At 39.3% G+C, this 68,168-nt stretch overlaps 2 protein-coding genes across 2 annotated transcripts; both read left to right on the plus strand.

The window, feature by feature from the left end:
• The first annotated feature begins 19,219 nt into the window (after positions 1 to 19,219).
• On the plus strand, positions 19,220 to 23,640 carry FABP7 (fatty acid binding protein 7). Its single transcript, XM_006089225.3, has 4 exons — positions 19,220 to 19,382; positions 19,807 to 19,979; positions 20,620 to 20,721; positions 23,280 to 23,640. Exons 1-4 carry the CDS (start codon positions 19,310 to 19,312, stop codon positions 23,328 to 23,330), a joined length of 399 nt encoding a protein of 132 aa, XP_006089287.1. The 5' UTR covers positions 19,220 to 19,309; the 3' UTR covers positions 23,331 to 23,640.
• A 9,195-nt stretch (positions 23,641 to 32,835) lies between these two features.
• On the plus strand, positions 32,836 to 48,600 carry SMPDL3A (sphingomyelin phosphodiesterase acid like 3A). Its single transcript, XM_006089227.3, has 8 exons — positions 32,836 to 33,020; positions 35,566 to 35,779; positions 36,841 to 36,985; positions 41,614 to 41,710; positions 42,855 to 43,024; positions 44,278 to 44,458; positions 46,198 to 46,322; positions 48,115 to 48,600. Exons 1-8 carry the CDS (start codon positions 32,909 to 32,911, stop codon positions 48,430 to 48,432), a joined length of 1,362 nt encoding a protein of 453 aa, XP_006089289.1. The 5' UTR covers positions 32,836 to 32,908; the 3' UTR covers positions 48,433 to 48,600.
• The last annotated feature ends 19,568 nt before the right edge of the window (positions 48,601 to 68,168 follow it).

A 68,168-nucleotide genomic window follows, 5' to 3' on the forward strand; every position in this document is an offset into this window, starting at 1 on the left:
CGTCTACCACATGCCTAGCAACATGCCAGGGGAAGAAAGGTCAGGGGAGGGTCTGAACTGCATGGCCAGCAATGTGAAAGGTCTGGGGGTCTAAACCATATGAGTAACGATATGCTAGGGGAGGAAAGGTCACCCTGGGGTGAGGTCCCACCTTATAATATTTGCTTTCCCAGTTTTGCTCATTGCTAGGCACCCAAAACTTTCCACTCTGGTGACCTTCTGTACTTGGCTTATCATTTCTACTCTGCTTATGTCTGTCTAACTGCCTACACCCGTGGTCGGCAAACTTGCGGCTTGGCAAACCACCGCTCGCGAGCCACATGCGGCTCTTTGGCCCTTTGAGTGTGGCGATATTTTGTGGAAGACCCACACTTAAGGGAGCAAAGAGCCCCATGTGGCTCACAAGCCGCGGTTTGCCGACCACGGGCCTACAACCAAGTATATCAAACTTGAGGCCCGCGGGCCACATGCGGCCCACAACGAATATTTTTGCAGCCCAGCCAATATAACGGTATGTAAGAAATGTTTTTTTTTAATTTTTGTAACTTACTTTTTTACAATATCCTTTATACATAGTTATTAATAACGAACTACAACGTTCGCTAATGACCGATTACTATAATCGTGTCGCAGGCGCACCATTTTTCTCCACTAATACCAGCAGTGAATATTCTAGCAGCCGATGGCCACGTCATTAGTCTTGGACTGACTCGTGGTGTGTGCAACAGGAAATATTTCACTTTCAGAGAACAAGAAAAATAGGTTTATTTGCATTATGCTTATTAATTTGTGCAGTTATTCAGTGTCTGGTAAGTTAATGTTCAAGAAAAATATTAATTTTTATTAAAATGTTATATTATTTTGTGTTAACAATTACTCATTTATTTCAGCCCTTTGTATTCAGCATGTCTCTATCGAAATAAACCTACATTTCTATGAAAATTGAAGCTTTTGTTTTTTTGCGGTCCACATACACTTAAACCTTGTTTATTTGGCCCATGTTAGCCTTTGAGTTTGATGTGCTTGGCCTACACTAACAAAGAGACTAAGAGAGAAATGCAAAAGTAGAAGAAATACTAAAGATAATGTATAGAGAGAAATGTGAGGAGGAATGGGTATTAGAAGATAAGGGGAACATATTAGCCAGTCTAGAAAAACAGAAAGTGAGAGAAAAAATATAACTACAGACTTTTCACCAAATGGTTGCCTAATAAACTTGGCCAGGAGTGGTTCTCTCTCTCTACTGATTCGTTGTTGAAGAACACTGTATTTAGAGTCTGTTGGTTCTGCCATTATCAACTGGAAAACAAACACATTTCAGACATATTGGTTGTGAGCACCATATTTTCCACATCATGCTTTTTCCCTAACAGTAGAAGTGTTTGATTTTACCACTTTTGGAGGGTAAGAGGAGAGGATCAGTAAGATTGAAACAGGCATGCTGAAATTTTTGAAAAGTCAGATTAGTCTAGGATGGCACATTAGTATGTGTAACATTGAGTAACACACCGTGGAAAAAGTAAATTAGGAAGCAGCTCAAAGTCCATTTGGCAATCTGAGACCATCTTTACAGTGTGACAATATGCCGTTGAAAACCATTTTTCCATGTAAAGAGCTTGGTACACTTGGGGTCATGTAGTGTAGAGGCAAAAGAAATTTTACATTACAAAGCAATTTTTTTTATCTTCCATTTTCATGCAGTTCCTATGCATTCTATTATCACTGTTTTCCCTTTAATCAAAGGATTTTAAAGAACAAAGAACATTAAAAAATGCTTGACTGCTCCCATTTGACTTTGTCTTTCTTATAGTTTACTGATTTTCTAGAAAATTGCAATATTACATTTTTATAAATAAACCTATTCTATTGCATATCTTTGGCAAAATTCTTGGTCTGTGAGAGAGAGAGTGTGTGTGTGTGTGTGTGTGTGTGTGTGTTTAAAGTGGTGTGGGAGGGGGAGGGAAGAGGGGCAACAGGATTTAGATTATTATTCAGAATGAGTAGTAAAGCAATGAGATGAAAGCTATCAAACTCCATTATTTTTCTCACACCATCTCTTTTTCCTTAAAAAAAAAAAAAGGAGTTAAGCATGTGAGAATTTGTGCCATTGTTTGGAAACATACTTTGGTTATAGCACTCTATTTTCCTTTCACATTAACACAGGTTTTCTATAAGGGAAAACCATATGCTAATCTGTGGGATAAAATGAATCATAAATCATAAATATTTATGCTTATAGACAACAAATTAGAAAGACATAGCATAAAACGACAACAAAATCTTTACCCTTTGACAACTGTTTGGATTTCCTCTTTTGAATTCATTTTGTCAATCATTTACTACTCCTTACTTTCATCTAGCGTAGGAAAAAATAAAATCTAAGAAGTTCACAGCAAGACTAGTAGCAAAGCAAATATAATACTCAACCTTTGGCCACCTATCTGGACTAAGGCCAAGATTTTTTCCAAAATAGGAATAGGGGAGAGAAAGCCAAGAAAAGTATGATGGATTTTTGTTCTGGTTATATTTATTTATTTTACTGGATCTAGGTAACACTGAAAAAAAAAGTCAGGTATACATATTATAGGTCATATATTTTAAACCACTTAGGCATAGTTTATGTATGTATGTATATATTTTATAGGTCTTTATGTTTTAGTTGAGCAAGACAGCCACACATTTTAATTCTAATAATTCTTACAAAAGAGCAAAAAATAATCTAGTTCAAGAATAAAGATTATAATAAAACAAATAATTTTAAAAATTCCAATCAAATTTTTATTATAATGTTAATATAGTATATTTCTTAGCTACTGCCTTTCAACTTATATCTGGGAATTAGCAATTAGCTGAGTTTATGACCTTGATTCTCCTCAAATATTACATGAGGAAATGGACCAAAATGCTCTTCTAATTGTTTTATTCCAAAATAATTCTGTAGGTGCTGCTATGCAAAAAAGAATTTCTTATATAAAAACAAAGGAAAGATAAAATTGAGAGAAATATTGACATTTGCTTAGACAAATAAAACAATAAGAATACATTAGTATTTAGATTAAAAAGTAAATATGGGACAACTCCAGACAATAGTTCACAAAGGAGGAAAAAAAATGTTTGAAAAAATAAGAGAATGTGAATAAAATACAAATTTAATGTTTGACTGTTGAATTAGCCAAGATAAAGCAATATGCATGTTGGTTAAGACCCTTTGGGGGTTGAACGACCCTTTCACAAGGGTCGCCTCAGACCATCGGAAAACACATATATAATTACATATTGTTTTTGTGATTAATCACTATGCTTTGTTTATGTTCAATTTGTAACAATGAAATTGGGGGTCACCACAACATGAGGAATGGTATTAAAGGGTCGCGGCATTAGGAAGGTTGAGAACCACTGGTTAAGAGCATGAGCTCTGTGGCAGACGAGGCTGATGGGAGTTGCTGTATCTCTTACCTACCGCAAGCCTTGAGCAAGCCTCCATGTTCCCAGTGTAGACTGGGGATAACCATAGCCTTTAGCCATAGGGTGATTAATGATGGTTTAAACAGGATTACTTTAATGTGCTTAGCACAATGCCTAGCACAGATTAAGAATTTAATCATAATAAATTATTGTTGCTCCCATGCTGGTGAAAATGTACAGTGACACACATTTTAATAAGCAATTTGGCTAATGGATTGATGAAATATTAAGTAGTCCTTAACATGCTTTCAATCGTTTTTAATAACACTGGAAAATGGATCTAGCAGTCCCAGTTTGGGAACCACAATGAATTCAGTGTTCCTAGATTGTCCCTTTAGCAAAAGCTGTTAATATCAATGTTTGTTAAAGGATATGTTTTCTATCACCATTGCATAATAAATTCTGCATGTTATTTTGATAATTTGAACATGAGATTCTTTTCATGGAAATAAAGAAATGTATTTCAGGTGCATTTTTCAGAGGTATAACAATTTTTTAAAAATTATCTCTAAAATTCCTAGCTATACAGTTTTAAAAGCACAACTACTTACAAATTAATGCTTAAATTCAATAAACTTTTTTATTTGCAAAAATATTGATATTTTCATAGTCAAATAACTATTACTTAACCACATTGCTTTTTAAATATGGAATTCTTATAAAATCTTCTAGTTTATTTAATATGTTTACAATAAGCCTATAGCTACTTATATAGTACCTAATCTCCAAGAAATATAGAGATATTAGCCATAAAACATTTTTAATCAATCAAGAAAATACTTTTATACTTGTAAGCTTTTTAAATATTTGATAAGAATGACAGCATACTTATAAAAAGCTGGCTATCATAATGCCCTCATATGTAAAACCCTTCCTATGGTAATTTTTAATTCCTTTCAAAAAGTTAAAAGACTTAATCTTGATTTCCAATATAATGTCACAAAACACTTTAATCAAATTAGTGTTTTCCTCTGGCTTTTTGATAATGAACTCATTCAATTTTGTTTTTGGAATTACATGGTCTTTTAGGCAACTGATGGTCAGGTTTTAAAATTTTTATGACATTATTCTAAACTTGCTGCTTGTGTTCTGAAGAGGAAAACTGACTTCTCATTTAGGTGTGTTTGCCCGTCTGTAATCAAAGGGTGAGGACCAGTTTCCTATACAGAATTTCTTTCACAAGAGGAGTAACTTTCTCGTTACGTAATCAATAAAACCCGTGGTTCTCTGGCTGACATTTTCTAGTCCTCTCCAGGGTTAAGCCTTAACAGTAGGTTCCATATGCAACTTCCTTGACTAGAATTGCCTTTAACTGCCGGCCTAGGCCTCTCCCCTCCTTCCTTACCCTCCTCTGGACACAGTGGCCACAATGCAGGCTAAAGCTGTCCATGAATAATCCCCGATGAAACCTCTTGCACAAGTGGTGAGGAGTTGGCTTTGCTTATAGATAGGGTGCTTTGTACCCTTTGTCTTAATTTCTGACACTTCTGAGAGTGAAAGGAGACACTGTTGATTATTATGCCAGAACAACAAGTGTGATTTGGGATATTCTCTCTCCCACCAACCAACCAAGTTTTATAGCATTCAGAATTTACAGTCTATCTGGTTTCACAACCCAAGGTTCTAACCATATCTACTTTGTCTTTCCTTTCCTCCTTTGCTGTTAAATAATACCCAGGTTATTACAACGGCATCAGTTTGACGAGGAACCAATATCGTATTTTGTTCTCTTCTTGGAGTTTTCCTTTGTAAAGTTATAAAGCAGGGCCACTAGTGTCACATACTCAGAATTACTCCCACACCCTCTCATTCATTAATTTATGCAAACATACTTATTAAGCACATCCTATGTGTAGAGCGTGACAAGACAGAGCCTGTAGGTTCCTCCTGAGTTTCTAAATCAAGTAACAAGAATTCTTGGCAACAATTTTAAGTTGTATTGGGTTGCCATCTTTCCTCATAGGGTGTGTGCCAATTATGCAAATCAAAATTACAAGAAGAGGTCTGTCATTGCCCAAGCTAAAAAATCTGGGCATGCAAATTAATTCTAGTTATTCCTAGTTTAAAAACTGATTTCCAATAAAGAGGTACTTTTCTTACTCCTCCTATTTTCCTCCTTTCTTTGCATTAAAACAATATTACAGATTGTCAGAAGCCTCCACTGTCAATCAGGATTAAGCAGAGGATACAGAATAGGATAATAGTTAACATCTATTGAGTACTTGCTGTGACACTTTATATCAACTTGTATAATCATTCTACTGACGAATTAATTATGACAATGCTCATTTTAAAGAGAAACTGAGGCACAAATATTTTTTTAGCTATGCCACTTCATTTTTTGACTACAAAAATATGACTGTTGACTAATTTACACTAATTATTAAATTGGTCAATGGAATAATTAATGTTTTATAAGTGGCCCTTTTTTAGTAATAATGAATGGCTTAATTTATTATAATATTACATGGGAGTAACTTTATCTAAATTAAATAACATTGTTATGTTATGGTTAACATAATGGATATAATAAAAGCAACAAAATACAAGAATTGAAAAGATGGATTTTTTTTGAAAGATGACTCTGTAAGTGTGGCTCCTTAATGTACTATTCTTTTAAAAATTGATGTGAACAGTAAAATTAGTCTTTGATGAGCATTTTCTTGATGTTGACTAAGGCCACTTTGTTAATCATAATACTTAAAAGAAAAGAGTGGATTGAGCAGATATCACTATAACAACTAAAAATGAATGTTTTTGTAGTTTTGCAAATGATTAGTATACAATTCCTTATTAACTAGATAATCAGATTTTTAATAAAACTCACATTGAAGCAAAATTTATGATATTTCCAGGTTAAATCTAGCTTGATTTACCCAAGAAAATCAAACATAGCTATTTAGTTTCTTTTCCCTTTCCCAATTCCATCCTCAGATAAACATTTAAAGTGTTTTCTCTCTCAAAGTATTACTTCAAATGTGTCCTCGAGGACACATTTGTAATTCCTTAACTAATAAAGAATTTAAAGATAAAAAAAAGTATTACTTCAGTAGAATTGTTTTTTTTGTCCTGAATTAGAATTGGATTACTTCATGAGGTCTGAGGTATGAGACCTCTTCAAGGTGACTGGGTGACTGTTAACATCTGAAAACAGACCAACATAATGTAGAAATACCAAAATGTCCTAGGATATTACAGAAGAAGGAACATAAGTGATGATCCAGAGTAGCAACCATCATTTCCAGACTATGATTCAAATGCTAAAGTGATGAGATAATTTAATGATAAATATATAGTTGGTGGAATAAATCCTATGTTTTGAACCTAACTAGCAATCTTTCAAAGTTAAAACAAAAAAAAATCTTCTCATAATAGTATTATAATATAGGGCAGTCAAAGATTACCATATTAATTTATTTAAGTATTGGATTTGAACAGATTTAAGATTAAGAATGCTAATCCCTTTGTTTTTGTTTTAATTTTTTTTGAAACCGAAGGCTATGTTGAAGAAAGTATAAGGATTAAGAACACAGAATTATATATAGAAAATAAACACATTACTGAAAGAAGTGTCACACTTTTGAATAATTGGAGCTAAAACCTTATGGTCTCTAAATTGAAAGACTACATGTAATAATGAGTCAGTCCTCTCTGAAAATAGTCATAAATTTTAATTCAATTCTGATCTGATAAAGTTTAGAAAGGAAGATGTTCAAAGAAACAGGATAATCCTCTCTCGAAGGATTCCCAAGAAATGCTGAATTGAGGCATTACTTCAAACTTTACAACCTATTCTCTTTGTGATAAAAACTGCATGCTTTTGCCAGCTGGCATGGCTCAGTGGTTGAGTGTTGACCTTTGAACCAGGAGGTCACGTTTCGATTCTGGTCAGGACACATGCCCTGGTTGTGGGCTAGATCCCTAGTGTGGGGCGTGCAGGAGGCAGCCGATCAATGACTCTGCCATCATTGATCTTTCTATCTCTTTTTCCCTCTCCATTCCTCTCTGAAATCAATAAAATATATATATATATATTTTAAAAACCTACATGTTTTCCCTTGACATTGTAAGCCAAAACAATAGCAATTTGACCTTGGTTTCTTAAACTGAACACATCCACCCATCCTGCACCCAAGATCTCCCCTCAGGGAAGGGATGTGCATGTGTATCTTTCCTATAAGTTGAAAATCAGTAGCTTAAAGTGCGTGTTCTTGTTCATAATCTGTACTTGATCCTGAGGATTTTGAAACATGATTTGACTGCAAAGTTTAATCTCGTCTCAGCGGCAGACACAAAGCTGTTAAGACTGAATATGCAATCAGAGTTTACTAATTTGCAGGAGAAATATCATTGTAGACTCAATTTGGTTCTCAGGTCCATTGCTGAATGTATTCTCTTTCTGCAGACAAGCATATATAAATCATGAGAATGCTGGTTCATTTTCAAAGAGCACATCTCTTCTACATTTACAATAACAAAAAAAATTGAGCCACAGTTTGTGTGTGTGTGTGTGTGTGTGTTTCCCCCCAAAAAACTCTGTAACATTGCTCTATATTTAGTTGGTATCTAAATGCTACAATGGAAAAGACTATGGTCAGCCATACTTCTTACAATATTTTATGCATCTTTTTCTGAATGAATGCTTATTTGATTATTCCTTATTTTTAGATTTATTTTTTTGAATTGCATTTGACTCAAAACTATCACTAGAATTAGAGTTTGGTTCTCTTTTCATTCATTATATTAAATGGTGTGGCCTTTTGGTCCCTGTATGAACACCTATTTTCAGCTGCAGAGCTTTCCTCAATTATAGTTTTGTTTATTACATATCTTATTTCAATTGTTTCAATATCTTTCTTCGTAATAGCTGTATTTATCAGGCAGTATTTCCAGGCTCTTCATTGTCTAACATTTTTACTTTCACTATTCATAATGTCTCTGCATTCTGAAAATTCTCTTCAAACAATATCATGCTACTTACTACTGTCTCCTTGGTTGATCTAATTCCTTCTATTTAGTTATTTCCTTGAGTCTGTTGATCACATCCAGTTTATTTTTGAATCTCAGCCTTTTTAAAAATTTTCATCTGGATCATCTTTTTATTTCAATCTATTTTATTCTTACAGCTTTTTGCACCTATTGATATGCCAAATAGATATTTTTCAGGTTTTTTTTCTTCTGTCTGCTTTGATAAGTCATTTTTTAAGGATATTCTTTATTTTCAGATAATGGTTCTCTACTTTTTTAATAGATATGCCCACCGATTTCATGCTGCATGTGGTTATTATTTTCTGCCTCTCCTCTTTAAATGAAGAGAAATATTTATACAGACCTGGGATTTGTTACAAACAATGGTAGTATTTTTAATTTTTATTTTTTTGCGAAACTTCTTGCCTAGATGGTAACTGGTAGAACTCTCCTCTCAGGAGCATAGCTTGGCTTAGCTATAGGGTGCTAGGATCAGCTACCAGTTGTGAAACAACTGTGAAGTGAGTTGGAATACATATTCTTCTCTGCCCTACTGCCTAACTCTCTGATGCTTTTGACATATGCTAGTAAGTAGGAAGAACTACCATATTCATCATTCACTGCTTTAACTGGTTTTTAAGTATATGTTCAAGATGATAGCACCTTGTATATAGAAACCACACTTATCAGGGTGCAATATGCTACTTCGGATCCTTCTGTAATTTCAAGGGGTTGGGGGAGGGGGGCGGGGAGGAGGCAGAAAGTACAGGAAAGAGGGAACAGAACTATAATAGTCCAGATAGTTAAAAACTCAATGTTAAAACCGTAAATCTCCTGGTAGAAAATATAGATGATTATCTTTGGGCCTTAGGTAGGCTGTTTCACTAAACAAGACATGAAACATATTGACCATAAAAATGAAGCATTAATAAATTTGGCAATATTAAAAGGAAGAAGTTTTGGCCATCAGAAGCTACATTAGAGAAAGTCACACACTGGCAGAAGATATTCATGACGCCCACACTCCAAAATGATTAGGATCAATAATGCACAAGAAGAAAAACACCACCTACGTGAAAGTGAGAAGATAAACAGACATCTCACAGAGAAAGAAACCACAGGCCAATCAACACACGAAGAGATGTTTACCTCATTATTGGTTAGGAAAGTACAAATCAAAACAAAATTAATGATCAATTTATATGCTTCTGATTGGTCAACATTAAAAAGCCTGTCGATACTGTGTTGGGGAAGATGTGAATCCAGTGGTAAAGGCCTAAGTGGGTGAATCCAGTTCAGAAAACAATTTGGCATTATCGTTTAAGACTGAAGGTTAACCTATGACCCAGCAATCCCAATTCAAGCTATATACCAACTCCCCGCCCCCCACAAAACAACAACAACAAAAAAGCAATAAAAACAAAACGAACACACAAAAAACTATTGCAGATGTAAAAGTTAATACCCAGGATATTATATAATCGTGTAAAAATTTTTATAAATATAAGAAAACTACACTAATATATGTTTTAGAAAAACATATAGATACACTAAAACTAAATAAAGCAAGGATAAGGTAAACATGACATTCAGGAAGATGGGTATTTTGGTGGAAAGAAGCAGGGAAATGGATGCAGAAAAACCACGTGGTTGTGTCAAAGTCCTAGGCTTTGTTTTGGATGAAGGATCCACTTGTGTTTGTTTATTATATTAATGAAAATAATTAGTTATAAAGTAACATAAAGTAAATAGAAATTGGCCCTGTATAGACAAATGATAAGATTATGACATTAACCAAGGAGTATAATTAAACAAACTTAGTGTTCCAGATAATAACCATATTGCATCAGAATTTTCTCTCAAGGAAGGACCTATCTTTTGTTGGGAAATACTTTAGTAATTAACACTGTAGTCATGGGCTGACAGGTGTCAAGGGAATAAAAGAGGTGGCTAATGTCAACCTAATAAGTTGCATTAAAAATGAACATGAAAAAAAGAGAGAAATGAATAGAAATTTGGTTGTAGGGGGGAAATAGGGAAAGGAGTAGGGATGTTATACATGTAAATACAGGTTTTTGCAATGTAAACTTTGTCTTCTCAAAACTTTAGGAAGATGTGCCAATTTTGCAAATTTCCTCTTTCAGTTGGTTTCTCTATGGAAATGACGGACAGTTCCCACACCCATGTGACAAGATACAAAACACGTTGAGTACATGAGGATTGCAAGGCCATACCCTGAAATTTCCCATTGCTGACAGCGACAGGAATCTGGAAGTGACCCTGAAAACTCATCTCAGGCCATTTGAAGACATGATGATGTGGATTTCCACAGGACATGGAAGGGCTGTCCAGATAGTGTTATCTAGCCTCCTTCAATTTTGTTTTAAATATTACAGATTAGGGATATGAGCAGCATATACTCCCCATGCATGATTCAATAGTCTTTCAAAATTGCTGCTTTTTATAATTAAAAAAAATTACATTTATAAGAAAAATTATAATAATTTAATGTATAATTATATTCTTTTGTAAGCCCTATTTGTAAAAACACATCAATACACAAAATGCATTATTATATATGTTTTACATAGACATCTCAGTTTCTTCAGTAATGAGCACTTTTCATATGTAGCAAAATGGGAGAAATAAGATATATTAGGTGAGTGCATTTAGGTTGCAGAAACAAACTTACTGCAATTTCTCCATAGAGTCCTTCATATTTATTTATCTCACAATGTTATTATTTTTAAAATATTAAATGTTTCCAAGTGGATAAAAAGTTAACATAGAAAGCATTAAATTGATGAAACTCTGGCATTTTTAAAAACAATCTCAAATGAAGTCTCATGTTTCATCAAATTGATGAGTACTAACATTTGTAAAGTTACTGTTATGTGCTTAAAACCAATAATAAAAATAACAATCATAATAATGATTTCAATAGACATTTCCAGCTTAAAAACTTGCTTTGGATAGGAAAAAAATAGAAATTAGTTCCTCAATTTTATTTTATTTTAATTATCACTAGCATTAAAGATATGTTTATAACACTATGCTTTCCAATAAACTATTGGGTGAAAAATACCACAAATCTCAATAACCCAATTATAATTTGTAATGATGTTATTTATCACACTGTGTCAAGAGCTGCTCCAGCCCTGGCCGATAGCTCAGCTGATTTGAGTGTTGTCCTGAAACCCCAAGGTTTTGGGTTCAATCTCCAGTCAGGGCACATGCAAGAAGCAACCAATGAACACATAAGTAAGTGGAGCAACAAATCAATGTTTCTCTCTCTCTCTTTCTCTCTCTCTCTCTCTCTCTCTCTCTCTCTCTCTCTCTCTCAAATAAATAAACAAAAATTTTAAAAAGAGCTGCTCCAATAAATAATCTGGAAAATAATATGTTGCAAAGAGTTAAAATTTAGGTGGAAAACACTTATTTAAGGATTGTGTTTCTTCGATAAAATGAGTAGGAAAATATCTTATTCATCAGAAGGTGCAGGTTGACCACATGCTCTCTTGAGATAAGACTTTTCTATGTTCTCAGAAATGTCTCAGTATAAATGAACAGAGAACTGATTAAATTTATGAATCCTAGAAATTTGTATTATCATTGAGGATATGCTCCATTGCAACACAGAACTTTACATGTTAGATTGGCTTAGCATACTTTACCCTTAAGATAATTGGGTCATGTTTCTTCTTTGCTGAGTATCATATAATACATTTTTTTTTTACTGTGGAGGCACCCTTGGTAGGAGTCACAAACCATTTCTGGAATTATGGGTAGGGTCAAGGAACTAGTCACATTACTGGTCGCATTATACTTATTTTTGTATTTAGCATTGAATTCAAATTTACTCATATGATTCTGACAGGCTGGAATATATTATTTATTTTATAACTCATAAGTCATTAAATGCATAAGATTTTAACTTAAGATTTTGTTTTTCACTATAAATTCTAGCCTTACCCTATAACACCTATATCAAAATCTCTTGGATAACCTTGAAATCTGCATTATTATGACTCTCCTCAGGTGATTCTAATGATCATTCAGTTTTAGAAACTACTACTCTAGAATGCTTCCAGACATAGATCTGTCTTTTATTCCCCTCCCTCAGCATATCCAGTCATCTCTGAGTATTGGATGGGGTGTGGTAGATTGGCTCACCTGATCTCTGTTCCCACTAGCTTCTGTGGTCCTCTCTGCTTTGCAGAGATAGCAGAGAGTAAAACATTTCCAAAACTTCTACCCCGACACTTGATTTAGGTCGTGCCTGTCATATGTACTTGTGTAGGACTTGAAATCAGAATTCAGTTAAGTGGTGAAAGAAAATGTACCCGAGACATCCATTTTGCTATTGAGATCTGGCCCAGGTGGCTTGGCTCTGGAATCAGTATTGCTGGTGACAGTTAAGGCAGGATATTCCTGGAACCAGCAGATAGAAAGACAGCTTCCTGGCTCATCAGCTTTGAAATTATAGTAGAGATAACTGTTTCCTTCGCAGCTCAGTTTCTGTGGTGTGGCTGTGTATTTGGGAGTATTCCTAAAAGCTCAGCTCTGCATAAAACCTAGTCCTTCAACTCTTCTAAGAATTTTGTAAGGATTGAGTTCCCTATATTTTGCCCTGTTAAAAATAGCTAGAGCAGTTTCCTTAATCTTCAACTAATCCCAGGTTAATGCCTTCCTTTTATAGCTGCCTGTCTGGTAATCCTTACTCAAAGCTTATTTTGACTTCATATTACAAAGTTAACAACAGAGATCTTCAAAGATTTTAAGGTCCCCACTCCTAAAAAAAAAGAAAATCTTATAAATATTTGATTTATCTATAATAATAAAAGTTTAATATGCTCATTAGACCGGATAGCCAAATGACCTTCTGGACATCATTCCAGATATCCTTCTGGATGAAGCTGTGGTGGCGGGGCCGAGGCAAAGGCGGTTAGGGGCAATCAGGCAGGCAGGTGAGCAGTTGGGGCAATCAGGCAGGCAGAGTGGTTAGGGGCAATCAGGAAGGCTGGCAGGCAAGCAACCTGGATTATGAGAGGGTGCAAGCAGGGCTGAAGGACCCCCCCCCCCCTGCACAAATTTTGTGCACCAGGCCTCTAGTAAATTATAATAACCCTTAATAAGCAGACTGGAGGGTCCATTGAAAGAACAATTTGCATGCATAGTAATTGGCACTGGGTTTCTATATATGGCATGTCACAAAAGTCTCTTACTCTTGCATTTAGTAAATCCATCATGCATTTGGATGTTTTCTGAGACTACTTACTCTATGTGCTTTTATTTCAAAGAAAAAACAGTGAGCCTTCCTCCCCAAATAAACATGACAAATGAGAAAGAGGTTTAGATATCCTTACTGGGGAATTATATATGTTGCAAAGGGATAGAAACTTGAAAAAGACCATATGTACAATAGTTTAAATTCCTACCTTTTTTAAAAAAATCATCTGATTCTGTGTGTTCACTCTATATATTGGTTCATACCTTTAACATTTCTTGAATAAACACTGTGGACTTTATACTGTGCTAGACAATAGAGACAAAGCACAATAGAGAATAAAGAACATAGATGCTACAGGGAACTTATGTTCTAATGAGGGAGAAAGATATTATACAACTAATTACAAAATCATTTAATTAAAATAGCAGTATGTTTAAAAAGACATAAAACCATGGGGTGACATCATTGGGATTCTGATCCAGTCTCCCTTGAGGGAGTAATATATGAGATAACTTATGAAAAGCAAGTGTAAACGAACTAGGGGGCTGGAGAGGGGTGTTTTCTTGGTAGAGTTGTGGAATATAAATGCCCTGAAGAGAGCAAGTCAAGGACTTCCTCTACATTTTATGCCCAAGAAAATATGGAGAGTGGAATACCTAGCCAATGGGAGATAAAGGAGCACAAACTGCAGAAGATAGAAAACCATGAGAAGGACGTAGGAAAGACAGTCAGTACTTCCTACTGTCTTTGTCAGCTTTTCATTCTCCAGTAGACAAGAACAACACCTCTTTTTAAGAGTGTGCCACTCCGGGAGGTGCACTTTCTCTCTTCTCTACTCCACATTTGAAAAAGTGCAATAGCCTTCGAGTGTCCTCTTGATAATCCAAGGTTGTGGGTTTGATCTCTGATCAAGGCACATACAGGAAGCAACCAGTAAGTGCATAAATAGGTGGAACCACAAATAGATGTCTCTCTCTCTCTCTCTCTCCCTCCCTCTGTCTTTCTCTCTCTCTCCTTCTCCCTTCCTCTGTTTCTAAAAAATAAAATAAAAATCAAAAGTGCAATGATATAAAAAATTCACACCAAGAGACATATAATTCACAGAATTCCTCCCCACATACACACTTTCATCAAATTCTATTACTAATGTCACATTAACCCTCTGCTTGAAGGTTGGAATCTTCATCACTCCTGGCACCTAAAGCTGGTTTAGCTGGTGGATTGTTTGGGGGATGGAGGTATAACTGTGCACATGACAGCCAGCTGAACACATAGGTAACTTTGTACCTCTGTTTCAGAAAAGAGGGCTGTCTGATCTTACCTATTGCCTATCATGAGAGAGTTGCAATCACATTGTGTAATTACCTATTTCCAACTATGGAAATGTTCTATTACCATTTTTATTGTGTAATTTAGTAAGAAAAAGAACCTCAGGCAAGTACTTTGAATGCCATTTAACCTCTCTTGGTCAGATCCTTGCATATTTTGTAAGAAATAGTGTTGTGGCCTTGTTTGACTTAGTTTGCTCAGGAGCAGTGATATAAATTTATTAATACCCTCTGTTTTCTTAAAAAGTAAAAATTGCCATAAAGCATGTGCCAGGAGATTCAGCCTCATATGGAAATTTTTCCAAGATCTACCAGAGTAACTTCTCTTTATTTATTACTTTTATTTCACTATTAGAAATTATTTACAATGGATTACTTAGAGTCCTTATTGCCATGATGTCATAATCTTTCCTTTTTTAAGCCTGTAGATCAGTGGTTCTCAACCTTCCTAATGCCGTGACCCTTCAATACAGTTCCTCATGTTGTGGTGACCCCCAACCATAAAATTATTTTCGTTGCTACTTCATAACTGTAATTTTGCTACTGTTATGAACTGTAATGTAAATATCTGATATGCAGGATATATTTTCATTGTTACAAATTGAACATAATTAAAGCATAGTGATTAATCACAAAAACAATATGTAATTATATATGTGTTTTCCAATGGTCTTAGGCGACCCCTGTGAAAGGGTCTTTCGACCCCCAAAGGGGTCGCGACCCACAGGTTGAGAACCGCTGCTGTAGATGCATTTGTATTATAAAAGCCACAACAAAATCATAAATTGCTCCTAGATTTAGAAAAATTGGGGGAAAAAATCTATTAGTTTAATTCTTCTTAGCACAACACAGTCTCTTCTCTATTATTTCACTTGTTCTCTTATTAAAATCTTCAATAATCAGAACAATCTACAATTTGAAAGTAACCATTTTAGGTATGAATCTATTGCCTCATAAATAATTAAAAATAGTAAGGTTAAATGTGTCAATTCAGAGAATTACAAAATAGTTAAGTGGCTTTTCCTAAAATTTCTACTATAGAAATCTGTTTAGCAAAATTTTCTTTCACTTGTTACTAAATTAACATACAACAAAACACTGTCTCTGAATTGCTGGGGTTTTATATTTTATATAAAGTATGAAAGAATCAGAATTACAGGAATATATGCTTTAAGTTAGGATAAATATATTATCAGCTCATATTCCTTATCTAAAGAGTAAAAGAAAGAAATGAATATGAACAACTATTTCAGCACCACAATCTATAAGGAGCTAAGATGAAAATGTCTATCACATGGGTCCTATTCTTGACAATCTTACATTTTCAGACTATGAAAAATAAATAATTTATTGTATTTTAGAATAATACTTAAATATTCTACAGTTTAAATATGTTATATTAAATAGAACATATAAGAATACTTTGATGTAACAAAATGAATTGGTCTGAGAACCTCTGGCATAGGGAATGGGCTGCATAAATGAATTAGTCATCTAGATTTAGCAAAAAAGAGAATTTATAAAAAGTTCATAGCTTCAGGGACTTAGTTCAAAGGCTTGAATAATGCCATTTGGAATAGTTTTAGGATTTTCATGGTGGATTCTGGCATCTTCAGACTCGTGTCAGCATAAATCCAAGTCCCAGTCCTAGGTTTAGTGGCCTTCCAGGTACTGACTGGAAACCCTAGGTTCCAGCCACACTCCTGCGTGCCCCTTCCCTCCCCCTGGGTCTGTGTTAATGCTCAGTCCTGCAGGCAGCTGCAAGGTGGCCTGTTGGAAGGAGTGAAGGGATTGAAGGGCTAGGCTTTGAGTCCCAGGTGGGACTCCAGGCCAGTCCTCAGTATCCTTTGATCTATAGCTTTCACTGTTTAAACATATGGCATGTGAACCTCTGTTTGGATTCTTACTCCAAGTCCTTCAAATGTTAGGGGCAGGCATGGGTTAGGCAACATTTGAAATTTTGCTCTTTAAAAATATATTTTATTGATTTTTTTACAGAAAGGAAGGGAGAGGGATAGAGAGTTAGAAACATCGATGAGAGAGACACATCGATCAGCTGCCTCCTGCACACTCCCTACTGGGTATGTGCCCTCAACCAAGGTACATGCCCTTGACAGGAATTGAACCTGGGACCTTTGAGTCCACAGGCCGATGCTCTATCCACTGAGCCAAACCGGTTAGGGCTGAAATTTTTCTCTTTAAACTGAGAGCATGAAAAAGTCATTTTGAGCTTAAGCAGGAGAAGGACAAGATAAAATTTAGATCTTTAAAAGTACCTTTACTATGGTATAATCGACATAAGTTAGTTGCACGTATCTAATGCATACACCTGATAAATTTTGGCACACCAATGAAAGGAACCATTATCCCAATTGAGAAAATGAAAGAAATTTTATTTTAAGAACACATATTCAACAAATTACTTTTATCTATCATATATATATATATATATATATATATATATATATATATATATCTGAAAATTCAGTAAGGAGACAAATAACCCAATTAAAGATAAACAAAATATCTGAACAGTCACTTCACCAAAGAAGATATACACATGACAAGGTGTCAGCACCACTAGTCACCAGGAAAATGCCGAGTTGCATTTTCCAAGGTCCCGTAGGCCTTGTGCCCTGGAAGGGTTGGGGATCAGGAGTGGCTGCAGAGAGAACAGTTCAGAGGCTATTACCGTAGGACTAGTAAAAGGGAGTGGTTGCTTGAATTGAGATGGTGGTTGTGGAGATAGGGGGAGAACGACAAATTAGGGAAATAGTCAGGAAGCAAAATGGATAGGCCTTGACATTGACTTTGGTTTCAGAGGGCAAAGTGTTGGAAATGATTCCAAGTTTTCTGGTTCAGGCAGTTGGGTGGGTGACGATGCCATTCACAAACATGGGGAAGCCGGAGGAAGACCAGGCGTGGCGGAAGGTTGAGTTTAGGTTACATGAGCACCTTTGAGGTCCCTTTGAGGCACCAAAGTAGAATCCTGGAGCTGGCCGTTGGGGTCAGATGTGTGCTGGGCCTTGTCTTGTATTTGGTGTGGACAGAAGTTTAAATGGGGGGGAAGGGAAGAGCAGGGATTGCCAAATCAGATTCCCCTGTTCTGAAAAGCAGGAGGGAGCCTGCTGTTTATGCATGGTCGACACTAGTAAAGCAGGAAGAACTTCTGGTGAAGAGGAGGTTCCGAGGACTTCTTTAAATACTCTGCTTGGAATCCTCGAGGCATTCTGCCAATCTTGGGGTACCCTGAGCCAGGACAAAGCTCTTCTGAGTCTCCCTGCTCCTCCACTTCCCATCCTCCCTATCGCTGACTCCCAGCTTAGATGTAGATCGCATGCATGTCATTGCAGCCTCCGAGTAATAAAAAGTTCTGTAGCGCAGGCTACTTAAAAGTCTTACTAAATGGTCTTCTGTCCAGTTTTCCCATGTGGATTATATAATCTATTGAAAGAAGGAAAAAAATTCATTATTTTCTTTATTTTTACTAGTATACCTCATTAGTGAATCCGAACCATACTGTTCCATCTCAGTCTGGTTCTCACATTCTTAGAAAGAACAATGGGATCTTTAAATTCATTCAGCTGGTGTTGGGAAGGGGCCAAAATTAGTTAGTGTCCCACTGATCCTCAGAATGGCCTTCTAGCCGCACAGTCTAGGAAGGCATTTACAACCTCCCCCCTCTTCTTTTCCTCGTTTGGCATCGTCTAGCCGGTATTCTGCTCTTCCTGTAAATATGGGAGAAAGTAAAAGACACTATTCAGCCGCCTTTGTCTGCAAAGTCTGGCATTTCAGTGGTTTTCTCCGAGGGGTCCCCATTTTTGGAACCCGCTTTGCCATTAACGGAAATCAATCTGAATGTTCCATTGTGCATCTTTTCTCTCTCCTCACAGTCTGAGGTTGCCATGGCCAAGTTTTCGAGCTGAACCTGAAAGACCCTCTCTCATTTCCCCTGTGCCCTGCTGCCAGCCCCATTGAATCCTCGCGGAGCTTTCTCAGGCAGGAGGGCGGCAGCGTGAGGACTGGGAGACCGCGACCTACTCCGCTGACCTAGTGGCCTGAGCCAATCGCAGAGAGGATTGGAACCTCACTTGAGCCTCCCCCCACCCTCCCCCTGCACCAGCCTCCTGGGAAGGACACTGGAGGGGTGTGTTTGCAATTTAAGTCCTTGGCTTTCTGCCCGCCTCTTCTCCAAATAAGAAGGCAGGAGCTGCTACGAGGTGCAGGGGGGTCTTCTGAATTGCAGAGGCCCTGGGACTCACAACTCCTCGCTCCGATCTCTCTCATCTGTTTTCAGAGCTAACGGGAAAGGGCCAGGATGGTGGAGGCTTTCTGTGCTACCTGGAAGCTGACGGACAGCCAGAACTTTGATGAGTACATGAAGGCTCTTGGTGGGTACAAATATGTTCTCTTAACCTACGGCTTCAGACACTTGCATCTTTTTTTTTTTTTTACCCATTAGATTGGCGAGTGACAAAGGCAGATCACATTGCAATAAAATATCCATTTCCCAGGCTGTGCATTTCCCAGGGAGTGGGTTTTTAATGTGGAAGGTGCCTGCTTTCTCGCCCAGGTCCAAGTCATGGTGCATCTGATGGTTTGCAGTGTCCTTTCCTCTCCAGCAGCCCCTATGTGTGCATCTCTATATTATTACAGCGCAATAGTTGTGCTGCGTGGTGAATGGGCTGAACCTAAACATGCTCTCATGAAACCTATACCTTAGGACCTGGATTCCAAACTAGGAAAGCCGTTTTCTGCTTAGGGAGCTATTTTGGAAGCTGCTGCTGTCTGCATTGCTTCCCTTTGCTATTTCAGGTGTGGGCTTTGCCACTCGGCAGGTGGGCAATGTGACAAAACCCACAGTAATCATCAGTCAGGAGGGGGGCAAGGTGGTGATCCGGACTCAAAGCACATTCAAGAACACGGAGATTAGTTTCCACCTAGGAGAAGAGTTTGATGAAACCACTGCAGACGACAGAAACTGTAAGGTAAGAAGCCACTTGTCCAGGGGGAGGATGCGGGGAGGGGTGGGATGAAAAAGAGATTCCTGATGACTTTTTTTTAGATATTGGAAAGGGAAGAACGTTCTCGGTATTTCAGTTCACAGAGAAGGAGATCAGGGTTGGTTTTGCATTCTCGCGTGCATAGGTTATGTTCTGGAAAATGGGTACTTGCTGTAACTCAAAACTTGAATTTATTTTTTTGCCATGTGTTTTCACATTATATATTAAACCTGTTTTTCAAAAAGTATTTAATAGCATTTGTTTGAGAGAATGCTTGCATTTTATTTACTCTCTCGGATTGCCTCAGATTGAATAAACAGCTTACCTCATTCCAAGGCTTTGCTTAAAGAAGGGTGACTAGTCTGAAAGCACTATGTCAGAATTTTTATTTCTAACATATGAAGTTTTTGCATCTAGGTGTACACATTTCAACCAAATGTTGAATTATTAGAGTGTGCATAGCAATGACTCCAGACACAACACAAGATATGGTACTAATTTAGTAATTAGTTGAACACAATTTATTCAGTTATACAGCTCTTTCAAAAATCACTTCCTTTGACTTTTATCTCAGAAAGTGGATCTGTAACTATTTCTGTGTTCTGCTCTTGGTGATTGTTCTCAGTCTGTTGTTAGCCTGGATGGAGACAAACTTGTTCATGTACAGAAATGGGATGGCAAAGAAACAAATTTTGTAAGAGAAATCAAGGATGGCAAAATGGTTATGGTGAGTAATGGCAGTTCTCCCCTCCTTCTTCCTGGGGTTTTCCTCTCCCCCTTTTCTCATCTCCTTTCTCTTCCTCCCTCGGCTCTGTCTCTCCTCCTCCCCTTCCTTCCCTGCACTCCCTTCCCCCTTCTCTCTTCCCTCCCTCCTTTCTTCTTTAATAACATTAAGTGATTAGCAAGGTTCTTTAAACAGTTATAAAGCAGAAGCAATAAACAGATCCTAGCTAATTGTTTCCTCAGCTCTGCTTCTTTCATGATAGAAAAAGAAAAAATCTCTGTGTAGTTAAAAACAACGCTGTCAACAGTTATGAAAATATATAAAGACGATTGATATTCCTATAAGAATATCAAGCTTATTGAATCTCAAAAAATTACTCTAAAATTCCTGTAATAAATAAGAGATCTTCAAAAACTTTATATTTTAGTTTGTAAAAGTTACATGAGTTCAGTGCAGGTAATTTTAGAATATAACACAAAAGCATAAGAAAAATTATAAAACTCCTTTCTAGCCGTAACCAGTTTGGCTCAGTGGATGGAGCGTCAGCCTGCCAACTGAGGGGTCCGGGTTCGGTTCCGGTCGGGGGCATGTGCCTTGGTTGCAGGCATATCCCCAGTGGGAGATGTGCAGGAGGCGGCTGATTGATGTTTCTCTCTCATCGATGTTTCTGGCTCTCTATCTCTCTCCCTTCCTCTCTGTAAGAAATCAATAAAATATATTTAAACAAAAACAAACAAACAAACAAACAAAAACTCCTTTCTAAATTCTCCTCAGAGAGAACCATTTTGATGTTACTTCCAGTCTTTTAAAAAGTACCTTTTACAAGTACCTGTTCAAAACTGGTAGTCATGTAAAAATTATAAAATAGAAAATAATTTAAAACTAATTAATGATGTATAATGTCATAAACTGGGAAAAATGTTATGCCTTAATCTAGCATCCCAGACACCTGTGTGTGTGTGTGTGTGAACTGAGTAATGGCACAGTATTTTGATCACATTGGAATAGTCAATATATCATTTTGCTTTTTTTGGAGGGATGGGGTTGCTTTACATATTTTTGGTTTTATTATTTAAGACAATTGACTGTTGTTTTTACTCTCTTTCCCTTGACTGCAATGAGACCTGTTCTAGACTGAGACATAGAATTTATATACTCACACTTCTTTTCATGGGTGGGAGTGGGGAGCAGAGGGACAGTTTTTCTTTCATGCTAACAAACATTGGCCCACATTTTTCTGCAACGATCACCAAAAGAAAGGATTCGTTTCTGAAAAATTCAATCTGAATTTTCCTTTATGCTTTTATCTCCATTTCCGCCCCCCCCTCCCCCCCCCATACAGAAAAGTGGGTAGCTTAGCTTTGGCTGTCTGACTATGATCAGGCAAGATCAAGTTCCAAAACAGTGATTAAGACAATGGATGATAAATAAGGGCATGTGCTACTCTTAAAAATCACATCAATACATGAAAACAATGAACATTAAAAACCCTAAATTTTGTGAAGAGGTTTGATCGCAATTCTTCAGGTTGGGTTTGACACAGGAGCCCATGTTCCATGTGTGACCCACCTAATCACCAAGGTTCACACAGGCTGGAGCATGGCAGCCAAAGCAAAGAGAATGTTTGCACATTTACCTTTTCCTGCTGATTTTGGAACAAATACCATGTGCCCAAATGATTTGGATTTTCTAAAAACTCTTCAAAAGTTATCTAGGTCATGAATTGAAAATTATTATGAAACCTACTATATATAGCCCTAGCCAGTTTGGTTCAGTGGATAGAGTGTCGGCCTGTGGACTAAAGGGTCCCAGATTCGATTCCAGTCAAGGGCATATGCCTGGGTTGTGGGCTCGATCCCCAGTAGGGAGTGTGCAGGAGGCAGCCGGTCAATGATTCTTTCTCATCATTGATATTTCTATTTCTTTCTCCCTCTTCCTTTCTCTCTGAAATCAAATATATATATATATATATATAAACTCCAAAAAACAAAATAATCAATAAAAACATATTTTAAAAAAAGAAAACCTACTATAAATTCCATTCACTTTCATAGCAGGTAATAAATTTGCTCCAATTACTCTGATAATTTAAGGCAAAATAAATTCTTTTGACCTGAATCTAGATAGTTAATCTTAGTTTTTGTTTCATTTTCCTTTTAGAGACATGAACTATATATACATATTATTTACTCACTAAATATAAGGGTTTGACTTCCTTTTAAGAAAGAAAAAGCTTATGTAGCATTTAATGTTTGTAAATGCCACTATTCTTTTGCATATTTAAATCACATACATAATAATCTTTTTAAAAAATATGTTTTTATTGATTTTAGAGAGAGAGGAAGGAGAGGAAGAGTAAGATACAAAAGTCAGCGAGAGAGAAACATCAACATCTATCAGCTGCCTCCTGCATGCCCCCTGCTGGGGCCTGAGCCTGAAACCAGGGCAACCATGGGTTGACACAACCATTGAGACACACCGGCTGGGCTATATGATAATCTTTAAAAATTTCAGCAACTGAAGTTCCTGTAAAATGATCTGGCTATCTTTTGATCTTTCAGACTCTTACTTTTGGTGATGTGGTTGCTGTTCGCCACTATGAGAAGGCATAGACGGGTTCCTGATCTGGGCCTGGAGGAGCTCCACAATTTTTCTATTACTCAAGTCTCAGTGCTATCCTGCCATGACAGCACGGCTCATCACATATTAGAAGGTTATCCTTGGTGTGGAGGTAGAAAATGGTGGTTTAAAAACTTCTTTAAAACCGTGTTACTTCAAGCAACTAGCCCAATTTTAATCTGCAAATCTATCATGTTTAATAGTTTTTATTAAGATTTTAAGCCACATTTTAAAAATAAAGAGGTGGATACATTCTGTAATTTCTATTGGAATGTAAATCAAATTGGAATAAAAATCTAATACCCAAGAGAGATGTTGTTGTTTTTAATATCACTAATCTGTCTGGGAATTGTGTATTAGAGTTTTAAGTAAAACAGTCTTTCTATGGCATAAAGTAAGGCTAGAAAAGTTAGCACTTTGTTTAAAATACCAATTAAAAAATAAGCCTAGGGATATGTGGACATGCCACTGTTCAGGTTGAGACTTCCATAGAGAATTTGTGATGATTCAATTCACTTGGCCAGGATGCAAAGGATTGTATGGTGGGTTGGGTTCACAAATAACCTCTTGCTATTAGAAACAGGCAGCTTGAAAGAGCAGAATGATATACATGGAAATGTCTTGTTAAAAGGTAAATATAATAAAATATTTAATCAAAATGTCATATAATTCAAATATTTTATTGAAAAGTAAATAGGAAAAGGAAGTGAATTTCATGCTGGATTATACAGATGTATCTCCAGACAAGTACAGTGAGCTGCACTAGGTCAGCGAGAATGCTAAGATGGAATGTGCAGAGTGGGCATAAAGGCATGTACATTGCTTTGTGTGGGAGTTGTTGGAACTGAGTTGACCAAAAGAAAGAAAGTAAATATATATCTGTTTGTAACTGGCTAGGGTTTACATTCTAAAGTACAAACAAATGTTACATTTTGTCATTTATAAAATGCTTTTTATACAGTTCCTCAAAGCCATGATGTGAAGCAGGTAAGGCAGATAGTATTTTTACTTTGCCAATGAAGTAATTGAGGATTAGATTTACATGTTCAAGTTCTCATGACTAGTGAATAATATCATGAACTGGACACTTTGAAAATTTCCCCTTTATTTCCTCTCAAAAATTAATATTTCAGCTAACTTTTTTTTCTGTAACAAAAATACAAGATTTTATATTCTGGGATGACTCCTTAGTAAATCTTTTCTCTGGTAGCCTTTAGGTAAGGGGTGAGGAGAGGGTCAAAATTTTTCAGGATAAATATGCAATATTAATTTTTAATCAACCCAGTGATTTCAGTAAGTTTCTGTAAGTTAATTCAAGGTCCGATTAACTTACAGATAATGTAAGTATGAGGAAACTTCATTTAACTTACACAATTTACCACAATGATACTATTATTACCTGACTATTGTATTACTTGATTCGCCACAATGAAGAGTAGAAAACTCTAAAGTGCAACTATAGGATTTAACATTTGAATGTACAGTTATCATTGAATGGCAAGATAAGATAGTCTGGCTAAGATTACCATTGCTAAAACTACAGTTTACCTCTGTCTATTTTTTTTTCTTTTTCAACACAGGACTTTATTGGTGGTAATCTGCAACACAGGTTTGAAGAGCAAAGGTAGCATGTTTGTGGTGGTGCGGGAGAGGAGGCCATGAACCCTGGCCCGCCCCCTTACCTCTGTCTTTAAAAGCATGAACCAGAGCATTGACAGGCTTTTGTTCCAAATAACATCCTTCTGGCATCTATTTCCATAATAACTGTCTCACAGAGTGAGGAACAGAAAGGTTTCTGGGTGCCCTCAATAGGGAAAAAGTGACACTGAACTCAAAGATCAAGAGTTGCAGTGATGGACCAAATGCATTTTTTTAAAAAATATATTTTATTGATTTTTTACAGAGAGGAAGGGAGAGAGATAGAGAGTTAGAAACATCGATGAGAGAGAAACATCGATCAGCTGCTTCCTGCACATCTCCTACTGGGGATGTGCCTGCAACCCAGGTACATGCCCTTGACTGGAATCGAACCTGGGACCTTTCAGTCCACAAGCCGACGCTCTATCCACTGAGCCAAACCGGTTTTGGCCCAAATGCATTTTGGGGGGAAGATAATTAACAGATATTTTTTTGCTTCCTAACTGTGTGCAGGTGCTTGCAAATCACTTTTCTCCAAGCCGTATTTTATCTCATATAGTAACCTGTCAATGCACTAACTTCTCTGGGTTCTCCTTAGAATAAAACAAAATCACTGCCCCTTCCTTAATTATCTGGTCTTGCAAGACTTTACCTAAATACTCACATTTTACAGAGGTCATAAACCATGAACCATACACAACCCCGGGGAGGGGGTTATCAGCACTGGCGCCAGGCCAGGCCTTTAGGTGTGGTCTCACAGCCCCCATCCCAACACACAGAGCTTTTTGCAAAGCCCGCAAAAGGTCTGGAAGTCTGATCCTTATTCGGGGGACAAAGAAACCAAAGGGTATGAAGAGAAGCTTCCTCCATATTGGTTTGCTCAGGATTTGGAAACAGGCTCCCCTGAGTCACGGTACTAGTACATCTGGAAATAAATGGGTTTTTCCTGTATCTCCGGGTACTCCTGTGTATTTTTCGGTCGCCTGGGAAATTCTGTAACACCTATGGCCCCTTTCCCCCCCCCCCCCCAACAATCCAGTCCTGGCTTTGGGAATGGAGGGCTGTTAATCCCCTTGGAGAGATAATGCCGTGCGAAGCTGTAGCTTCCTGTGAAGCTTCCCAGCAACCCTGCTTACAATGCCTGACTTCCTTTTGCTTTCTTCCCTTTATTTATGTGAACTAGTTAATTATGATAGCCCCATGGCACTGGCTTTTGAGAAAAGAAAAGGCTTTATTGTAAGGTTGACCAGCAAGGAGACAGGAAGCAGGGCTCAAATCTGTCTCCTAGAGCCAGGGTTCAGGGAGAGTGTAAGGGGTTATGGGGAACAGGCTGGTATGCTGAAGCACTGGCAAGGCAGGTTTTAGTAGGAGGCTTTTGGAATTGGGCCATTTATGGTAACCAGGTCTTTCTAGACACCCATCCCTTTGCTTCTGAAAGGGTTCCTGTGTTCTGACTCCTGGTCATGTTCTGGTCTTTTGGCTCCATGGAGGATGTGGGGCCTTGAGGGGGCAACTTTGGTTCCAGGTACAAGTGTAGGTTAACATTCTCTCCAATGTACATACATGCTTCGGTTTTGGCATGACTTACAGGTTTGGTCTGTCCTCTGAAAAGCAACAACTCAGCATCTTCTTAGAAACAGGATAGGACCAGTTTGAGCTGGTTCTGTGATTATACAAGGACCATTTTGTCCACCATTGGAAAGTACTTTGGTTCTCAAAAGGCTTTTGAATCATCCTAAAGCTGAGGCAGGACTTGAACTGAGCTGGCAGGACATGAAACAGGAAATGGAGGTGTCTTGGTTCCACTTCAAAGCCCCTTTTATGAGACACATTCCCATTTTATTACATAGACTACAAAATAAGGTTTTCACTGATGCGAAACAAATACACTTTACAAATCTTCTATAAGGTTAGTTACTCTGGAGGGTATTTTCTTCTCCAAAGGAATTCCAGACCCTACAAATGTAAACTATATGCTTCTTTATCTTAAAGGGGTCAGCATCCTCATAAATGGTATTGGAAGGAATACAGAACCCAAGGCAATTTGGGGATCTTGGCTTTTTTTTTTCAGACTAAATATTGTTAAAAAAACAAATTACAACTGAGTAAATTTGAATATCTAGTTAGCTTTATTAAGTGATTATAAATTGGACAACATCTCACCTAGCTGCCAGAAGGCCTCCAAGGAGTAGTACAAAATGGAAAGTGTTTATAGGAATAAGGGTGGGGGCAAGGGACTAGTAACAAAACAAAAGAAAGGACTATTGTGGCTCAGACAGACATCTTTTTTTTGGAGGAAGAGAATAAAAAGTGTTTTTATCATGCCGATTGCTGCTTCTTTTTAGGTGGGATGGAGAGGGCCCAGGTGCTTGACTAGAAAATTTCATACTCGTAAAGATGATGTTTCTGGGAGAGACTGAACCAGCAATGAGTCAGGTATTAAATATAGGTTTGGTATCATGAGCTTTGGCACAAGTGAGGCTATTTGGGGTCTGTGATTTTCTTTTTAACAGTTTGCTTGTTTTTAACAACTGAGTTAGAAAAGTGTCGCAGAACCATACTTTATGCATTCCAGAGGTGCATGAAAATCATAAGTAGAGCTGGTTTATTTTACTCTTCTGAAAGGAGTTTTTAGGGGTAAAATAGGCAGGTTTAGGAAATTTTAGAAATTAAGGGGTCCATGGAAAAAAAGCACAGGGCTACAGAGCTGCAAAGGGCACATTTCCATAGAACAAGGGAGCTGGAAACTACATTTCCATAGAATAAGGGAGGTGGGAGCTGCAGAAGGTACACATTTACAGAATAAAGGGAAGGAAACCCCTAATTCAGAGGGGGAAGAAGAAAGCCCAGAGGGAATAGGAAAACAATAAGGGAGAAGAAGAGAACTCATGTGCCTCAAGTGAGGTTTGAGCTCTGAAGTTGCTTATAGTGACCAAATCAGAGGGGATAGTGACCAATCAGAGGGGATGTCAAGGCACAAAGAACTGCAGTCTTTGTAAACCATGGACAAAAGGGACTCAGTGGGACTCTTTTCCCCTCCGCATGTGGGAGTCTGTGTTTGTTTCTCAATAAATGTCCACCTTTTACTATACCACCTTCTGTCCATGGTTTCATTCTTTGACTCCACCAGACAAGAGCCCAGGAACCATCCTGCCCAGAGGAACACCATGCGTTCCAGTCCAATTTTCTTTTGGAATTTTTTTTATATGTAAAGGTGGAAATTTATTGAAGACCAAGTATAGACTCCCATGCAGGGAGTGGGCAAGAGTCCCCCCAAGGAATTTTTGAAGATACTGTTAAGGAGAAAACCACAAACCCTAAATGGCATCACTCAACTAAAAGTCCAACATAATGCCAAACCTACATTTAATATCTGATCTAATTGTAGTTTTAACCTCTCCCAGAAATATAATCTTTTTTTTTAATCTTTATTTTTCAGATTATTACAGATGTCCCTCTTTTTTCCCCCCATAGCTCTCCTCCACCTGGTTCCCACCACACCCCAGGCCCTCGCCACCCCACTATTTACATCCATAGGTACTGCATACATGCATATAAGATCTTTTTCCAATCTCTTCCCGCACCCCCCCACACCCCCTTCCCCCCGAGAATTGTCAATCCGCTCCATTTCCATGCCCCTGATTCTATTACATTCACCGTTTATTCTGTTCATCAAATTTTTTATTCATTTGATTTTTAGATTCACTTGTTGATAGATATGTATATGTTGTCACTTTGTTCTTCATAATTTTTTATCTTTACCTTTTTCTTCTTCTTCCTCTTCTTGAAGAATACCCTTCAGCATTTCATATAATACTGGTTTGGTTGTGATGAACTCCTTTAGCTTTTTCTTGTCTGTGAAGCTCTTTATCTGACCTTCAATTCTGAATGATAGCTTTGCTGGGTAGAGTAATCTTGGTTGTAGATTCTTGTTATTCGTCACTTTGAATATTTCTTGCCATTCCCTTCTGGTCTGCATAGTTTCTGTTGAGAAATCAGCTGACAGTGGTATGGGTACTCCCTTGTAGGTAACTAACTGTTTTTCTCTTGCTGCTTTAATGATTCTCTCTTTGTCTTTTGTCCTTGGCATTTTAATTATGATGTGTCTTGGTGTGGTCCTCTTTGGATTCCTCTTGTTTGGGGTTCTCTGTGCTTCCTGGACTTGTAAGTCTATTTCTTTCACCAGGTAGGGGAAGTTTTCTGTCATTATTTCTTCAAATAGGTTTTCAATATCTTGCTCTCTCTCTTCTTCTGGCACCCCCATGATTTGGATGTTGGTACGCTTGAAGTTGTCCCAGGGGCTCCTTACATTATCTTCATATTTTTGGATTCTTTTTTTTTTTTTTTTGCTCTTCCGGTTGGGTGTTTTTTGCTTCCTGGTATTTCAAATCTTTGACTTGATTCTTGGGATCCTCTAGTCCAGCGGTTCTCAACCTGTGGGTCGCGACCCCTTTGGCAGTTGAACGACCCTTTCACAGGGGTCGCCTAAGACCATCCCGCATATCAGATATTTACATTACAATTCATAACAGTAGCAACATTACAGTTATGAAGTAGCAACGAAAATAATTTTATGGTTGGGTCACAACATGAGGAACTGTATTTAAAGTGCCAGAAGGTTGAGAACCACTGCTCTAGTCTACTGTTGAATCCCTATATATTATTCTTTATTTCAGTCAGTGTATGCTTAATTTCTGACTGGTTCTTTTCCATTATTTTGGCATTCTCACTAAGATCCTTGAAGGTCTCACTAAGTTCCTCAGAGGTTTCTAGAAAATTCTTTTTTTTAAAAAATATATTCTTACTGATTTCAGAGAGGAGGGGAAAGGGAGAGAGAGTAGAAACATCAATGATGAGAGAGAATCATGGATCAGCTGCCTCCTGCCTGCCCCCCACTGGAGACTGAGCCTGCAACATGAGCATGTGTCCTTGACTGGAACCGTACCTGGTACCCTTCAATCCACAGGTCGATGCTCTATCCACTGAGCCAAATCAGCTAGGGCTCTAGAAGATTCTTGAGTAACCTTATAACTGTGGTTTTGAACTCTGTATCCAGTAGTTTGTTTTCTTCTATTTCTTTCATTTGTGACATATTTCTTTGTCTCTGCATTTTGGCTGCTTCCCTGTGTTTGTTTCTATGTATTGGGTAGTTGCTAAGTCTCCTTGAGTTGATAGAGTGGTCTTGTGTAATAGGAGTCCTATAGGGCCCAGTGGCTCAGCCTCCCCAATCACCTGAGGTGGACACTCTTGGTGCACCCCTTTGTGGGCTGTGTGCACAGTCTTGTTGTAGTTGAGCCTTTATTGCTGTTGGTATCACTGGGAGGAATTGACCTCCAGGCCAATTGGCTGTGAGGACCAACTATGTCTACAATGGAAGAGCTGCTGTGCAGGAGACACCTTATAAGGCAGGACTTACTTCAGTGGGGCTTTGGTACTCACTGAGTCTGCCACTTGAGTGTGTCACTGATGGATGTGAAGAGTTGTAATCTGGTGTGGTCTCACACTGACCAGTGGGTACACTGGCTATTAGATCTCCAAGGACATGCAAAATCAGCCACTACCTGGGGCCACCCAGAAGGAGCTACAGAGAGATCTGCGGAATCTTCCTCTTTGTATGAGGTTTGGAAGTGTCCAGACGAGGCCCAGCTGTGAAGCAAGGTAGGCTGGTGCTGGTGCGGCCTTAGGCTTTCTTTTGATAGCTTTGGGGTTCCCAGACCCAGCTGCAGGTCATTTGACAGGTTTTAGGCTGAGAAAGGACAGGCCATTCCTATGCAAAAGCCGTTGGGCACAGCTTGGGTGGGGTTGTACATTGGGTAGGGTGGTGTCTCAGGAATCTCCAGGGTGGAGCAAACAGCAATGGCTGCCAGTCAGCCCTGCACCGGGGAGGTCCCAGCATGGGAACAATGACCACTGCCAGCACCTCCATCTGGAAGAAAGCCGCCCCCGTGTTCCTGCCCCAATGCCAGACAGTCCAGTTTCTCCTCGTATGTGTCTGGGTCCTCCTGAGTCTCACTTGGCCCTGGAGCTCAGACCAAGTGGGAGCTTGTGTTTCCCTCCCTATTAAGAAAGCGGCACACCTGGGTGCCAGCCCGTTCTGCGCCTCCGCACCTCCTACCAGTCTCAATGCACTTTCTTCTTGACCTCTCTAGTTGTAGTACTTCCACCAGCCAGGTGTCCATGGTTCTAGATGATAGTTGTTATGTATTTTAGTTGTTATTTTGATGTGGTTGTGGGAGGCAGCAAGTACAGGTGTTTGCCTATGCCGCCATCTTGGTTCTCCCTCCAGAAATATAATCTTAATGAACCAATCTAAAATTTTCTGTTAACATCAATGAGGTAATTCAGCAATTTTCAACTGGTGTGCTGTGAGAATTTTCGAGACATGCAAAACCTGACTAGTCAGGGGCACTGATCTCTTTTTCCTTAGATTGTCACATAAAAAATGATAAGAGTCCAGCTGGTGTGGCTTACTGGTTGACCTATGAACCAGGAGGTTACAGTTGGATTCCTGGTCAGGACACAAGGCTGGGTTGCTGGCTTGATCCCCAGTAAGGGGCATGCAGGAGGCAGCTGATCAATGATTTTCTCATCATTGCTGAACCGGTTTGGCTCAGTGGATAGAGCGTCGGCCTGTGGACTCAGGGGTCCCGGGTTCAATTCCGGTCGGGGGCATGTACCTTGGTTGCGGGCACATCCCTACTGGGGGGCTGTGTAGGAGGCAGCTGATGGATCTCTCTCATCGATGTTTCTGGCTCTCTATCCCTCTCCCTTCTTCTCTGTAAAAATTCAATAAAATATATTTTTAAAAAAATGATTTTCTCATCATTGATGTTTCTGTCTCTCCCTTTCCCTTCTTCTCTGAAGTCAATAAAAAATACACACACACACAAAATGCAGTCCTACTCCTGGCATGCTTGCAAAATAGTAGGAGAGCTGAGGTCTGTTTTAAGGTTTGTTTTAAAGTTAAAACAAACTTTAAAAACAAATGACAACAGCCAACACAATAGCTGTCCAGTGTGAATGGATCAAAATTATATCTATTTTTTGTCAGATCAGCAAAATATATATATTTTTGGAGTGCTGCAGATTTTTAGTAATTAGTTTATGTGTGCCACAAGAAGAAACAATGTTAAAAATGAAAAATTGGTCATGTGGGCTCTCTCCACCGCACTCCCCCATAGAAAGAAGAGGCAATCTGCATGATAAAAACCCTTGTGCCCCCCCCCTCCCCGCTCCCCCAGAAGTCTTGCTCTCCCAATGTTTTCCCTGTCCCACCCTTCTTCCTATAAAAGCCTTCCATCTTGTACAACTCCTCCAGAGCCCTCTGGTTGCTAGATGGAATGCTCCCCAATGCAGGAATCACTTAATAAAGCCAAATTGATCTTCACGTGTACTAGTTGAATTTTGTTGTTGTTTTTTTTTAGCAAACAAGACTCCCAGACCTAGGATACTGAGAAGTCGTCATGGACCATCACCATCCCTTTAGCTTGTAAAAACCCAAATGACTGGGCTCCACCCCCAGACTTTCTGATTCAGTCGGCCCGCTGTGGAGCCTGGGGATTTTCATTTTAACTCGAATTCCCCGGCAGTGCTGAGGCTGCTAGTTCAGGGACCACACCGAGTTCCTCCAAATCAGATACTTGAAGGTTTCCCGCGTCCCTTCTGCCGAGCAGGCCCTCAGGTTTAGGGCCAGGTGGCCTGGCCCAAACACATTCCTTCCCGGGGCGATCACTGACACCAAGCAGCCAAAAGGCAAGTAATCGTTAGCTCCCGGAGGCCAGGCTAACCCGGTGGCTGCAGACTCTGCCCTCGCACGTGACCGCTGGGCGTCTACACATACATTCCCCCGCCTCCTCCCACCTCCACCTCCGGGCCCGGCGGCCCAGTGGAGCCCAGGACCGCTCCCGTCTCCGGGGCTGCGGCTGTGCCCCCGATGGCGCTGCGGGACGCGCTCCTCTGCTGCCTGTGGGTGGTCTGGCTCGGCCACCCGGGCCGGGGACTGCCCCTGGCGCCCGCCCGCCGCCCGAGTCCCGCTCCGGCGGTCGGTGAGTCGTCCGTGACCTTCCCTCCCCCGAGGGGCCGGGGAGCGCTGGGGCGGAAGCGCCGCTCAAAGTCAGAAAAGTGCCCGGGACAGGCCGAGCGCGGGGAGGGCGAGGGCGACGCGGGGACCCGAGCGCCCAGCCCACCCGCCGGGAGGTCGGGCTCCGCGGGGAGGAGTCCCGGTGCCCGAGGGGCGCTCCACGCGGGCGCGCGGCGGCCGGAGCCCGCTCCTGGCAGGGGCTGCACTTAGTGTGTCCAGGAGTTTTGCTCCCGGGGAAGGAAGGAAGGAAGGCAAGCTGCGTGCCTCCGGGAAACATCTGGGAGTCGGCTGTCCCGCGCTTCCCGGGCCCCGAGTCCGCGCAGAGCGGAGGGGAGCCGAGGGCGCTCCGCACGCCGCCGGGTGCACCTTTCAGTGGGACTCGGAGGATCTTCGGTCCCCGCCGCCAAGTGTGGTGACATTTTCTCCCCCCTCCCCCAGGCAGAGCGCGATCACAGCCTCGGGGCCACCCACCCCAAGTCCGGGTTGGGACCTTCTTTTCACGTTGCCCCGATGCTGGGCTGCGGGCGGGAGGGTCTCGCTCAGGCTCAGCGCTTTCCACGGAGCCGGTTGCAGGGCTGGTTCTCAAAGTGTGGGCTGGGGCCGCCGGCACCCGCATCCCCTAAACTTGTGAGAAATGCCAGTTTTCCGTCCCGACCCTCGCCTATCGATCCCGAAACTCCGAGGATCGGGGCTCAGCAATCTGTTTAAGAAACCCGCTTGGTGATTCTGGTAGACGCGACAGTGAGAACCACTGGCCCAGGACAGATAAATGTTGGACGAGAGATTTCACAATGCCACCTGAGCCGTCAGTTGCAAAGAGCAAGGTGCCCACACCGCACAGACAAAACAATTGCTCTGTTGTTTAGAGAGGGGAAAGTTAGCCAGGTGTTTGGGGCATCCGCGCAGGGCTGAGTCCTGAAACCTCCCGTCTTATCTGTCGCCCTTTCTCATGTGACTTCGGAAATGCAGTGCGGAAAATGCCTCCTCTTTGAAAGCCAAGTCCTCATGACTCAGCTCTTAGGCAGTTGAAAACAAGAACGGTTTCCCAACTGTCAGGCGTAAGAAATTGTTCCAAAACACTTTTGTCTGCTGGGTCCTGCTCTCATTAAAGCTGGGGCCGTGCTTAATCAGGTGGCTGTGTAGGATTCAGAGATAAAAGGTCCCTTCTGCTTTTAAGAATCCGATTGCTGAAGGCTTCAGTGACACCCTGCGGGGGTCCAGCGAATCGCCGCTCCCACCTCCGTCGTTTGGTAGGAAAGCAGCAAGGTTGAATCCCCGGGGGAAGAGGAAGGGGAAGGGGAAGGGGAACTTCAAAGAGCTGCTGAAGTGTGGACTCAGCCGGTTCACATTGGATATATTCTTTTACTTTTTCATTTGATGTAAACCCCCAACCCAACCCAGAATGTTTGGGTTTCCTTACAACACCCACCATGACGGCCTCGGGCTCACTTACTTGGTGTGTATGTGTGTGCGCACGCCAGTGCCCAGTCTCACTTTCCTGCCCAAGTCCTAGTGGTCAAGAGGACAAAACCCAGGGAAGCTCCACCAGAGGGTGTTTAGCCACAACTCCTTAGCTTTGGTAGGTCATGACCTGCTGGACTATTTAGTAGGAACTGACAAACAAATACTAGTGAACAGAAGCACGTATTTTAAACAGCAGTTTGTCCAAACATGGTTTACCAGATCCTCTAGGATAAATTAAAACATTTAAGATAAATAAGTTTTTTTTTGGTATAATTTTGAGCATTTACGTACCTATGTTGACAACACACACATATTTGTGGAAATATTTTTAAAGAAAGTAGTTGTGGTGTAGGGAAAAGAACTTTGGATTGTTAACCCGAGAATCTGAATTGGAGTGTGGGCTCTGCTGCAGGCCAGGTCTATGGTCTTGGACACACACACACACACACACACACACACACACACACTCAGCATTTCATATGCAATTTTATTAGAAGTGGAAGGTGAGGCCTCCTAAGGTTCACTATTCATAAATCTCAGGTGAAGGGCCTGTCAGAGCTCATTCTTAGCTACTATTTAAAGACACCCTCCAGTGCATCTAAGTAATTACCCCTCACTTACCTGTCTGGGAATCCAGTGTAGTGGAAAGAACACTGGACTGCAAGCCTGGAGAAACTGGTTCTAGTTTAGCTTTCATTGCCGGCGGGAATCCTGGAATCTGCCTATGCCTAATTAAAGAATGTTTGTTGAGAGCCTAATGTAGGTCAGACATATTCTAGATGCTAGAGATATATAAATCTAGGTATTAAATTATATAAGATGGATATGTCCTTAATGTGTTTCTAGTTTTGGTTTACAAAAATGTAGTATATTTTTAATCTCGTGTCCCTTAATCACAGAGGTGTCAGCATCCATTTTACACGAGGTGAGTGAGAGAGAGGGATATCACAGGGAGGAGCAACAACCTGTCATCCGACTGTAAATATTTACGTAGAAAGACCAAAAAAAAGAATTAGATTTAACACCATTTCTTTTCTAATCACCAGGACAGTTCTGGCATGTGACTGACTTACACCTAGACCCTACTTACCACATCACAGATGACCACACGAAAGTGTGTGCTTCGTCCAAAGGCACAAATGCCTCCAATCCTGGCCCTTTTGGAGATGTTATGTGTGATTCTCCATATCACCTCATCTTGTCAGCGTTTGATTTTATTAAAAATTCAGGGCAAGAAGCATCTTTCATGATATGGACAGGGTAAGTTATTATATAAGTACCAGGAGTTACTCGGTGTCTTAAGCTTCATTAGATTGCTGAATTCCATAAGATTAATTATGTTTTAAAATTATTTGGTTTAAGAAATTTTAGGTCATTCAAATTAATCAACGTTATTAGAGATAAAATTTTTAGAATTGTGTGTTTTTTAGAGTACACACTCTAGAAATATGTTGATGGTAGGACATGAATCCATAAGCAGCACACTTATATCAGTATCTTGATATTTTGTCACTTATTAATGTGATAAAAGTCTTGATTAAATAATAAAAACAAATGGCAAAAATGGGAGTTAACCTGTGATAGCAATTTTGCAAACAGCATCCTCTGGTGGTATAATGAAATATTCCATCCATTATGATGGAGTGAAGAGGCCTCTATTTCCTGTACCTGAAAGAGTATTATTATTTTCTCCATTTTACATATAAGGAAATGAAAGCCCTGAGCATCTAAGTAACTTGCCCAAGTGCACACAGCAAGTGAGTGGCAAAGCTGGGATTTTTAAAAAAATATATTTTATTGATTTTTTACAGAGAGGAAGGGAGAGGGATTGAGAATTAGAAACATCGATGAGAGAGAAGCATCGATCAGCTGCCTCCTGCACACCCCCTACTGGGGATGTGCCTGCAACCAAGGTACATGCCCTTGACTGGAGTCGAACCTGGGCCCCTTTAGTCCCCAGGCCTACGCTCTATCCAGTGAGCCAAACCAGCCAGGGCAAAGCTGGGATTTTTAATCCAGGCATTTTGGCTCTGGAATCTGTGCTTTTAATTTACTAAAATTTATTATTTCTCATAAATCTGCAGCCAGGCAGTAAAACAGGCTGAGATTTCTAGTTTATCTTTTGTGATTACACACAGTTTAAAAATGAGATTCTTTGTGGGAGAAAGGTAAATGAAGAGGAGTTTGTCAACTCTTCACTCACATCTGCTGTTTGATGGCGGAGGTTTGCAAAGACAGTACACAGCAAGGCCTTATGCATAAGTCTCGTGGATTTTTTATGTAACCTGACTTTGTTCTCTATGGTTCTTTGTTATTTTCAGGGATAGCCCACCTCATGTTCCAGTATATGAACTCTCAACAGACACAGTCATAATGGTGATCGCTAATATGACAACCACTGTCCAGACTCTCTTTCCAAATCTCCAGGTTTTCCCTGCACTGGGGAATCATGACTATTGGCCACAGGTAAATCTGACCTTAACTTCCAGAAGTGCTTAAAGGATTTTTCCCATCAGTGGTGTAAAAATTGTGACAATAACTGGCTGATGGTAAGCTGTGGAGTGGGGCTCATTGAGGCAGAGTGTGCTCTTAATGCTAACCACCAATGAAGGCAAGATGAGTGTTTGGAGGACTTTAAAATGACTTTTAATAATTCATAAAATGTTATGAATTTTTGGAAGTGAATTTTTGGAAGCACATAGTTTGTGAACTATTAATTTTTCTGTTTCTTTATAGTCTTCCTTTATTTCGCCTTTCTTTTGAGTAATTTTGTCATTTATTCATATTTGCATGATTCAGTTAAGGAGGAAGGTTAACATTGACAAATGTTTATGTTTTTCAGAATTTCAATTAGGCATACAAAGCTCACCACACCCTAATCTAAGCTAGATTGTGATCGAAAACTTTAAAAACATAGCAAACTATCATAAGAACCAAAGAGAGAGGTTCAGGTTCAAGCCCTGTTTATCTAATTAAGATGTGATTCAAGGCAGAGACTGTATTCAGAATATTTAATGCCTGATATAGACAGCTGAGCTTCAACTTATCGGAGCAGCTCTTTGTTAAGCAGCCTGTGTGTAACAGCTAATACCAGCTTTGATTTCAGGGTCTTGTTATAGTAGTGTAGAACCCTCGATTTGTACAGATTTAAGAAATCTCAGAATTTATTGTTTAGTCCAGAGCATGGCAAATTAGGGACTCTGGTCCAAATTGGCTTGCCACCTGTTTTAAATAAAGTTTTATTGAAACACAACTATGCCCATTCTTCCTGTATTGCCTACGGCTTCTTTTGCACCAACCGCAGAGCAGAATAGTTGTGACAGATCGTATCACTCATAAGCCTATCCTATTTATTATTTTGCCCTTTGTAGAAGTTTGCTGACCTTGGTCTAGATCAGTGATGGCGAACCTATGACACGCATGTCAGAGGTGACACGCGAACTCATTTTTTTGGTTGATTTTTCTTTGTTAAATGGCATTTAAATATATGAAATAAATATCAAAAATATAAGTCTTTGTTTTACTATGGTTGCAAATATCAAAAAATTTCTATATGTGACACGGCACCAGAGTTAAGTTAGGGTTTTTCAAAATGCTGACACGCCAAGCTCAAAAGGTTTGCCATCACTGGTCTAGATCTACTCTTCATTTTATAGATGAGAAAATAGGCCTAGAAATGTTAAGTTGCTTGTTCAAGCTCTCACAATCACCCAGGGGCGGAGACCACATCCTGGATCTTTTGTGTGCAACTAGACCAATGTCCTTGCACACATCCCTTGCTCTTGCCAGAATAACATACTCAACATCTCTGGATTATGATGTTTACTGTCCTGCCTCTCTTTGTCTACATTTTTCTTTTTGCTTAGAATATGTTTTCCATCTCACGTCAAAAGGATGCTTCATGAGAGTTTTGATTATATTAGTCAATCTAACCTGAATAGAGTGATTTTGAAAAGTTGTACTCTGGGACGAGGGTAAGTTTCAAGTGACTTCTTGACACTGACCTCCAGTCTTGAGATGACCACAGTTGAGTCTTTGTGAGTTGGCCTCTCAAACAGTGGTCAACTTTTGTGACCACTGAGATGTTAGACCACACAGTGCAGAGGCTTGGGGATGACAGTCTCCGGGAGCCAGAGATCACACACATTGTTTTATTAGGTGACAAGCAGACTGGTACGGTGGAAAAGTGAGGTTTAGAGTCACATTCACTAGAATTTATTTTTTTTTATTTTTTTTAAATATATTTTATTGATTTTTTACAGAGAGGAAGGGAGAGAGATAGAGAGTTAGAAACATTGATGAGAGAGAAACATCGACCAGCTGCCCCCTGCACATCTCCTACTGGGGATGTGCCCGCAACCCAGGTACATGCCCTTGACCGGAATCGAACCTGGGACCTTTCAGTCCGCAGGCCGACGCTCTATCCACTGAGCCAAACCGGTTTTGGCAACATTCACTAGAATTTAAATCCTCATCTCGCCTTGCTTCTAACAGCTTGACCAACTTGGATAATTCACTTAATGTCCCTGATCCATAGGTCACTCATTTGCAAATAGGAGCAATAATTCCCTCCTTGCAGAATTTTTGTGAGAATTAGTGACACTTTATGAAAAGGCACAACTTCCTACCCACCACATAGTAAGCCCTCAGTAAGTGGAGTGGTGGTTGTTATAGCATTAAGCTGTGGCATGCGATACATTGTCCTATCTCCTTTGAGGATTTCTTTCTTTTTACTTTTATCTCTGTCTTCTTTTAATTTATTTTTTATTTTTTAAAATCTTTATTGTTGAACGTATTACAGATGTCTCCTTTGTCTTCTTTTTATGAAGTCACATCTTATAATAATTCAAAGATGTAGGTACCACCCAACTTCTAAACTGTATCCTATTACGTGTACAGCTAAGGTAAACTGGACAGTCTGCATACCTTAAACAGTTAATTTTTTTCTCTTTCTAGCTTATGACTTTATATTTTAAAATCTTTTATTATTCTACTCCCATCCTTCCATCCCACATGTAACATTTCAGGAATGTCAAATGTAACACGAAAGCCTCACCACAATATTACTAGAGACTGATACCTGAGATTGAATTCTGGAGACTGTTAGTAACACATAAAGATGACAAGTGTTGTTTCCATTAAAACCCCATAAACATGTACATAAACATAGCTACATAAACATACACATACAGAGGCATGTCCCCACCCATTCCATCAGAAGTTGATATTAGTGTGGGCAGCCTGGGGATTCCTTCCAGTGGCCACCCGCCCAAGAAAACAGTCTGGGCCAGGGTCCTCATTTACTCCTAAACTGGTAAGGCTGGTGCCATGAAACTTACGGGTGGGTCCCATTGAATACCTCATTTCTCAGCAGTGGTCATGTCATAGCCCAAATGAACTGAGATGATAGTATGGTCCAATAGATAAGTGGAGGTAAGCATGATGGCGCAAAGACCTGGTCTGTGACTGACCAGTCGTTCCTGGATAAATCACCTAAGTTCTCTGGTGCTGATATATCTCATATTTAAAATGGAAAAGTGTAGAGTGCTTTTTATATAATTTTAAAATTCCACTAGACCATGTTAGTATCTTTGTTTCCATCTCAAAGTAAACACATGGTTGAAACTTTAGGGTTTTCTTTGATGATGATGCTGACCAATTTTTAATTTAAATTGATATTTAGAGAGAGGGAAGGAGAGGGAGAGAGAAACATCATCATATGAGAGTGCAAAATTGATCGGCTGCTTCCTATACACCCCCCACCAGGGACCGCCCCCGAAACCCAGGCATGTGCCCTGACCAGGAATGGAACTGTCAACGTTTTGGTGCAACCTTTTGGTACATAGGACGACGCCCAACCAACTGAGCCACACCAGCCAGGGCAATGACGACTAATTCTAAAACAGAATAGGGATTGGCCTATGCTATTGTGTAATTTTCAGACAGGTGACTCTGATCTCTGACACGAACTGAAAATATGCTTTGGATAATTAGTTCCAGTTAAAACAAGTTATTTGCTTATTACTTGCTCTGAATGTATTTATACTTTCATTATGTACTAGGCATATGTATTAGGAACTAAGGTGACTCGGGTGTCATCTTGAGACATAACTAAGCATTTTAATTAATGCTGACAAGGAAACTCCTTTAAGAAATAGGTCTCTATCACTATTATACAAGGAAATGAGGATAGTGAGTAACATGGCATCAGTTTTTTATTATATTTTTTTAAAGACCAAAGTAGGAATAATTACCCAATTTTACAAATGCTTTCTGGGTTTCTATTCAGTATCTACTTTCTTAAAGTTTTGTTTTTTTCTCCCCTAGAGCTTATGTCACATAAACATGCATTATGGTAATATGATAAATAGGATGATAAAATATACTTTATGATAATAAAAGTAATGTTTTATACATCTAGTACACCATTAAAAATCAACACGTTGATAAAATTCAGGCTGACATAAGAGACTTCTTCAAGTCAATTTTTTATGGTTATAAATCTATAAGAAGTTAAGAAGTTTTTTACTAGTGTTAACATTTCAGAGGACTTATTCTAATTTTTTCCCATTCCTTCCACATGCTATGATTCCACATATGAGTGAGATTCCACATATGAGTGAGATCATGTGATACTTGTCTTTCTCTGACTGGCTTATTTCACTTAACATAATACTCTCCAAGTCCCTCCATGCTGTCTCACAGGGTAAGAGATCTAGATTTCACATATAAGTGAAATCATAAGGCATTTGCCCTTCTCTGTCTGATCCTTTTTTGTCAACTTGATGAATCATTATTCAAGGCCTGGTTCAAATGCTCTATTGTCTCTCCTGCTGACTCTTTGGGCCAGACTTGATTGTTCTTGCTTCTATACTCCCAGAACCTCTGCAGTAGTACCTCGTGCACTGTCTTATAGGTGATTGATTGTATTTTGTCCCCGTCTCTCCAACTAAGTTATAAATTCCTTGAAGATCTAGTATTCATCTTTGCATTTTCAGATACCTAACATAGTAGTAAACACGCAAGCAATGTTTAATTAATTGACCCACATATTCTTTAGAGTTTCAATGGGGACTTATATTGTTTGTGGCCAGGATCAACTGCCTGCATTCAACAGCAAGGTGTACAATGCAGTAGCAAACCTCTGGAAACCATGGCTAGATGAAGAAGCTATTCAGACTTTAAAGAAAGGTAGGTGAAAGATGTACTCATCTCTATTTTGCCTCTATTTTTATTAACGTTGTTTAGACTTAGGTCTTTCATATTTGCTTGGCGGTGCCAATTCTGCAGAGCCTCTGTACCCAGTTTTTCTGGAGGCCACAAATCATGTTTGAAAGCCGAGGAGAGAGAGGCAGGGATGGTGAGTGGGCCCAGGGCCAGCATCTCAGTGACTAGCTCTGACAGTAGACTCTTGGGTGTTCTGTCACCACTGGTTTGCTGGTGTCAGTGGGCTTATGCCTTTAACCTTCATCTCCATGGAGAGTGTAGTATCTCTGGTTTGTCTGCCATTTCTTCATTGGTCTCTGGGGCAAGATCCATGTGTGTTGCCATTCTTTGGATTTTGTATTTCACAATAATTCTCAACTTCCCCAATCATACAAGAGTAAGAGTTGGTATATTAATATTTCTTTTACAAAATTCAGTGCCTTGTTGTCTAGTGCCAATATATTGTATTTTCACCTGAATATTGGAAACAACTCTTGTTACTTCTACGTATAGAAGAGCGAACATTGGACCTGGCACATGTAGGTTTTCCATAGTGTTTGTTAGACCTGATTCTTACCTAATGATGGCCTGTGTATATACAAACTAAACAATGAGATCCTATGTAATAAAAGCCTAATATGCAAATTGACTGAAGGGCGGAAAGACGGGTGAAATGACCAGTCGCTGTGATGTGCACTGACCACCAGGGAGCAGACGCTCAACACAGGAGCTGCCCCCAGGCCCCAGGCCAGCCAAGGTGGGTGCCAGTAGGACCCCCCCCCCCCCCGCCAACCACCCCACTGGTCACCCTGCAGAGGGAGGCAAGCGGTGGGGGCAGAAGTGGGGCCAGCAAGCAGGCAGCGCCAGGCTGGCCAAGGTGGGTGCCAATGGGGGCCCCCAATTATCCTGCCGGTCACCCTACAGATCGGCCCTGATCGCTGGCCAGGCTTAGGGACCCTACCCATGCACAAATTTCATGCACCAGGCCTCTAGTATAAATATAACCATCCTGGCTAGTTTGTAAATCTTTTTTTTTTTTTTTGTAAATCTTAATGAAGAATTTGCTTTCATAGTGACTGCATATCTGTGAGTGTGTTTCTCTAGAATGTGTTTAAATTTGTTTTTATAGGTGGCTTTTATTCACAGAAAGTTTCAACTAATCCGAACCTTAGGATCATCAGCCTAAACACAAACTTGTACTACGGCCCAGATATTGTGACCCTCAATAGGAGTGACCCAGCAAATCAGTTTGAATGGCTAGAAAATACACTGAATATCTCTCAGCAAAATAATGAGAAGGTATATTTCATAGACCCAAATCATAAGGGGATAAATAGAGGGCTAAATTTGTGTATTTATTAACCTTGGGGGGGGGGCATATGTCAGGCATTAATAAAAATAGTAAAATTTGAAGATGTTTTCATATGAAATGCATGATAATTTATCTCTTGTTATTTGTTTTATTTTGTTTTGCTTTTAATGTTTTGAGGATTGATTGACATCAGTTCATATAAAAAAAGCTGATATTAAAAAAATTGTGACCAATGTCACAGTTAACATATATGATCAACAGTGTAGTTTATTTATTATTTTTAACTAGTGGCCCAGGGCATGAAATTCATGCGGGGGGGGGGGCTGTGTCCCTTAGCCCAACCTGCACCCTCTCTAATCTGGGACCCCTCAGGAGATGTCCGACTGCCGGCAGTTGGACATCCTCTCGCAATCCAGGACCACTGGCTTCTAACTGCTTACCTGCCTGCCTGTCTGATCACTCCTAACCACCTGCCTGCCTGATCACCCCTAATCACCTCTTCCCGCCTGCCTGATCACCTCTAACCACCTCTGCCTGCCTGCTTGATCACCTCTAATGCCTCTGCCTGCCTGCCTGATCGCCCCTAACCACCTCTGCTTGCTTGCCTGATGCTCCTAACTGCTCCCCTGCTGGCCTGATCACCTCTAACTGCTCTCCCCTGCCAGCCTGATCTCCCCTAACTGCTCTGCTTGCCTGATTGTCCCTAACTGCTCTGCCTGCCTGATCTCCCCTAACTGCCTCTGCCTCGGCCTCTGCCACCATGGCTTTGTCCAGAAGGATGTCCAGAAGACGTCTGGTCTATCCAGTCTAATTAGCATATTACCCTTTTATTAGTATAGATATATATATATTTTTTATTGATTTCAGAGAAGAAGGGAGAGACAGAGAGATAGAAACATCAATGAATGGAGAGAATCATCCCGCCCCCTACTGGTGGGGGATCAAGCCCACAACCAGGTCATGTTTGGAATCGAACCTGGGACCCTTTAGTCTGCAGGCCGACGCTCTATCCACTGAGCCAAACTGGCTAGGGCAGCAGTGTAGTTTAAATGAGACAAGAGCATATATAGTGAAATAAATAGTTTTCTAATTTCATATTTTTTGGTAATAAATAGGAGAGATGGTATATTTGCTTTCTAAATTTTAATTAATATACTTGATCTTGGGTATCTAAATGTCATTTAGTTATGACAAATGTGCAGAAAGATTCTCATCAGTTCTCCTGTGTTTCTTTCCCCAGGTGTACATCATAGCACATATCCCAGTGGGCTATCTGCCCTATTCAATGGGCACTACAGCCATGAGAGAATTGTATAATGAGAAACTGATAGATATTTTTAGAAAGTACAGCAATGTCATTGCAGGACAATTTTATGGACACACTCACAAAGACAGCATCATGGTTCTTTCAGATGAAAAAGGTAACGTTAGAAGCACCTCTTACAGATATCAGACAGCCCTCTGGGTCAGAGGGAGAGGGCTGTCCCCAACCTCGATTCTCGTCTTTTCACATAAATGCATTTATACAAGAGGCCTTGATCGCGTTGTGATGAAGCCAATTTTATTAAAGCAATTAAAGCATGCACCTTTATTAAAGAAGCAAGGCAAGCAAATCTATGCATCTGGCTTAGGAAGCACAGATGGGTCCCAGCTAATCTGAAGAGTGAGTGGGGTGGGTGTCCGAGGCATTATATACCCTCCTGTCTATAGGTTTTAGCATCCCTCTGCTGAATATTTTGGTACAGATTCATTCTCAAGGTCCCTTTCTACCTTGTTGTGACCTTCCCAGAATTCATGAGAAGCACCTGGCAACTTGAACTTGCCAAGCCTTGAGGCTGCTGGCTGCTCTGCTTAGGGAGTAAAACTGCCTTTTCTTCCTTTCCTCTTCCCCCCTCCTTTTCTGCGTTCTCTCCTTAGGGAGGATTGTAACCATTTGCTCTCACGTGTCCTTGGCTGGGGAAGATAATGGCTTGTTATTTACAAGCTGGTTGTAAATTGCTCACACTGTTCAGCCTTGTTTTAACTCCCCTGTCTCAGGTTCCCTAGTCACTTGCTCTGGATTTTCCTAGCTCCTTACTGCCCTGTAACAGTAATACGACATTTTGTTCGTATCGCCCCAATCCAAGATGCTAAAGCAAAGCATCGAAACGCCGGTAATTTTTACTGAGTTAGCAAATTAAATGTTTCATTAAATCCAGCACCAGATTTTACTTAATATAAAAAGCAAAGGACAATTTACCATTGGTTTAAAATAAAACATAATAAACTCTTTCAAGTACTTATATGCATTGTTAAAGACTCAGCATTAAAAGAAAAAAAACACAGAAGAAACTCTAGCATCAAAATGAACAATGATGATCTATTTTAAAAAATTATTTCTGTACGAGGGTAGAAAACTCGAGAGTTAACAAAGCAAGACTTCTGATTTTATAGTAGTCAGTGTAGAGAAAAATCAATATGTATTTTTTTCAGTAATTGGGGAACATTTTTGAAATGCTTTACCTCTTTTATTTGGAATGGGTGGTCTTGGTAAAAATGATAATCTTTTAGAAGTTGATAGTTTTTTTACTCAGAAATTTAGTTCTATGGTATGTATAAAACATGGTGACACTTAAATCAAATATTGGAATATTGTTTCAGGTAGAGGTATAGGACATGTGTGTGTACTTGTAATAACTTGAATTTTTTATTATGAAAGATTTTAAATAGCAAAGAGCAGAGAGAATGGTAAAACAAACTCATGTACCATCATTTATTTTAACGTCTATCAAGATTTTGCCCCATTTGCTTTACCTATCCATTTTTTAAATTTTTTCCTGAATTATCTAAAAGTGAATCTTAACATCAGATGTTTTAGCCCTACATGCTTCTCGATACATTGCTAAAATACATGAGTCACTGACATAATCATAATACCTTTAATTTATCTAACAAAATTAATAATAATTCTTTGCTATCGTTTAATACCAACCCATAATAAAATGTTTCTATTTTCTCAAAAGTGTTTCTGACAGATGTTTCAAGTCAGGAGTCATTAAAGATCATATATTTTTGGGCTATTATGTCTATTAATCTCTTAACCTGGAACTTGTTCATATTTTCAATATAGTTAAACTCAGTCTCTAAACAAATATTTTTTACATGCACATGTTTTGTCCAGGAAATCCAATAAATTCTGCGTTTGTGGCTCCTGCTGTTACCCCAGTGAAGGGCGCGTTACAGAAAGAGACCAACAACCCTGGAGTCAGACTATTTCAGTATGATCCTCATGATTATAAGTTATTGGTAAGTTGGTACAATTTTAGAATTGACCCCATACTTATACATGTCTTCGTAACTTTCAGTAGTTGAGTTGAATGTTTTCAGCATAGCTGTGTGTGCTTTGTTTTATGTAAAACTCCAATGTCTTATTTTTTATATTTGGAATGTCAGCATTTGTAAGTGTGGGCTCATGAGGTCAGCCTTTGGGAGGCTGTTTCTCTAAAACTTCTAAAGCCTTCACATTCAGTTAGATCAGTGGTTCTCAACCTTGGCTCCACATGTTATGGGGTGGGGCCACAACATTAGTAACAAAGAAACAGAATTTCCGGAGGATGAGGCCCAGAAATCAGGATTTTAAAAAGATTCCCAGGTGATTCTAATGTGGAGCCAAGGTTGAGAACCACTGAGTTAGATGAAGGTTTCAGTAGGGAGTGTCTTGTCTGTGGACTTGTATATGTGTTGAAACTTTTCACGAAGCCTTATTTGTTATTAATTACTCTTCTTTAGAATAAAGTTATGAAGGAGAGTATAGGTTCTGAACCCATACTGTCTCATGAGCTGTATCACCTAACTTCTCCGTCTGAGTCTATTCCTTTGTAAAATGGGGATTAAAATATTACTGCCTTCACTGAGTTGCTGTGAGAATTATATATATAAAGCACTAAGGAAATGCTTGGCTCCTCTTAAGTGCTCAATAAATGTCGGGAAAAACAATTTGTAAAGGAAATAAGTTGAGCTGAACATTTATTTTTGTGATAAAAGTTCTCTGGAGCTTGTACATGACTCTGCTGTAGATAAATTTAGTATAGAAAGACTGAGCATTTAGTTTATGGGTAGTACTCCTTTCAACAAATTAATTGGGAAAGAACTTCTCAATTATAGTGTCTATTGTTGTAACTATATATATTTTTCCTAGATAAACTTAATAGGAGGTAATCCTTTTATTTCCTAGAATATGTTTTTATAAAAGAGGTAGGGCAGAGGAAATCTGGTTTAATCCATAAACATTAGATTGAATGAGGAAATAAGACAATTGGCAGATAAATTAGTTCAAAGGAATCTTTTTACAACTATTAGCTGCCTATTTTTGGATCTGAACCTCACTCATACATGGATCTGCATGTGTGTATATATGTACTAACAGAATGATGTCCCTGATATAGCACTCCATACTTTTTAAAAGTCCAAAAGTTTGTATAGTATGACCTCATTTTTTTAAAAAGCCAAAAAATAGGAGATAGGTGTATATTTTCTAAATACTTATATTTGTTTTGTACATAAACTCTAGAACAACACAAGTAACACGAGAGTGTTGGTAAATGTTTAACAATCTGTTTCACTCAGAAAAAACCCCACACGCTTTGATTTATAGTGTTTGCTGATTTCCATGATGTAAATACTCCCATCATGGCCAATTTCAAGCTGCCAAAGTAATATCAACTAACTGGCAGGATTCCTGAAAATTTGACAATCGGCTCTTGTGAGCTGTTACAGCCGCCTCCAGCACACCACTGATATGTGTAATATTATTAGTGGTGGTCACTTCGGACGTGTGTGAATTGAAGGCTTTTTATTTTGTACATCTCTTTATGTAGTTTATATTAATTTGGATTATGTTCTTTCATTTATTTTTAAAGTGAAAAAGTAATATAGCTCTTCTATTTGGACTCTTTCTCCAAAATCAATTCTCACTTTTTTAAATGACTACAACTTGAAATTAGGAGTGTCACGTTAATCCTAGTAAGGACTCTTCTTGCTGCACAGTGTTTTATATGCCCCCGAATGAACCAGGCTTTCTTACCGTTTTTAACTGTAGGATATGTTGCAGTTTTACTTGAACCTGACAGATGCTAATCTAAAAGGAGAATCCAACTGGCAGCTGGAGTACACCCTGACCCAGACTTATGACATCGAAGATTTGCAGCCACAAAGTTTGTATGGCTTAGCTAAAGAATTTGCAGCCCTAGACAGTAAGAAATTTGTAAAATACTATAATTACTACTTTGTGAGTTATGACAGCAGTGTAATTTGCGATAAGGTGTGTAAGTCCTTTCAAATTTGTGCAATTATGAATCTTGACCATAATTCCTATGTAGATTGCATCAAACATTATTATCTAAAGCACAATCTATAGTATTTCACAACTTGTGTTCATAGAAAATGTAACAGTGCTCTGTTTCTGCGATCAATTTGTGGGACTTGTTATATAAATCTTTGTGAGTTACTGAGTGGGCAAACAGAATTCCTTTCTTTGCTTTCTTTTTTTATGATGCCCAAATAAAGATATTTTTAATATTCCAAATTTTTGTTACATTGAATATATATAAACTGCCCACTAGAATGATGTTTAGATACACATTTTCTAAATGTGTATATATAATTTATATATATAAATTATATCTAATTAGATATAATTTATATATATAAATTAGATATAATTTATATATAATTATAAATTTATATATAATTATAATTATAATTAGATATAATTTATATATATAAATTATATATACACATTTAGAAAATGTGTATCTAAACATCATCATATATATTTTTTAGTTATAATTTATATATGTAAATTATAACTTTTTTTATCCAGTTTATATAATTATATCTAATTTACACTCTTGTGACAATGCCGTTTTTATAGTCAAGGAAACGACTTCTTCTGAAGTGTGATGAATTATTTTTCGAAAGATAATTTTCAGTTTGATTGATTCACTCTTATTAAAACCCATGTGTAAACTGAAGTTCAAACTGTTTAAATCTCATGTGTAAACTGAGGTTAACACTATTTACATGCACTGCCTCCTCTTGGGAAAATGTGGATTTCTCATTAGGGTCATCTCCGAGTCTATGAAACATCACTGGACACATGATATCTAGCTGTCTTCACTCTGTGAGTGAAGGGGAGTGCTCTTCAGTACTACTAACATTTTTTTTTTCTTTTAATCCTCACCCGAGGATATTTTTTCCATTGAGTTTTAGGGAGAATGGAAGCGAGAGGGACAGACAGAGAGAAACATCGATGTGAGAGAAACACATCGATTGGTTGCCTCCTGGATGAGCCCTGACCAGGCTTAGGGCAAGAGCCTGCAACCAAGGCAACCAAGTGCCCTTGACCAGAATTGACCTGGGACCCTTTGGTCTGCAGGCTGACGTTCTATCCACCGAGCCAAACTGGCTAGGGCAGTACTGCTAACTTTTAATAAGAGAATGTCACAAGTTATACTTACTGTAACTGCAGTGCTAGAATAAGGCCTGGGTCCTAGTCCAGTGTCTGACACTTGGTAAATAACTATTGAAGTGAATTGAAAGATGTGAATATTTCCCAAAGAAGTGTATGGGGATGCAGCAGTGGCATTTTCTTTGTCACAATGTTTGGAGAGAGGATAAAAATGAGCTTTCATCCCATGGGGTTGATTTTAGGGTTCTTCCATGGTTGTTGGCTTCTCAACAGCTTCTCTCCAGCTGTTGCTTGTTTCCAGGCTCAGTGGGAGGATTAAAGGAGAAGAGAAGAGGATGAGGCTGAGAAATTTAGGGGAAGAGATGATTGTATACCCCAGTACCCCCAGTACATTGGTTTGCTGGAGAATACATCCAGTCAGGAGCTTTAATCAATCAATAAGGAAAGTGAAACTCATTATCCTGGTGACTGGTTTGACTTCACGTAAACAATGACTTGTTGGTTTCATCATAAGGAAACCAAATTCATCTTAATTTCCAGAGGGCCAAGATGTGACTATTACAAAATTAAAATATTAGGTCTAAGAAACTATCAATATTTGTTAGGTAAACATTTTTTTTTAATTTTTAGGTTTAAAAATAAATTAGTATGTTTTAGACATGAGGATACTGAAACAAAGCAACAATGTATTTTTATAAAATTATATCATTTAGAAATCATCCTACCTGCAGTTCTATTTAAGGTTAGTATTGTCAAATGACTACATCATGTATTTATATATTTTTATACTTAACGGACAAATGTTTTAAGGAAACAGGCTTGCGCCATGTCAGGAAAATTGCCGAAAGCCAAAGATGGTGGGAGGTGACTCCGACAAGGAGTCCTAGCACCGAGGTGAACACACTCGGGCTTGCAGGATGATGGTGGGGGGAATTTCTGCATCTTGTGGGGACTTGGGGAGTGAACATTTAGGGTCCTTCCCACGTTATTCTACAATAAAAACTTTTTAATGCTACCTTTTTGTGTTCAGTTTACTTTTACCTTAAAGTAGAAATAAATGGTCTCAAAGTTTCCGTAACATTTAGGTACATTATCAGTAGTTAAAGAAATGTTTCAATTCTACAATCAGAGCTGTTACTATCATTTATTGTGGTTTATGTCAGGTTATGCTCAATTATTTAAATTATGTCCACAGTAAAACTTGTCTTGATTTGCTTCTGCTTATTGCTAGTGCTTTGGCAAATTTATAAAATATACCTTGTTTGGATTATTTGAATTGATACTTTCGAACCAGTTTTGTTTCAACATTTAGCCACACATTGATAGGAAGGAATGGGAGTGAAGGTGAGGGAAATGGGAAAGAGTCCTTAATAAGAACCACTGGTTTAGGTGGGTAGAGAGATTTAGGGGCAAAACATACCTACTAATATATATTAGGAAATACCTATTCAAATGAATTCTTTCCTTTTCTAATGCTAATATTCTCACATTTTATGAATGGTTTGGCTAACTTGAACAGCCATCTCCCATCTTGAATGATGGGGGAAAATCTTCGTAAGTTCAGCAGCCCTCCTAGTGGTGCCTAGTCCTAAGATACCATCTGATCTGTGTCCAGGCACCTGAGAAAATTCTGTTATTCTAGACCAGTGGTTCTCAACCTTCTGGCCTTTTAAATACAGTTCCTCATGTTGTGACCCAACCATAAAATTATTTTCATTGCTACTTCATAACTGTAATGTTGCTACTGTTATGAATAGTAATGTAAATATCTGATATGCAGGATGGTCTTAGGCGACCCCTGTGAAAGGGTTGTTCGACCGCCAAAGGGGTTGCGACCCATAGGTTGAGAACCGCTGCTCTAGACTCTTAAAAGATGAACTGAATCCTGCCTCTTGACTATTGTCATATCTGAATGAGTCAGCCAGAGAAAGACAAATGCTATGATTTCATTGTTATGTGGAATGTAAACAAACAAACAAAATCGAAGCCGGCTCATAGATAGAACAGACTGATTTGCCAGAGGGGAGAGGGTTGGGAGAAGGTGAAGGGATTAAGAAGCACTGGTTGGTAGTTACAAACAGTCCCGGGGATGTAAGTTATAGCATAGAGAATATAGTCAGTAATATTGTAATAACTATGTATGATGCTAGGTTGGTACTGGAAATAATAGGGGAGGACACTTTATAAAGTATATGATTGTTTAGCCACTGTGTTGTACACCTGAAACGAATACAAAATAATATTCAATATACATAACTGGAAAATAAAATTAAAAAAAGAAATAGTCAACTCCAAGTCAAAAGAAATAAAAAGAATATTGTCACATCTGCCTCGTGTGATTCTTCTATGCAGTGAGCTTTATGCCAAAAGAAGAAAGATGGGACTTCATTGGGCTAACAGTAGAGGTAATGTGACTGTTTCTGGACCTGCCTGCTAAATAAAATCTATGAGACTCTGCTTTCATTGTTAACATCAGAAAAAGTTGTGGGGGAAAAAGTCATTTAATGTACAGTATTTTCCAGGATGGCCAATGCAAGCTGGTTAGATAATTAGCTCTTAAAGAGGTCTTTTTGCAGTTACATAAAAATGTTTTGCCTTGTTAAAGAAATCTAGTCTATCAAAAGCATATCCACCAATGGCTTGTATTATTTTTTCCATTTCCAGGTTTGCAAGATAATTAAGAATACATACATACACATCCCTTAGCTAATCAGTTTTGGCAGCACACTGAACAGAGATATACCTGACATTAAGTTAGCTTTAAGCTTATTGGCTGTGCCAACAGCTAGAGGCAATTTGGAACCCAATCCCTGGAAAGTATTTGCAGGATTTACTACCTGTTTGCCTGACACCTTCTTAATGGTGAGAGGTCTGGGTACACTTGCTAATCCAAGAGTGTCTTAATGCTGGAGTTGAGGCAGAGGGTTCCCAATGAAGACACCTTTTCAACAACTCATTTGCCATTTTTCCTGTTAATCCCTCAAATTACTGCCCTGTGCTGTTAAAGGACAATCGCAGCAGCCTGAGGTAGTTTCTGTTCACCTGGAAATTCATTAATCATCACCTTTTCTCTTAAAATCTAGCTGGGACCTTTAGCTGGAATATATGTAGTTTCTTACAATCCTGTATTTGTTTGCAAAAGGTTAGTATCATTAAGTTTAGAATCTATGTATATTAAAATCCTTGGAAAATTAAAAATGTCACTTAAAATTTTTAAAAATACCATTTATTCATTATTATATTTTAATGGATATATTTGCTACACCAGGAAAAACTAAAATCTTTCATTTGGAACCTTTATGCTTTAGAAGCAAAACATGATCTTTTCAATAAGAATATATTTAAGAAGCTATTTGTCTTCAGTTGAGAATAATAAGCCATCGAAGATTAAACAGGGGGATCCTCTGTTTAGAAGCACAATGTTTAAGTTACTCATATGTTCAATAATTATTTTACAGAAAAGGAAAGTGGGTCCGTACATTTATTTACCAAATAAATGTCTATGGGCAGAGTTGACTGAGAAAGATTAAGTAGCCTGCTTAAGGGATATACCTAATTAAGGAAAGAAGCTGTAACTCAAACCCTAGCCTCTGACTTCAAGCTCGGTACTATTTCCATTATAGTGGTCAAGTTTGCAGCTTTCAGCACTTTCCACATCGATGTATAATTCATCAGGTTCACAGGGCAACAGATAAACTCTTCTACCAAAACCTTTTTTTTTGTTATGTGTTTCACAACTGAGTTAATTTTTTCCAAGACTGCCTGTTAGTATTTAAAATCGTTGTGTTTATTTAGTAAACACAACTGCCTCTTTGCCCTGTTGAAATCTGCCTGTTCTGAGAGCTTGTAATCAACACTCACCTGATGCTACTTGCTTCCTTATGGGGAAACTCACCTGATTGTCACCCATCAATTGAAAACAACACAACCAACACTGAGGCCACATGATGTCTTGACCTGCTTCTATTAAATTTAAACTTCCGGGTATTTTTTCCTGACCAAGACATAATTTAAGAATTACGCAAGAAAGGATTTATCCTCTTCTCTATTACTTTAGAGTAAGTAAAACGGAACTTTTCAAGTATGAGAGACTTTTTTTTTCAATGTTGATTTTTACGTATTAAATGCATTATTACTTTCAATATGCTGCTAGAAAGCTTTTATTTATTTTTTGGATAATTCTCACCCGAGGATATTTTCCTATTGCTTCTTAGAGAGAGTGGGAGGGAGGGGGAGAGACAGATAGAGAGAAACATCAATGTGAGAGAGACACATTGATTGGTTTGGTTGCCTCCTGTAGGTGCCCAGACCAGGGCTGGAGATCAAGCCTGCAACCGAGGTACATGCCCTTGACCAGAATCAAACACTGGACCCTTCAGTACACAGAATGATGTTCTACTCACTGAGCCAAACTGGCTAGGGCTAGAAAGCTTTTATTTTTAAGAACTCATTATATATTTAGTGGAGTTCAGTGAATTTTCCATTTAACATGGTATATTGCGCATCCATTTAATACAAGATCCAAGCTTCGTGTCTATGTATCTGATTACTTCAGTTTATGGAACAGTTTTCCAGTTTCAGCACTGGTTCTGGGCCCTCAGAGCATCTAATATTAAAAGAGGAGCCATTCCTTGGCCATCCACCCACCAATCCTTTTGATTGCAAGGATAAAAATCCTACAATTGCATGAAAAAAAGAGACTTGTATTGTGAAAAACACACCAATATATCCTCCATAGTATTATGCTGAAGAACTTCCTTAGGAAGCAATACATAATAACTGCTGCATGCACATGCCCTTATGCACACATTAAATAGTCACATGAGAGGAAGGCTTTTCACTCAAAATGCCAGTAGGAGAGAAAGATTTCTGCATGTCTTAAGAAATCAGTTAAATTGCAGGCTTGATCCAACTCACAGGTATCTATCTCTCCATACATCTAAAAACATAAACATGAGAAACGACTGAAACAGGAATTTTAGGGGAACATAGGCAGATTTAGGGAAAATTTAGAATTGGAGTCCATGGGGAAAAAACAACAACATAGGGCTACAGATGGGGAGAAGGTACATTTCCATAAGACAAGGGAGCAGCAACAGGTATATTTCTATAAAACAAGGGAACTGGAAGTAGCCAAAAAAGGTCTATATTTACAAAATAAAGAAGAAGGAAGAAAGCCCAGAAGGACTAGGAGGACAATTTTGGAGGAGGGGCTCAGTAGTCACTAATAGAAACCAATTCAAAAGGGAATATTGACCAATCAGAGGGGATATCAAGACACAGGAACTAGAGCCTTTATAAATCATGGAAACAGGAAGTCGGTGGGACCCTTTCCCCCTCCCCACGTGGGAGTCTGTACTTGTTCTTCAGTAAATCTCTACCTTTGCTATACTAAACCTCTGTCTGTGGATTCATTCTTTGATTCTGGTGGACAAAGAATCCAGGTTCCAGTCCAAAAATTCCGTTTCATGACAAAACTCAAAACTCATTTTTAGTTTCTAATAATATTGCCTTTTCAAAAGATACTGAAGTGATTTTTCAAACATCCCATACTAATTATTTTAAGCGATTATCATCAATGGATGCTAAAACTTGGGTGAAAGTTTTGATGCCGGAGGAATGAATAGGTCAGACTTCCCAGACACCAGTGGGAGGAAGGCTCTTGCAATATCTCCAGAAAAGGAATTTTCCAAGACTTGCACAAGAGGGTGGGGTGCGGAGATTTTATTGGCATGGAGTTACATTTCTCAGGTTCCAAAGTCCCCTGCCCCTTAAGCCATCCTGGAAAAGGTGCAGCTGGGAGTTCAGCAAAGCCAGAAACAAGCCCAGTGCCCAGTTTCTGTTCCATGTTGCAGCCGGCTGTGGTTCAGCATTCAGGCCAAATTCAAGTCGGTGAGTCCAGGTGTGGAGCCCCACGAGGCCATGAGCCCTGTGCCCACAAAGGAGCCTGCCCCTTTATCAGGAGTATCAGGAGCCAGGCGCCCTGGAGCCATGAGGAGTGGCTCCTTTGTCTGGAAGTTTTTATATATTTTGATTTCACCAGTTTGCAGTGGCCATGTCCATCCTGCCAATAACCTGTTTCTGGGTGTGATTCACGGGCAAGCATTTTCCCACCTCACTCAGACCTTACTGGGCATGCGTCTATCTGGTCTTTCCTTTCCTCCTTTGCTGTTAAATGATACCCAGGTTATTACACCGGCATCAGTTTGACGAGGAACAGTATATTACATTATCTCGAAGTATCTTCCTAGAGGTTAAAAATTAATAGCAAAAATTAAAACAGTAACACTACAGTTGAGAAACCTGGCAGATGCCACCTTAACCAAGTTTTTACAGTTAAAATCACAAAGAAACAGTTGAGCTTCCTGTTGTGATGGAACTAATGATATACTACTCCTGCCTAAAATGTGTAAAATAAACATACACTTACGGAAATATCAGACCCATTGAGGGGGCATTTTATAAAACGAATGGCAAATAATTTATATAATTGAAGAAAAAGAAGGAGTAAGGAATTATTTTAGATTAAAGGAGTCTGAAGAGGCCTGACAAGTAAATGCAATGCAAATTCCTGGATTGGAACAAAAATTTCCATAAATGACATTTTTTAGATAATTGATGAATATTGAAAATAAACTCTACATTGTTTAATATTGCATTCACATAAAGCCTCCTGAATTTAATAATCGTGTGTGGTAAGACAATGTCTTTGTTCTTGGAATACATGCTGAAATATTTAGGGGTAAAGGGCATGATATTTGTAATTGTCATGTAGTTCAGGAAAAATACTAGCATATGCACACATGTATCCATATATATACAGATACATACATATAAAATAAAATGTTAAAAAGTAAAATGTGAAAAAGTTAGTTCAAGATAATTTCCAAGCTAAAAACCCAAACAAAAAACAAAACAAAAGTGAAAGTAATGGAAACCACAGTGGCTGTATTTCTTACAGGATGTGGCTTGGGCAATGTTTTCTTTACACTCTTCTTATTCTTTAAAATGCCCTTTTTACTTAAGTGTCATAAAGTGTTTCTTAATTGTTTTAGGTAGCTTATGAAATTTTACATAGAACGCAACTTAATTATGTTGTCTTGAACTTTCTCACTGTCTTGCTACACTCACCATTGAGGCAGGCTGTTTTGTTGCTCTATAACAAGGAACCTTTGGCTGTCCTATAGCACCTCCCCAGCGCCTTTATGTAATCTCCATTCACTCACTGCATGTTTGGCATTGCTTGTGATGGGGCTGCCTGGACCATGGTAACCCCTTGTACCTCAGTAAGCAATGGAAAGTAGATGGATCATTCTAGTGGCATGTTGTGAGGTAATCAGCTTTCATTACAGGCTTTCTTAGGGAGGTGATGCCGATTGGATGCTGTAAGCACAGGGTAGAATATATTTGTTCTCCCCAATGGCCAAATTCAAGATCTGTGTGAATCATTCTTAATTTCCCACAGCCATTTTCAGTTGTTGTGTTGTTTTTTTTCTGTGCCTTTAAAATAAATAATCTTTTTGAGCATGGCTTCTTTCCATTTTCAACATCTCTTTAAGGCATTCTCGTCATTCTATTTAGATGGTCCTGAAGAAAACTTTCCTTTCTTTCATGTATTACTTCAGCACTGGGTAGCTGGAAGCTATGTGACTGTAAGCCACACTTCCCTGGGGAAAGGGCTCTACTCCTTTCATGCTTTCCTTTGAAGTTTTAGGAGGAAAACATAAAGCTTTCTTCTGTGTGTGTGGTTGTGATGACCCAATGTCATGCAAAATCAATCAAAACCACCCATTTATGTTTCCAAAAATTTTAAAGTTTTTACTGATTAAAAGCTGGTAGGTTATAGTGAAAGAACTTCTCCAGCAGCACCGTAAAGAGTATTTTTATAATATCAGTGACAGGGATTTTGCTATCATTTCCCGGTGCTTCTTGCTGTTATTAAGTCATCGTCACTGAAAGAACAACAGTAATTTGGCAGCAGGGTTTTTGTCCCACCTGCTTTCTGATGCAGGTCTTCAAGGCAGACTTAATCAGCTCCACCGTGTCTCTTTCATTATCAAAGTTCTGCAAACATGTTTCCCTTTGATTGTACTTCCCTTTGAAGATCTTGAATATATAATTAAATAGTGGTTTGCACTATCATATTTGGAGGAGAGGTTTGAAAATCTGGCTTATGATGCAAATGGAGAAACTCTTTGGTGTGGGGGGTAATCATGAAAAGACCTTTATGATTTGTAATAAGCAATTGGGGCCTGGCCCCCAAACCCAAAAAAATGGTTTGATTTTTTGCTTGAAGACAGTATAGTTACATGCCCCAGATAATGCTTACAGGGATTTCCCAGGTGTACTCTTTCCAAAATTTATCTATCAAGGGAAGCACCTATGATGAAATCATCGAGCCAGTTTTTCTTCTACTGCCCCTTCATAACCACCTTTTCCCCACTTTACAAAGAAAGGCATTCTTCTCATTGATCTAAAAATTTCCCGGAGATAAAATAAAGGAACATTTAATATTATAATGTCGAGAAAGTGGATACCTCTAATGACCACATAACAAACCCTTGTATAAGTCAGGTGCTTTCTCATTCTTTGCTTTCAATATATTGCTAGATTATTAAAACTAACACAGCCAGGTCATTACCATCAAGCAGCTGCTTTGAATCCCTCTGGACCAACCCTTATTCCTCAGTGGGGGTTCTGCCCCCCACACAGCTTTTCTGGAGAGTGAACCCCTGTTGTAGTCTGGTTCTGAAATAGCCAAATAGAGCATGGATTCCAAATGACGTGCCCCACCTCCTTCACTGGTCCCTCCCCACCACCAGCTGTCAGATTCCGGACCCCACTCCCTCCTGAGGTGTGTGGAGGAGGGAAGGCAGCTGAGGGATTAGGAACCAAACTTTGCAGCATGGTGTTTTGAGGAGACATGCAAATCGGAGTCACTGTAGGAAAGGAGGGATGTGACCAGGCAGGGGGGTGAGAGCAGGTCACCCAGCTGAGTACAGCCCACTGCGCACACAGCCGAGGGAGACTGGTTGGCACAGTCTCTTGAGGGAGTTGGGTAGCCCAGCGAATGTCCTCGAACACACGGGGCATCGCTGGCACAGCAGTTGAAAGAATAATATAACCAATAGCTTACCCATGTGTTTAACTTTATAAATCTAGGTTGTCCCCAATGCTTTGCCATTGTGCGTAACGCCGTGAGGGGTATTCTTACACATCGATCACTGGAAGCCTGAGAGGTAGGTAACAAGCCTCAGTTCTGGCGTGACCACGTCACCCTGCATTTCCCTTCTTACTCTGTCCCTTCATCTCCTTCCTGACTTCCCTCGGTGTCTTGGCACTTGCCTCTCGCTCCTGACGTCAAACATGCACTTTTCCCCAGTGTGCACTTCCGAGGGCGACCCATCGGCCATTCCCCCTCCCTGGTCTGCGATGCCCAAGCAGAGAGGCTGGGGATGTTGGAAGCCTCTGCCTCCAGCGGCCCCAGGGCCTCCTGTTCTTTCACGGGGTCGGGAGGCTCCGTCAGCCTTTGAAGGCTGCCTCTTCGGTGGCCTTTGCGGCAGCAGCGTGTGCTCAGATGTGATTTGGTTGTGAGCTGATTGCCGCTCCTGCGTGCAGACATGAGCAGTTCGCAGGCAGCCAGTCAGGGCGCCCCGGCCCGTTACATCAGCATCGCACGATGGGGAACCGGCAGCCAGCGCAGGACAGTCTCTCCTTGTTGCCATTTTTTTTTCTTTTCTTTTGTCTTTCAAGGAAAGAGAAGGAAGCCTGGGAAAATAGCAAGAGGTGCTTTTCCTTGAGAATTGCTGAATGCTATTCATTATAACATTTTTAAAAAAATTGAATTTCTAAAATAGGAGGGGGAAGTAAAGAGAGAAAATGTAGGCAAAGTTCATTTACAGTGTAGTTAGGTCCAGTACATCCATTTTATCTGTTTGGGTAATGTATTGTCTCCCCCAGTTCACCCTCCCCATTGTTCTAGTGGTTATATTGATTTTTATCCAGAAATGTGTATGTGCATTAACAGAGACAAAGAAAATAGCACTTCTGTCTGGTTTTGGTCAAATTAAGTGGACTGTTTCTTCCCGTTCACTTAGGGTTCTGGGTGTTCCCCTTCAGACTTCGTATTAACATTGCTGCCAGCAGATTGTGTGGGTTAAGTAAACGGTGGGCTGGTCCCCCGTCCTTCACTTCTTTTGTTCCTCAATGTCAGGTGTTGGCGGGAGGTGGATTTGACGGTCGTGTGACACGCTGGTTTTCCGATGCTGAGGACTCTAACCCTGATATTCCTCTCTCTCAGACATGGGAGCGATAATCTGCCCTCTGTCCTGCTGAAGTGATGGAGTCACTATTGATCCCATTTCCACAGTTGGTTTTGCGGCAGTCAACAGTGTTTTGATTCTGAGTTTGAAATTTGATCAAGAAGGTTTTTAAAATAAGGAGCCTCTGGCTCTGGCTGGGTAACTCAGTTGGTTAGATAGGTCAAGGTTGCAGGTTCAATCCTTGGCCAGGGCTCATACAAAAATCAACCAAAGAATGCATAAACAAGTGGAACAACAAATTGATGGTTCTTTCTCTGTTTCTCTCTCTAAAATCAATAAAAATATCAATAAATGAAATAAGGAGCTTCGTTCTGCTGAGGTCCACTAACGTCCCCATAACAGGTGGATCAACTCCTGAAAGCACTTCTTGCTGCTTCTCTGTGATAGAATGGCAGAAATATGTCTCTTTTTTTAAAAAATAGAAACTTACATTGAAGAAACTTTTTAAAAATATATTTTATTGATATTGATTTTTTACAGAGAGGAAGGGAGAGGGATAGAGAGTTAGAAACATCGATGAGAGAGAAACAACAATCAGCTGCCTCCTGCACACCTCCTACTGGGGATGTGCCCGCAACCAAGGTACATGCCCTTGACCGGAATCAAACCTGGGACCTTTCAGCCCGCAGGCTGACACTCTATTCACTGAGCCAAACCGGTTAGGGCTTTCTGTATTATTTAATACATTTTGTTAATTTGATTACATAAGTAAAATGACATCCTCATTGCAAAAGGAATTAAGAAAATGCAGAAAAAGAAAAGAAAATTGTTTCATCGTTTCACTGCTTAAAGGAAACCTCTGTCAATGTTTGCTCTGTTGGTTGGCTGACAGATTATTTGTGAAGGTGACCTGGGAAGGCATCCAAGTTGATCCTGACATCTTTCATCTGTAGCCTTTGTCACAGCTGAGTGGTCCCATCCTCTGTGTAATTTTACTTTTTGGCTATCTCTCTTTTTTGGTAATATACAGAAGCACCACAAGGACAGGTGTTTTTCTGTTTTGTTCACTGTTGTAACCCCCGGCACCAAGAATGATGCCCAACACCAGAAGACGTTCACTAAATATCTGTTAAACGATGCTTTAAGAAATGAGCATGCACATTGTCTTATTTCCTTGCGTAGTCCTTGGCTGGTTGCACTTATTCTGTTTAAGCAATTTTGTATCCTGATATTGCACTTAACATTATAAACATGATATTTCCCTAAGTTTTGATGTGGGATTCTTCATTTAATGCTGCAAAGCCAGATGGTGAGAGTATTGAACACCGTGCCTTTGGGTGCTTAGGACAGGATTCCTTTGTGTTTACTACTAGATGATTGTTCTGTCACTGAATTCCTCGTGTCATACTTTCCAAGCTGCTTTTCTTCAGTTTCCATTGCAGAGGTGGCAGGGGTGGATGGCCATGTCCACCTTCAGTGATTCCTTTGGCCTTACTGACCTTTTGAACTTGCCAAATGCCTGTGCAGGGCCTTTGCACGAGCTATTCCCTTGCCTGGGAGGCTCTTTTGTGCTCTTCAGAGAATGGCGCCTTCAGCTCTGCTCTTGGCTGTCAGTTCCCAAGGCAGGCTTTCTTTCTTTCTTTCTTTCTTTTTTTTTTGTAGGTTTAAGGCAGGCTTTCTTGACCTGTTGTAAGAGTATACCACTGTCTGACATTTCAATTACTTAATTATTCATGCATATAGGTTTGTTACCTCTGTTTCCTTGTCTCCTACTAGAATGTTTTCATGATAGCATGAAACTTGTTTTGTTGACTGTGGCATTCTGTAGAGAGAATAAATAAGTTAGACAACTCTTTATTCAAGAAACATTTATTAGATTTACATGCTCTGTCGTGCTATGTGCTAAATACTAAGGATTTGAAGGTGACTGTGAGACCATTCTTGTGCTTGGAGTTTATAATCTAGTAGAATTTATTTATTCACTCACAAATATTTACTGAGGCCCTACCATATGAACAGGCATTGTGTGCATTGCCAGGGATACAACCATAAATGGGAAGAGATTTGAAAGGGCCCGAGGGTGTGGTACAGGTCTAGGTGGTGAAGATAGAGAACAAAAACCACAAATCCTTAAGTAATTACAGTTTTGATGAATGCTACAAAGGAAATTACTAGATATTATAAGAATGTAGTCAGGATCTTAGCTTGGATGGATGCCATGCTTCATTCCAGAAACCCTGACCTTCTATTCTGTCAGAGAATTAGACAATCAGATGTGTTTATGTAATGCTCTTCAAATAAATGGCATATAAATGGCATGGATACTTTTTTCCCCCCAAGAGACACCCACATACATCAATGGAGTGAGATTAAAGAAAGCAACTCCTTAGGTTGATTCTGCTTTAAAATAATCATCAGTACTAAGAAGTGCAACCTATATCTTTTCACATCTGTTTGTTTCAATGAGAAAATGAAATTCTGTGAGACATGAATGTGGATTAGACATTCTGAAATAAGTCAAATGTCAGGACTGGAAAAGAAATGACCCTAAAATAGAAATGAACACATTTACTCCCATTAAAAGGATGTCTTTCATTAAAGTCACTTAAATATTTAATCATGAAAAGAAAAAAAAGATTTATCTTGCATAAGGTAGTAAGCTATAGTCAATGGCAGCATGCAACCCGGGGAATTTTTTCATTCTGAGGTCCTATGCTAACTCAATGACTGAACTTACTAGTAATCTTCATAAACCCTTTGATGACACTAATTTTTTCAAACCAACAAAATGGTGAATAATTGTATTAGGGGACAGTAAAACAAAAATAAATTAGCTTAAAAAAGAATTCTTTATTGTACAGACTAGAGGCTCGATGCATGAAAATTCATGCAAGATTAGGCCTTCCTTCCCCCGGTTGCTGGCACCGGCTTCCTTCCGGCACCCAGGACCCGGGCTTCCCTTCTCCAGCTGCCAGCAGGCACCCGGGACCCAGGCTGACTTCCCTCTGGCCCTGGCTTTGTCAGGAAGGACATCTGGAATGACATCCGGAAGACATCCAGTCTAATTAGCATATTACCCTTTTATTATTATAGATACTTTATTGGCTACCTCTATGCAACTCTTTACTGCCCTCCCCTGATCTCTTTTAGAAATGCTGCTTCTTTCAGAAAAAATTAAACTCTTCCATCATGCAGAAAAGAAATTTAGTCATTTCCTCAGATGAATACATTTAAATGGTCTCTTTTCAGGAAGGCAATATTGGATATGTCTCAAATTGCTGTACATTAGTTTCCTCCCCAAAGTAATAACAAAGAAAGAAATGATAGCATTTAATTGATGCTGTTTTAGAGCCCTGGGGTCCCCTGAGTGGTAATAACTTTTTTTCCTTTCTAGAAGTATTACTCTGCCTCATTCAAAAAAAAAAAAATAGATGTGGGAATAAATAAATTGAGTCAAGTTCACTCATTGATATGATCTAACTTCACACAAAAGGGTCTTTCTATTGAACTTGTGGGTAGTTAACTGAATCCTGGGAGCTCAAATACAACTTTAGGGGGAAATGCATTGGCTTACCTTCGAGCCTGAATATGAAATTAAAGATGTGGTAGGTGGGAGGGGGTCCTGTTTGAATTAGGATCATGGAATAAAAGGGCCAGAAGTGAATCAGAGTGTTAAAACAAAATCCAGGGCTGGCCCTTGACTTAAAATGAGCAAACTGAGGCCCAGTGAGTGAAGTGACGTTCAAAATCACTCAGAGCAAAATACGGGTTGATTCAACTATCCCTGATTTCTCCTGCTATCCAGGCTCTACTGGGTTTGAAAAATCCACTAGATTTGTTTCACTAGGTTTGACCTGGGTTTGAAAAATCCTCATCTCCTCTGTGTGCACCTGGGTTTCAGCGTCTCTGGATTCCATCTTTAAAACTTAATGCTCTTGTGGTGCCCTCTGGTGACAGATGGCATGTACTACAGCTGTGGCACTTGGCCAAGCACATCCTCCTCCCTTCACTCAACAAACATATGTTGAGGTCTGTTACATGCCTGCCATTGCTCTAGACACTGGAATTTCATCAGTAAAACCAAAAGACAGTATTCCTTTCCTCATGCAACAAATGTATTAGTTGAGAGAAACAAGACAGTAAACACATTATATAATACATGTCCAACGTCTGAAAACTTGTTTCATAGATTTTGTCTGGCTTGCTAGTTTGTATAATGTTGGGCTGCTGCTGGTGGTTAAATCCAACCCCTGTTATTTCATCTGGACAGGAGGAAGAAGTCCCCACGGGACTTTAATTTTTGAGATGTGTCTCTTGAACATGCGAGTAGTGAAAATATCAAGTAGGCAATTAGATATATGAGTTTGGAGCTCAGGAAAAAGGTTCAGATTGGAGATATACATTTAGAATGTAAAGTTACCACCTACTGCCTTGGATAATTTCTCCCTTCGTCTGGCTCCATCTTATGAGAACTACATTGTTCCACATCCTGTTCTATCGGGGTTTTACTATGGAAGATACAAACTAAATAAAATGACCTAGTGTCTTTAAGCTACTTCCAGATTCATATTCATATGTTAATAAAGCCTACCCAGCATCACTAGCTTTGCCAAGGAAGCACAGTCGATTTTCCATGAAGCTCAGAGCCTGTCTATTAATAGTAGCCTCCTGAAGGGCTGTGTACAAAAGGAATCCGAGGCCATGGCCAGGCTCAGGGGGAGCGGATGCCATGATTGATTACTAATTTCTGTTGTGGAATCAGGAAAGAGAATAGAGACCACTGTACCATGTGTTGACTCCACCTGTCTTAGCATTAAAAAAATGGATATATTTGGGGCAAGTGAAAGACAAATGACACAATATAGACCACCAACCAACTCTTTCTTTCTTAGCCCTGGGTGTTACTGACTAACCGGTGGCTTTGTTTTCATCCCTTTCTACTGCTTTCCTTTCTGTGCCTTAACAGTCACTATCAAATGGCGTGAGCACTTACTGTGCACAGCTCTCCAGTGGAAGCCGGGATGTGCATACACACTCCACTTCTCAGGTGGAAGGCACTTCGGTGCCATCTGGACTCATCTCTAGGTGTCAGGACCAACAAACGGGTAACGGAGAGAAGGGAGAAGTAGTGAGGGACCCGCTGCTCCCTCCTCCCGCCACTGTCCTATGCAGGGCTCAGCAACGGCCCTCGGCTAAATCCAGCCGGCTACAAGTTTCTGGAACAAAATTGTATTGGAACACCGTCATGCCCAATAGTTTACATAGCGCCTCTGGCAGCTTTTGGAGCAGTTCTAACAGGACCTTGAAATCTAAAGCATCTACTCTCTGGCTTTTTGCAGAAATTTGTTGACCTCTGCTTTCAACCAGTGGTTCTCAAAGTTCTGCTCGCATCAGAACCCTGGGGAGGCTTTTAAAAAAGAGGATGCTAGGCTCTACCCCCGGACTTTCTAATAGGGGGGCAGCCTGAGAATTGCATTTCTAACAAGTTTCCAGGTCATGCTGAGGCTGCTGGTTTGGGGACCACACACTGAGAACCACTGCTTCCAGTAGTAAATTTCAGCCCTCGGGACACCATGCCTGGGTCAAAGCAAAAACTGCCTTAGCTACACATTGAAGGGATTATATCAGGTCTGCCTCAACTTGGATTATCATCACTCTGATGAAACTTTGTTTTTAGCCTTTGGTTTTTCTCTTTGTGTTTTTCCTCTCTGCCCAGGCCTTTCAGATAAGAAATTTATTTAAAAAATAAGCCTGACAGTCTTCATATTGTCTTGAGGTAAACTGTGTTAAAATTTTGGCATCCAGCTCTTTTTAAGAATCAGCAACTACTCTAATCAACTAATACCTTTTCCTGTTGCTTTACTCTTCTATTGACCCTATTCCTGCACCATATCAAATAAATAATTTGAAGCCACAGCAATTGTTTTCCTTGCTTGAGTGAAAGCTTTGACAGAAAGGGAAGCTGTTTGCTTTCTATCTGTCAGAGAAGTGACTACACATATCAGCTTGAAGTATAATTTAGGGAGAAGTTGAGTTGGAGCTGCTTGAAGTGGTGGTTACTTTCTCTGCTTGATGAGTTAGGTCTTTCCAAAATGGTTTTATTATTTTGATAGAAGTGCTGTGACTTAATTATTAGAGTAACAGACAGAGTCACATATAAACTAAGGCAAAAGCAGGTTCAATGATAAAAGCTTTTGTAACATCCACCATTCAGAACGATCCACGTGGCTGCTCCCTTCCATTCTTACACAAATGTAAATGTGGTTGCCTATGGATTTACCATAGAGGAAAAGCTTGATATAATTTAATTTTGACTGTTAAGTTCCTAGGAGGCAGGACTATATTTATTTTATTAGATGACCAGCTACCAGTAAAGTGCCATATCTACCCAATTGCTCAATAAATATGTGCAATAATATTTCTTTTTCCCCTTTTCTCATACTGTGCTTATCAGGGTCCATGGTTCATGAGAGAAACTGTCAAGGGATAATGACGGTTTATAAATCAGAGGACTCTAGATTTACAGATCAGCTTATTTCTCTCATTCTCTGCCTTGGGAAAAAAGAAAAATTGATAATAGAGAAATATGGTTAATTCATCATCCAACTTTTAAAGAAAGCGAAACAGGCACTGATAAACTCATCACCCAATTTTTTAAAAAAAACATGAAAATCAATGGACCCTTTGAGTGAAGAAAAAGGAAAATAACTCCCAAATCTATAAATTGTGCAGCCAGAATGAAGTATTACCAGGCACTCTTTAAATACAAAATGTACTGCTTCTATCCATTTATTATAGATTTTATGCCTCCAATATATTCATAATGTATTACAATGCTAAAGTTTATTCCTCATCTGTTTATATATTTAATATATTTCTCCCTCAGAAGATTTGAAGATGCCTAAAGGCAAAGTTATATTTCTCCTTGATAATAATAAAATAATACAGGGTTACACATAAGGGAAGTGAGCTCTGAGTTCATGGCGGACGCCGTGCAGTATTTCATGGTGCAATGATGATGCTCTGCTCCCCGACACAGTGACTTCTTTCAGCATCATTGCTTTTCCGTCTTAGGATCTTCTGGTGGAAAGTCATCTTTCAGGTCTTGATAATTCAAAATAAAATACTTTCAGAAAAACAGATACTCTGAAGAATATCTTAGGAATTATTGTGTATTTGCTTTAATATCAAATGGTTAATGACATGACTAATAAAAATGACAGAGTTATTTCTATTTAAAGGCGCATTAGCAAAGCTAATCTATGGTGTTAGAGGATTGAATGGCTGCACCAATTATGCCTGGAAGGTAGGTAGTTCCTTGAAAGGGCATGAGAAGTCTGTTGAGGAGCAAGTTTTCTAATCTTTTTGACAGCCCGAGATTTCTTTTTATTTGTAAAGTGAGAGTAATAATAACTATTTTGTAGGTTCATTGTGAGGATAATGTGTTAGAAGTTCAATAAGTATTAGTTTCTTTCTTCCATTCCCCGGAGTTATACATTCTTGAGAACGTACTGCTACATGCTCTCTTGAGTCCTCTGCAGCATCTAGGATGGAGTAGGCCTTCTATCGATGCATGTTTAATCCCACTGACAGAACTTAGCACAGAGCAAGACACACCACCTGTGCTTAGTACAGCGTCGTCTTACAACTCTTCATTGTTTCTATGACAAATTTTAATAAATGATGGTGAGGATCTTTTGGAATTTAGTCAACCTGCAGCATGAACATATGCAGAAAATAAATGATACCAGGTTCTTAAGTAGCTATTTAACAAACTAAAGAGAACCCACCATGAACTGGGTTGGGGGTTAAGAATAGAGGAGGCAGGAGAAACAAGAAGGAGAAATCAAAAGAGCAAATGTAATAGCAACTGAAAGTGGATGGGGTATGATAAAGGCTATCAGCTTCAAAGAGGTTACTCTGGGATCTCAGGTGGAAGGGGCAGGCAGGGGGCATCGCACTCCTTGGGTTAGAGGAGATACAGAGTAGTCTCTCACCCCCACCGGTCACCATGGAGTTCCCTGGTGGGGTTACAATTCCTGTTATTGCTATTACAGTGCCCCAGGCATAATTCAGGCATGCCTGTGTGCACTGCAAGATGAACAAGAAGAACTTTAACATTCAGAAATATGCTTTTAATTCCTTGATACCCATTCAAGTTAACTAGTGCCTTAATTCAGGCTGATATCACAGAATTATCACAGACTGGGTGGCTTCAACAACAAACATTTATCTCTCATGGTTCAGGAAGTCCAAGGTCGAAGTGCTGCAGAGCTGCAGCATGGTGAAGGACCCATGTCTTGATGTGCAGATAGCCACCTTCTCACTGTGTGCTCACATGGCCAAGAGAGGGATCGTCTTTTCCTGTCTTTTCTTTTTTAAAAAAAAAATTGCTTTATTGATTAAGGTATTAGATATGTG

This window comes from Myotis lucifugus, unplaced genomic scaffold (assembly GCF_000147115.1).
Source record: "Myotis lucifugus unplaced genomic scaffold, Myoluc2.0 scaffold_57, whole genome shotgun sequence".
Taxonomy (NCBI): domain Eukaryota; kingdom Metazoa; phylum Chordata; class Mammalia; order Chiroptera; family Vespertilionidae; genus Myotis; species Myotis lucifugus.

Bases quoted from the DNA above. Each gene is read 5' to 3' on its own strand.
- FABP7 (XM_006089225.3), top strand. From the start codon at position 19,310: ATGGTGGAGGCTTTCTGTGCTACCTGGAAGCTGACGGACAGCCAGAAC. The intron at 19,383-19,806 runs GTGGGTACAAAT...TTGCTATTTCAG, and splicing joins TGAGTACATGAAGGCTCTTG to GTGTGGGCTTTGCCACTCGG. The intron at 19,980-20,619 runs GTAAGAAGCCAC...GATTGTTCTCAG, and splicing joins CAGACGACAGAAACTGTAAG to TCTGTTGTTAGCCTGGATGG.
- SMPDL3A (XM_006089227.3), top strand. From the start codon at position 32,909: ATGGCGCTGCGGGACGCGCTCCTCTGCTGCCTGTGGGTGGTCTGGCTC. The intron at 35,780-36,840 runs GTAAGTTATTAT...TGTTATTTTCAG, and splicing joins TCTTTCATGATATGGACAGG to GGATAGCCCACCTCATGTTC. The intron at 41,711-42,854 runs GTAGGTGAAAGA...TTGTTTTTATAG, and splicing joins TATTCAGACTTTAAAGAAAG to GTGGCTTTTATTCACAGAAA.